This window comes from Elephas maximus, chromosome 5 (assembly GCF_024166365.1).
Source record: "Elephas maximus indicus isolate mEleMax1 chromosome 5, mEleMax1 primary haplotype, whole genome shotgun sequence".
Taxonomy (NCBI): domain Eukaryota; kingdom Metazoa; phylum Chordata; class Mammalia; order Proboscidea; family Elephantidae; genus Elephas; species Elephas maximus.
In genome coordinates, this window is record NC_064823.1 from 75,093,072 (window position 1) to 75,165,160 (window position 72,089).

Consider the following 72,089-nt stretch of genomic DNA (forward strand, 5'->3'; position numbering starts at 1 on the left):
CGGACAGCACGTAAGCTTTGGATTTACTTCAGTTACAGCACTTATTACAATGCAAATCCATCTAATCATTTATGTGTCTGATTCCCCTGCTAGACTGTGTTCTCCTCATCATATTCGTTGTTGTTGTTAGGTGCTGGCGAGTCAGTTCTGACTCATAGCGACCCTATGCACAACAGAACGAAACACTACCCAGTCCTGTACCATCCTCATAATCGTTGCTATGGTTAAGCCCATTGTTGCAGCCACTGTGTCAGTCTGTCTCATTGAGGGCCTCCTTCTTTTTCTCTGACCCTCTACTTTACCAAGCATGATGTCCTTCTCCAGGGACTGATCCCTCCTGACATGTCCAGAGTATGTGAGACGCAATCTTGTCATCTTTGCTTCTAAGGAGCGTTCTGGTTGTACTTCTTCCAAGACAGATTTGTTTGTTCTTTCAGCAGTCCATGGTGTGTATTCAATATTCTTTGCCAGCACCTCAATCAAAGGCGTCAGTTCTTCTTCGGTATTCCTTATTCATTGTCCAGTTTTCACATGCATATGAGGCTATTGAAAACTCCATGGCTTGGGTTAGGTGCACCTTAGTCCTCAAGGTGACATCTTTGCTTATTAACACTTTAAAGGAGATCTCTTGCAGCCAATTTGCCCAATGCAATACATCATTTGATTTCTTGACTACTGCTTCCATGAGCATTGATTGTGAATCCAAATAAAATGAAATCCATATTGTCTACATTAATTATGAAGTTGCTTATTGGTCCAGTTGTGAGGATTTCTTTTTTTTTTTTATGTTGAGGTGTAATCCGTACTGTACCCTTAGATCTGTTATGAGTAATGAATAAACATGTATCTATAGAATGCACTTAGCGTTCTCTAAATGTTAATCACCTACAACTTCTACCACAACCTTTCCTTAAGTTTTATTTCAATGGCCACAGATAACTCCTGACTATACAAAGCTTCTGATGTTCAAAGTGATGGCCAGGGCTAGATTCTTCAATCATGTCTGTTAACTTTTGGCTTGGCGTCGTGACCATGGCATTGGATCCCTAAAACCTTCAACAGGGGAACTAAATAAGTTTTCAAAAAAAATGTGCTTGTTAGCAATATATAGTCAGATACTCATTACAATTCATTTATTAAGGCTTTGCTAGGTGTTATAATATCACTTAAAAAAAAAAAAGAAAGCAGTTCCCATTGATTCAGACTCATGGTAACTCCAGGTGTGTCAGACTAGAACTGTGCTTCACAGGATTTTTTTTTTTAAAACAATTTATTTTATTCTTGCTGTTGTTGAGAATATGCACAGCAAAACATAGATCAATTCAAGTTTTACACGTACAATTCAGTGATATTGATCATATTCTTTGCGTTGTACATTCATTCTTGCCCTCCCTTTTCTGAGTTGATTTCCCTCATTAACATAAACTCACTACCCCTTAATGTTCTTAGCTAATCTTTCAAGCTGCTGTTGTCAATTTGATCCCATACATACCCACTAAACCTCACTGCCATCGAGTCGATTCCAACTCATACATATAGATCCCATACTCATACATATAGATCCCATACATATAGATATTAGAAGAGTGTAATGCTCAATGCAGATATTCATTCCTAGTTAAAGTATTGTTTGGTTTTAAGAAGACTTCAGGGGATATTTTTGGTTTAACATTTAAAGATTATCTTATGGCAATAGTTTCAGGGGGTTATCTAGCCCCTATGGCTCCAGAAATCCTAGATTCCATGGGAATTTGAAATTTTATTCTACATTTTCACCCTTGTGCTCAGGATTCTTATATAGAATCTTTGATCAAAATGTTCAGTGATGGTAGCCAGGTACCATCCTAGGGTTTTCAATGACGATTTTGTGGGAGTAGATCACCAGGCCGTGATTTCCCATGCTTTTTCGAGTGCCTGGCCCATAGAAGGTTCTAAGCAAGCATCTGGGGTATTAGGGTGACCAGCCGTCTCATTTTGCTAGGAACTGAGATGTTGTCTGAGACATAGGCCTTTTAGGTCTAAAACTAACTGGGATAGTTTCTGGCAAATGAGGGTGGAATGTGTATCTGTTGGATGAAAAATTATTCCCTGAAACAGATGTTCCATCAGCTAAGTTAATCTCAAGCCTATACCGTGCTACCATTAGTTATAGGCACTGTCTCTAATACAAACCAGTTGCCATGGAGTCAGTTGGACTTGTGATGACCCCATTTGTGTCAGAGTAGAACTGTGCTCCATAGGGTTTTCAGTGTCTGCTTTTTTAAGAAGTAGATTACCAGACCTTTCTTCTGAGGTGCCTCTGGGTGGAGTCTAACCTCCAGCCTTTCTGTCAGCAGCCAGTGTGTTAACCCTTTGCATCACTCAGAGACTCCGTGTCTCTAACATAGGCCCAGAGATTGAGGGAATAGTGAAAGTGGTCCTCCTGGGAATCTTTCAAGGATCATAACAATCATCATAATATTACAGAAATTGGGCTTTGAAGAAAAGATAAGCCAGTGATTACCAAACTCAGTGGAGTTTGAGTCAAGTCTATAACTTCTAGGTCTCCTCAAGTCTCCCAGGTGCTGAGCTATTCAGATAGAATCAGTCTAAAAGCCAACAGTTAAAAACCACCTTAATTTAATGGTCTGACTGAGACTAGAGGAATCCCGTCGGTCATGGTCCCCAAACCTTCTGTTGGCCCAGGACAGGAACCATTCCCAAAGACAACTCATCAGACATGGAAGGGACTGGACATTGGGTAGGAGAGAGATGCTGATGAAGAGTGAGCTACTTGTATGAGGTGGACAATTGAGACTGTTGGCATCTCCTGTCTGGAGGGGAGGTAGGACGGTAGAGAGGGTTAGAAACTGGCAAAATTGTCACGAAAGGAGAGACTGGAAGGGCTGACTCATTAGGGGGAGAGTAAGTGGGAGTATGGAGTAAGGTGTATATAAGCTTATATGTAACAGACTGACTTGATTTGTAAACGTTCACTTAAAGCTCAATAAAAATTATTTTAAAAAAAAACGCATTAATATGAGGTAGCATTTGACAGCTAGAAGACACCTCTTGTCATGGATTGAATTGTGTCCCCTAAAAATACGTATATCAGTTTGGCTAGGCCATGATTCCCAGTATTGTGTAATTGTCCACCATTTTGTCATCTGATGTGATTTTCCTATGTGTTGTAAATCCTACCTCTATGATGTTAATGAACCAGGACTCAATCTATAAGATTAGATTGTGTTTTAAGTCAATCTTCTTTGAGATATAGAACAGAGAAGTGAGCAGAGAGTCACGGGGACTTTATACCACCAAGAAAGCAGCACCGAGAGCAGAGCACGTCATTTGGACCCCAGGTTCCTGAGCAGAGAAGCTCCTAGTCCAGGGGAAATTGATGGCAGGGACCTTCCTCCAGAGCCTACAGAGAAAGAAAGATTTCCCCTGGAGCTAATGCCCTGAATCTGGACTTGTAGCCTGAGACTGTGAAACTATAAACTTCTGTTTGTTGAAACCATCCATTTGTGTTACTTTTGTTATAGCAGCACTGGATAACTAAAACACCTCTGAAATCATGTAGTCCAGTTTCTTCATTTTACAGCTGAGGAAACTAAGCATCTGAGATGTTAACTTCTCAAATGAAGAAGCAAGTTTTACAGCATCCTCTTTATTTGTTGCTGCACTGACTGGAGTCCCTTTGAAATATTGGCCAACTGTGCTTGCCCTACTGGTGAGAAAATGAGTCCCTTCCATTGTTCACTCTCCACTGGCTGTCCTGTTTTGCATTTCCTCCCTCCTATTGTGTGCTCTGGAACAGGTTCTACTAGCATTTTTACATATGACTTACTTTAATATACTGGTTATTTCTCCCTAAAAGAACTCCTGTTTAACAGGTTTAAACACTCCCTCTCCCTTAAAGTGTTGACTGATTACTTTGAGATTTGGTGTGAACATTTTTCACCATTATGTAAATTGCAGATTAAAAAAAAATGCAAAACAGAAGAACTTCTATGAAAGGTTTGAAACGTTATAGACACCATACTTGTCAGATGAGATGTTCTTCAAGTTTATGTCAATTGTGATATACCTTAAAGAGTTGGTTCTGGCTGTATATATGTGTTTTTCTCACCAGATGAAAAAACACAGATGAACGTTCACATTTATTCTTATTGTGTTGTGTGTTTTGAATAGAAAAATAACAATATGTTCTGTCATTAGCCTTAATCCAAGAGCAGAGATGGGACTAACCAAAATTGCATCTATTAAGAGATGTTTTCAAAACAGGATGTCCTAGTTCAACTATTTTGAACAAAAATACAGCTTGCTGTCAGTATTTTGGAAGTCAGAAAGTTCGGGTTCATGATTGCCTTTCATAACAGCTGGTGTTTGACTTTCTAAGCTTAGGAAGGCAGGGCATTTAAAAAAAGTTAGTTGTGAGTTCTTAAAAAAGAAAGAAAGAAAGAAACCAAAACTTAAGAGAAATGTTTTATTTATCAGGGGAACTTTATCCAGGCTGAGACATTTTATTTTATCCTTTGCTGTGGATTTCCTGCTGTGAGAGGTGTTAAATGTACACCTCTGTGAATAAGTGTCTATTCTATCTTAGACCTATTTCCTTATATACTCTTTCTTAGGAGAGAATCTCCTTAAAATGATTGAGCAGCAGTCTAAGCCAGAACATTCCTTCCCCTCCCCTCCCCTCCCCTCCCCTCCCCTCCCCTCCCCTCCCCTCCCCTCCCCTCCCCTCCCCTCCCCTCCCCTCCCCTCCCCTCCCCTTCTCTTCCAACCATTCCCACTCTTCCCAAACTCCACCTCTATGAGCAACAGCTGTGTTCTTCCACCCCAACTCCTTCTGCAAACATCTCCAAACATGCACCTAGAGTCTTGCCACAGACCTGAAGGAAATGGGCCAGTCCAGTGATGCGGGAGACATCTCAATATTCGATCTCCATTTCCCCTTAGTTCTTGGCCACTCAATTGCATTGATAATTGTAGATTCTAAAATTATTTTTGATCAAAATAATTTCTTGAATATACTTTAAGAAACCTGACTAATGGTCTAGTCCATGGTGATTTTAATGACCAAGTAACCAAAGAATTTACTAATTTAATACCTTGGATATTAAATAAGATAATAAATGGTATTAGCAACATTCTGAGAATTCTAATAAAAGGCATTAGTATTCCTGCAGACGCAATGGCTAAGCAATTGGCCGCTAGCTGAAAGGTCAGCAGTTCAAACCTACCTGTAGCTCCATGGGAAAAAAGAACTAGCAATCTGCTCCTATGAAGATTTACAACCTAGGATCCCTTATGGGGCAATTCTACTCTGTCATATAGGGTCACAACAACAACATGAGTCAGTATCAACTTGATGCCAGACAATAACACAAGCCATTAACAACATCTAGAGAATTCTCTATCATTTTATCAAGAGTTATTTAATGGAGACTATGTATTATTTATATTTGAAAACAAATTATCCTTCTATAATACCAAAGTAATCCATTTGCCATCAAGGTGACTCTAACTCATGGCAACCTCTTGTGTGTCAGAGTAGAACTGTGCTCCATAGGGTTTTCAGTGGCTGATTTTTCAGAATTAAATCACTAGGACTTTCTTCCAAGGTGCCCCTGGGTAGACTCAAACCTCAAAATCTTTTGGTTAGTAGCTGAGTGTGATAACTGTTTGCACCACCCAGGGACTCCAATGTCACTGTAGCTCCATGGATTTCACTCCTGTGAGAATAATTAGGAAGTAAAATCATGTATATTCAGTACCAGGCATTTCACCAGCACTCTTTGACTGGTGTAACTTTGCTGTTATTTTGCTTCTGGGACTCAATTTCCTCAATTCAGAAAATGCCTTGATGATGATGTGGGGGTAAGGAAAGATATAAAAAGATGATTATTGATATTTGTCCCAGCTATAAAATTTTTATTATATCATTCACTTTTTCCCTTCTCCATTTCCATTCAATGTTCTAAGACATAGGTTGGTAATTAGTCAAAATTGAGGATAACAAACTCTTCTGATTGTTAGCATGATTGACAATGGAGGATTCCCTAGCAAAATAACCAGACTTAACATTAAATGCTATAAGAATTCAAAATAGAAAAACCTTTGATTAATTCATTATAAGATTGACTCATTCAGAAGAAACCAGACAAAACTACTAGAGAAATTAGAAATAGATAATATATTTTATATTTCCTATTCACTCAAAGGAAACCCTGGTGGTGTAGAGGTAAAGAGCTATGGCTGCTAGCCAAAAGGACAGCAGTTAAAGTCTACCAGGTGCTCCTTGGATACTCTATGGGGCAATTCTACTCTGTCCTATAGGGTCACTATGAGTTGGAATCGACTCGACAGCAATGGGCTTGGGTTTTTTTTTTTTGGTATTCACTGTAAAGAAGTTATAAGATGAAGGATATTTATCCAAATAAAATCATGTTAAACATAATTGAATTTCTACTCAAAACAGTGATAACATCTGATCAAATGATGCATGTTTAAGGTCATTAAATAATCCCTTGTCAGTGCAGAAAAATCAGATTACTGGGTTACTATGCGTTATATGGCAGGAGAAAGATGTGGCAGTCTGCTCCCATAAAGATTACAGCCTTGGAAACCCTACAGGGCAGTTCTATTCTACTCTGCCATTGACTCGATGGCAATGGACACACACATATGTGCATTAAATTATCATTGATGAGACTGTCTTTGACCTTGTGATCAGGCCAAATATTATTATTTCTCAACATCAGTATCCCTAATGAAGATATTTCAAATCATTACTTTGTAAGAATAAAAAATTGGTAAATGAGTGAAATAATATTCTTATGAAAGGAAAAATAATAAATTTGCCTTTCAAGAGTTCCTGTCTAAATGAAAATATAGCAACTTTTTTCTGTATAATACTTTTTTTTTCCCTTAGGGAATTTTGAAAACCTACTATATCTGTTGTGGAATTTCCCATGCAGTTGTTCCATTCTTTTGTACAATTTTAGCTGTCTGGGAGATAAGTGACAATGATTAAGAATTACATGGAAAAGTGGAAGAGACTTCCTGAAGTTATCTTTTCTTGTTAGTTCTCTCCTATTTAGCAGTATCTTCTTAGCAAGTTTAAATGGGTGGCTATCTATAACGTGTTTAGGGATTCCGGAAAGGGAAAATATATGACTTCTGTAATGATCTTTGTCAGAGCTGAATGACTCTCACAGACTCAAAGTTCTCTCTAAAAGAGATAATGGGTAAGAAAGAACATTGTAAACTATAATGAACGTTGGGAATTATTATTGAGATGACCATTCTGAGGCTGACCCAGTCGTTTATTTCATTACAGAAATTCCTTCTAAGTGGCACACTTCATTTTATAGTCATGAAGAGATTGATCGCATCGGACAGGGACTCATGATCTTGAATACCCAGATCTTCTTGTCCTGCCTTGGTCGTGTTTCCCATCATGTTTCAGAGAAATGTGTTACAGAGGTCATGCCAAACACACGCATATTCTTTATTGCTATGAAATCCCAACGCAGCCCCCTAGTAAGGCAGGTCTGACCAGGGACAGAATTTCTTTTATGTAGGCTAGAAGCAGGAAGAGGACGTGGAACCAAAGCCTGCCAATTAGCCTCCTTCTCCCTTGTTCTAGGCCCTCAGGTGATGAGGAAAGGGAAGTCAAGGAAAAGTACACAGAAAAGCAAGGGAAAGATAAGGGATTTTCTCTAAGGTCTGGAGATGGGTGGCCTGGTCTGATTTGCCTGTCCAAGACATTGGCCCAGTAACTTGTCTTACTATTGTAGCCATGTGGGAGAGAGTATCTCAAGAAATAGAACCTGGGTATAGAAAGACCGAACCTGAGTCCTGTGGTTCCCAATATCTTCATCTTGACTTCTTGTTGTGTTGTTGGGTGTTGTTTGAGTCGATTCCAACTCAGCGATCCTATGTAACAGAGTAGAACTGTGCTTTAGGGCTTTCTAGGCTATAATCTTTACAGAAGCAGATCGCCAGGTCTATCTCCCTTGGAGCCACTGAGTGGGTTCAAATTGCCAACCTTTTGGTTAGCAGCCAAGCACTTAACCATTGTACCACCAAAACTCCTACATCTTGACTTAGTCATACAAAAAAACCCAAATGTGTTGCCATTGATTCAATTCTGACTCATGGTCACTCCATGTGTTACAGAGTAGAACTGCTTCATAGGATTCTCCTGGCTGTAATCTTTACGGAAGCAGATCAGATTGCCAGGCCTTTCTTGTGTGGTGCCACTGGGTGAGTTCAGACTGCCAACCTTTAGGTTAAGAGCAAAGCTTTTGCACCACCCGGGGGCCTCTGACTTACTCATACCGCTACAGCATTTCCTTCTCCTTGGTGAAAGTATGAAGGTGGTGGTGGGGGAGAGGGGTCAGAGAGGGGAATAGCTACATTCTTTTATCTTTAAAGCTGTTCTCTGAAAAATAGCAATTACTTTTTTTCTTTAACATAAAATAAGTAGCTTGGTATCTATACGGTGATCTCGGCGTTACAGTTTTGTTTTTTTCTTATCTGTTCAAATTACACTAGAGTAAAAAAAAAAAAATGAGTTTGTGTATTCCAGAGAAGCTGTGACTAATTCAGAGCTATTCTAGGACAAGTTAACCAGCTACAAAGTCATATTAACATACCCTGCTTAGAAACTGTCAAATGATTTTCTCAAAATTGCATCTGATCATTCTTCATGTTTTTATTTTATAAAAGGCTCCTAATCTTTTGTCAACACACAAGAGAGGCAATGTGCATCCTATTTATCAAAAGCATGTTTGTCTTCCTTGGGTTTGAAAGTGTGAAGGACTAGGCTGTGGTCTTAATTGACTGTTGATAAATAGTATGACCTACGCTTTTGTTTTCTTCCATTTATAAACTGGGGATAAGAATTCTTGGGCTTTTCATCTCCATATTCCAGAGGGACACTGAGAAAATAAATGAAAGAGAAAATGTGGAAGTATTTATGAGAGTTACTTGGCCATTTCACTAGGCCTTTTGAGGTACAAGGAAAGGAAATTCAATGGTGAAAAAGGCTCTCCATTCCACTCTTGACAGCTTTAAAGTTCTTCTTACACTGAAGCTGTGATCCAGTCCCTAAATCTTTCCCTCTTAGGTCCTATCTCCTGTGTTATGGCACCACATTCTTCTTTCACATGACAATTCTTTAAATATTTGAAGACAGCTATGCTTCGTGAGATTTTTATTTAAAGTTCAAGTGTTTTAAGAAAGCCATAAACTATAAATCATAACATTAAACTCATGTCTACGAGACGAATAATAAAGATTGCTTTGCAATGAAGCAACTGGTCTCTAGTTTAATTTAAATACATATATTTATTAGCTTTAACAGCAATACCTTAAACATGTAAAATTAATTAAATTAATGGTGGAGGCTCTTTACAAACATTATTTCATAAATCTTACAGTAAGGAATTAAATCCATTTTACAGAGTGAGAGGACAAGTGCATTGGAATCAGAGGCATATGGATTTAACCCATGGCTCCCCCACCTGTGTGGTCTTGGCAAGTTATTTACCTTCCTGAGCCTTATTCCTTTGTCTCTGAAATGGAGATAATAGTACCTATCTCTTAGGGACTGGTGAGGATTAAAGCTAATGTAAGGAAAGGACTTAACACAAATACACTGAAACACTGTACTGTGGATAAAAGGGATGAACAATGTCAACATATATCAACATGGAGAGATGATTAAAAGCATAAACTGGAAGGAAAGTGGTGAGAAACAGAACGAGATGGATTGCACAATAACGTTCAGATAAATACACTCGTGTAGTATACCCATAAAACAATACCATCATTGTTCATGGAAGGTAGCTCCACAGACTCACACAAACAGTATGAGAGAATAAGTGTCTTTGGGATGGTGAAAACTGGGATTTTAGATGGGAAATGAAAAGGTCTAAAAGACAGAAGGTTGAACACGGATTGGTCATAGTGATTGCTCTAATTTTATACACCTGAGACCCAAGAGAAACCAAAAAGAAAAAACAACAAAACTTAGCACAGAGTCTGACACATAGCAGAGACTCAATACAGGTGGCTATTTTTATTGCTGGGGTGAGGTGCTACTAAAAACAAACCAAGCCAAACCCAGTGCCGTTGAGTCGATTGTGATTCATAGTGACCCTATAGGACAGGGTAGAACTGCCCCACAGAGTTCCCAAGGAGCTCCTGGCAGATTCAAACTGCTGACCCTTTGGTTAGTAGCCATAGCACTTAACCACTATGCCACCAGGGTTTCCAAGGCACTACGAAGCAGGACTTTACTTGTATCAATTTGACTGGTATCAATGAGTTTACCAGTAGGTACATGTACAGGCGTTGTGTCAGTGTAGTCAAAAGACCAGGAAGAAACTATGAGAAACAGAGAAGGGAAAGAATACATGGTCATGATAGAAAATAATTGATATATAATAATAACGGCTATCATTTTTTGAGGGCTTACTATGTTGCAGGCATCATTCAGGAAACCTATATTTATTGAGTGTCTATTATGTGTCAGATACTGTCTAGATATTGGGAATACAGCAGGAAAGGAACACAAAAACAACAAACCCTACTCTTGTGGAGCTTATAGTCTACTGAGGGGCGACAGGCAATAGTAAGTTAAATGAACAGTATGTTCGATGCTGACAAGTCCTACGAAAAACAACAACAACAACAAAATAGGAAAAGGTGATGCAGACTGGTAGTGATGGCAGTAAATAGGGAGGTCGGGGAAGGCTCCTGGCAGGGTGATGTCCCAGATCCTTTACATATATCATTGCTTTTTTTCTTCTCAACATCCATAAAGAAGCTACTTTTATTAAACATGATTGCTGTTTTTCAGATGAGCAAACTGGAGCCCAGGGTCGTTTAGTGCTTAAGGTTTGATAACAAAAAAACACAAGTGGGTGACTTTAAAGAACAGAAATATATTTTCTCACAGTTCTGGAAAGAAGTTAAGTCCAAATCAGGGTCTTGGCCATGTCAGTTCTTTCTGTGGGCCTCTCTCCTAGTTTCTGGTGTTTGCTGCTGATCCTTGGCATTCTTTTCGTGTATAGAGGTCCTCACCTGGTGTCTGTGTCTACTTTGCTCTTTCCATAAGACACCACTTAGTAATTAGATTTAGGACCCAGCCTATTCTATGACTTTATTAACATAGCAAAAGAAATCCTGTATTCCCAAACAGGGTCATATTTACAGATCTAAGGGTTAGGGCCTCCACTTTTCATTTTGGAGGACACAATTCAATCCATAACAGTAGCTGTCTAAGTGGTAGAGAAAGGATTAAGGTTTGCGCTGCCTGTCTCTGGAGCTGTCTTATTACCTCTCATATAGAGAGCTGGAACTGGCCATGAGAATGTGGAGCAGGAGTGTAGTTTGGAAAAAGATAGAATCAATATTGTGATGGTATCTAGTTTATATTTTGAGAAACTAATATAAACATCTTTTGTTTAGAGAAAAAAAAAAACTTTCAGAAAGTTAAACTGGGTAAAATCTGGGCGAGTGGGTGTACCCAGAAGATACAAAAGCTATACCAGACTTTTCCATTAAAAAATCCTAATTCAGTTCAACCTTTCAATTTATTGCTACAGAACCAAGAACCTTGAGTGTAACTGACAAGCCAAAGTTATACAGCTTTTTTGTTACAGAACCAGGATGGAAAAATGAGCTTAAAAAAAAAAAAAACAGCCACCCCAACCACAACAGCTGGGTTGGGCAGTCCAAGCCTCTGTGCTTTACTCTGCATGGCTGGCTCCCTCCAAGCTCTTTTGGTTACACGGTTTCTCTTTTAACCCGCAGAGAAGCCACGGTTAAGCCCAAGTCCCAGATAGGAGTGAATTACTGAGTCAGGGGAGCATGATAAAGAGAAGTGAGAGGAAACACAAAAAAAGAAACTGAGGGGAGGCATCTGCTAAGAAAAGATGAGCTTCAATAGACTGTTTCCAACCCGAGAAGGAGTAAGGGTGGGATCATGGGGCAGAGACTAAAAGGGGTCCTCCCCCTCAATATTCTAATTATAGTCCTATAGGACAGGTATGAATAGCATTGTTTTTATATATGAGGAAATGGAGGCTCGGAAATACTACTTTGCTTACTCAAGGTCACACGGCTGGCAGGAGAGTCTCCCCTTATTTGTTGTTATTTTTTCCATCATTTCTTCCCTCAAGCCTCCTTTTGTTTGTACAAGGTGAAGTACTGAGGGTTTTTTTTTTTAAAAAAAAACCTGTTTCTAAAATAGTTATCAAGTATCCAATGATCCAGTGACTAAGTGGTCGCCATGACAACACAGCCTTTCCTGAGAACTAGCCACCTGCTTTGCCTCCAGAGTCGAATTTCACAGCACAGCTAGGCACCCTTCCTTTGTGGAACTTATCACAGTCGTAATTTCACATTTGCTTGTGTGATTATTTGCTTAACATCTGTCCCCCAACTAAACTGTAAGCTTCATAACGGCAAGGACCAACCTGCTTTTACTCACGGGTGTGTCCCCCAGAGCCTACTACAATGCCTGACACTCGGACACTCCATAAATATTTGCCGAGTAAATGTTTTGTGGTTCCTCTCAACTCTCCTCTGAAAGTTCCATGGACAGTAAACTTTAAGTCATAATTATGCTAATAGTGTATAACGAGTTGGGCCGGTATTTACAGGTAGTACACAGGTAAGTGAATACACACACACACGACTGCACAAGCACCCCTGGGCAGGCACTCTCAGGGGGAAACGCACGCCTTCAGAGCGAGCCAACCCAGGTCTGGTAAACACGGCTGCTGGGCTCGCGCGCCTACGCAGCGTGGGAGGCACGGGGGCGAGCGCGCGGCGGGAGTCCCCTGCTCACCCGACTCCGGGCCGGTGGGCGGAGAGCGGCGTCCTGATTGGCCCTCAGGGGCCGGCGCGGGGCGGGGCTGGCGGCGGGAGGCGGGCACTCGCACCGAGGGGGTGTGCGCGGGGGCTAGAGCCTTAGTTTCAGTATAAACAAGGGACCGGACTGGTTAGGTGGATTATTTTTTATTTTTTTCCTTCTTCCCGCCCGCTTTCGCTCGCAGTCCTTTGGCCGCATTCGTGGACGCGCGGCAAACAGCCGGGAGGCCGAGGACCCGGGTCGATCTGCTGGTAGGTTGCTCCCTGGCTGGGCTCTTCTCCCGGGAGCGGCCGGAGCTCGGCGGCCGGAACGCGGGACTGTGATGAGCGCGGGCGGCTGGAGAAGCGCGGTCCCGGGCGCCTCGCCTCCGCTGCGCTGCGCTGCGCGGGGAAGGAGCGGGGCTATCAGAGTGCGCCCCGGCTGCCGGGTGCGCCCCGAAGCGGCGGTAGAGCCCGGGGCGAGCGAGCGCTGGGGCAGAGCGCCCTTCAACAGCCCAGGATCGGGGGAGCCGGACTGCCGCCGGCGCCTGGGGCTGCCGCTGGGCTCTCCCGGCCCCAACAGGTGCGTCGCCGAGCCCGGACCGGACAGGAACAGGCTTGGCCTCTCGCTCCCAGATCTTGCTGCCAGACCGCTGTTTGGCGATTTTGGTGCCGTTTTTTGAGGATTCGTCTGAGTTCCAGCCGCGCTCCTTTTTTCATCGCCCGTTCCCTGCTGCGCACTGCTAGGTTGTTGCCTTCTACTTCTTGGCTAGGTTGTGTGTGTGGGGGTTTTGGGGAGCTCTTTATTTTTTGTGTCGGCGCCAATAATGTAAGATCTGACTCTTAGGAAGGGCCAGGGGTACAGAAGTCATGGACTCGCCACTGACGAGGTAATGTTTATTCATCCCTCTCGTTCACCTGGCGAACTCAGAAAACACCGAGTTGCCATGCTTTTGCCTGAGCTCCGGTGAGCCGCCTCAAGTCACCTGGCCGGGCGGTTATAATGTGAACTGGGAGTACCTGAAAACCCCGCGAGCAGCCAGTGTGAGGCAGGCTGCTCTTTCTAGGTGAGCGGTGGGAGCGAATCCAGTGCTGTTTCAAAGAAAAGGGGCGAAACGGGCACTAGTGTGTGCACGCCGGGGTGTGTGTGTGTGCGTGTGTATTTACCACTTGAGTATTGCCTCCCACCTTGTCCCATCCGTACTGGATCAGTTCGGGCGACAGCAACGCAGCTAACTGCTCTGACAGTGCGGAGAGTGACCCAAGTGTGGTAAATACCACGATGAGATGGTCTGGGGAGCAACTTAACTCTTCCAAATGTAGATGTGACTGTCTTCGCAGATGAATTCGGTGGATGCAGTGTGTTAGAGGAATATGCGCACAAGGTTTGTTGTATGTGTGTGTCTGGGTCGTACGCGTCTCCAAGGAGCTCTCCGTCAGCAGCACCGTGTGGCGATCGTCAGGAACTGCTAGTGTGCGTAGAGCTATATTTAGCTCTGGATGATCCACAAGTCTCTAGTGACCCAGGGAGGGGCTCTGAACTGGGTGCATAAAGAGGAAGAGTCCAGGGGTAGGGATTTTGCACTCTTGGATGTCTGGTACAGTCAGACTCAGATGATGGGAGTAATTAGTCTTCCCTCCTGAGAACAGTAGCAAGAGCGTGGCATGTGATGGCTGTGTCTTAATTTAACCACATAAGCCTGTGCTAAAAACTAGGAGGTTAACAAGTAACCAGTGTATATCCTTGGTTTCAAGGGGAAAATTACCGGCTAAATGAGGTTTACAACAAATGAATAATTGTTTTCTAAAAAAAATAAAAATAACATAAACCTTTGGCTGTCGAGATTTTCATAACAGAAAAAAAATGACAGCTTATTAGACCTTATAATTAATGGGTAATTTAATTTTTGGGGGGGGGGTAGTTGAGCCAATGAGGGTCCAGGGCATTTTTGACCGAAATCAGGGTTCTCAGGTAGTGCTGTATTATGCCTTTCTGGTAAATATGCTAGCAAAGATGAGAACAGCCACTGATTAGCAAGGTTCTCCTTGGCATTCTTCACTACTAGCGGGTCCATCCTTTGTTTTTTTAAACGTGGCAACATTTCTGAGTCCTAAGCATACTGGCCCGGTACTTTCTAGTTGTTTAACAGAGTGTTAAATTCTTAGAATTAATTTCTTGCACAGTACATTTTCAGTCCTGCTCCATTTTATGTGCTTCCCTAGATATTTTATCTGATGCTGCCACACCTGATACCTGGGGATCATGCTGTCTTCTGGGGGGAGAAATCACCAGAAAATATTTACATTTATTGTTCTTTTTCCTCAGTTTATCATCTAATCTATTTTTAGGTACATACTACTAAGTATTTCTCAACATAATATTTGCTATTTGTTATAATACATATTTATTGTATTACCACCAACATCTCATTTTTACAATTTAAAAATTAACTGCTGGCAAATAGAGTACAATACACCAAAATAAAACCAGTTAAATTAGACCCATCTGGGGAGGGGAAAAATTTGAAGGCAAGAAGCTGGGGAAGTACCCATGCCAGGTAAGGTGCTGCCCACAGGGTCATTTTCTCAACCTGAAAAGGCTTTCTGGAAGAATTGGGCTTTGGAGGAACGTTGAATGGCTCCATAAAGGTCCCTTTTTGAAAAGGAGAAGGAGGGAAAGAAGATACTCTCCTTTGCTTAGGTGAAGAATTTGGAATCACTGAAGCAGGAATTGAGAATATTGACTCTGGTGCCACAAATAATAAATGGAAAAGCCACTCTAATATTTTGTGAGGTCTTAAAAGCTGAAAATGCTGCTTAAGATTTATGGACTTTTTGTTGTTAGTGTTGATCCCCCACCCCCTTCACTTTTCCAGAACTACAGTTGTCCCCCCCCTTTTTTTTTTGCTTTTTAAATTAAACCTAAAAATTTTAGACCTGTGTAGCCTTTTATTATCCTAAAATGATGGATGCTGTAGCCTAGTGCTGGGGGCAGATTTCTGCCTTGAGAATATGGAGGCTTGGGCTCTGGCAGGATGGAAACCTTAATCAGTCAACTTAACCTTTCTGTGTACTTGCAATATATATAATATGGCCTGGAGTTGAGCTCAGTGATTTATGAGTCCCTTTTTTTTTAGCTCAGTGCTGTGCTCTTCCTTCATGTATCTGTCCTGCTCTGTCCTGGGTGGGAGAATGAAGGGTGAAGTAGTGTGTAGGTGGGTATTTAGCTACTTTGTAAAAACCAAACCAAAGCCAACCCAGTACTGTAGGACAGAGTAGAACTTCCCCATAGGGTTTCCAAGGAGCAGCTGGTGGATTTGAACTGCAGACCTTTTGGTTAGCAGCCATAACTCTTAACCACTGTTCCACCAGGGCTCCTTAGCTACTTTCTAGGTACATGGAAATGAAGACAGGAGAGTGAAGTTTCTTTCTATTGATGAAACTTACGAAGAGTTTTCTTTAATTGCTTTTTGCTTTTGTTTTTCTCCTGAAAGTGTACTAAAAAATTATCAAGATGGTTAAGCCACAAATTATTTTTGACCTGAATCAGTGTTACCATCTATATTAATAATCACCACCACTTGTGTGTCAGTTTAAGTGACTCTCCAGGCCTGTTTAGAGTTAAACGGAATGGATTTCACGTACTAAAATGTCGCTTTATGTTTTAATAAATTGCTAACAAGATTTTCCAGGATTAAAGATGACAAACTCTAGCTTTTGTTTTTTCAGGGAAACCAAGAATGGTAGCTATTTGATTTGGATTCCACTTCTTTCATCGATTAAGTATTAGTACAGAATTTTTTAGAGTAGCATAGTAGAACAACCGAAGCAAAATGCAAGTTCACTTTTTGTATGGAAGCCTGTAGCCCAAATCAGAAAATCATATGACTGCCTTATTCTAGTTTTAGAGAAAAATAGTATCTTCCATCCTCAAAATTACTCTGATTTTTCTTCATGACTGTGGAATCTAGTAACCATTTGGGGCTCAGTTCCAAAGAATGCACTTATCTCAGACTTGCTCACACTTTGTTTACATGCCAAAGAAGTGAGTTGATTCAGAGTTGTCTATACATTATTGTTTGCACACTCAACACAATACGTTTTCTTTTGAGGAGAGTTAGCAGAGGTGTAGCATTTCTGCAGTTTCCGGGGGTGCTTTTAGAAATCTCTGCTTTTAGGACTTCTCCTGGATAAGGAAAGAAATAAGAAGATAATCCTCTAGACATTTTCAGGCTCAAAATAAGCCAGGTTTTAGATAGTGTTAAAAACTCGACTCTAACCTTTCATGACTCAAATCCATAGTTAGATACCCCTATGAGAATGTAGACAATCCTTGTATTCTCAGATCTACAGTGTCAAAAGGAGGCTAAAAGTAGTCGTGGTACCAGCTGGAGTAAAGTGGAATATGCAGATTTTCTGATTCAGATCTCTGGAACGTTAAGTGAAAAAAGGAAGAATCATGTCTTTGAATGTGCATCTCAGCAAAGCACAAAGTTCTTTTGGAATCTAGGGGAATTGGGAGCCAGTAATTCCAGGATATTAAACCTCTCCCTGCAAAACAAATATGCTTTCAAAGTTCGTCTTTGATAGGTAGGCCTTCATCTACTTTAGTTTTTCTCTCTCTTTTTGAGTGAGCTACCTGCACAGCATTTCAGTGAGAATGAAAATGTAATGATTAACATAAAGGCGTTGCATTTATTGAATATTTCACTGAAGCACTGTGATGAAATAGGGATTGAGGAAAAAAAAAAGTTGTTTTTTTTTTTCTCTGACTCCTACCTTTTTTCTTTCATTCTCTTGAGTTTAAAGGAAGTGCTGACTTGACGTTCTGGTAGAGATTTACAAAGCACCTCTACCAGGTGTTGAAGAATGGCTTTTGATTTCATTCCCACACCCATCTTCTCCTCAACCGCTTTTCCAATTTGAATTGTCACCTGAAACCACCTTATCCTGGTGCACCTGCTTCATCATAAATAACATTGTGCCAAAGCAGCCGCTAATTCAAACACAGTCTGCTGTTCAGAAAAAGGCAGCTTTTCATTTGGTGCTTTGGTTGGTTTGAAACCATTAGGCATGCCTTTCAAATCCAGTCATCCCTTCAATCACTCAGACCTTGCTTCCTTGCCTCTGGATCGATGTCAGGCTGAACTTTTTCTGAGTCCTTGGAAGAACATGATATATCTTTGTGACTGAATTAGCTGCCTCTCTACGGTATCTTGTCTGTCAACCAACTCTTCAGCTTATCGAATTAATTTTAAGAAAGAACATTCATCTTGTATACCTGGGTTGAGCGTATCTTTTCTTCCTGTGGGGCAGGTTTCCAGCAAAATCTGTAATCTGTATGCTTATTAAAAAAAAAAAAGATCTGATTCCCATTGTTTCTGCATTATCTTTCAACTCCAAATTGCTGCCTTCGTTTAGGGGAGAAAAATGTCTCTTTTAATACTCTACCCAAACTAGAATTATTATTATTATTTTTGGATTTTAAACTCTGTTAGACTGGTAGTACCTGAAAACATAGGTATTCCATGAAAGAGCCAACCCTGACTGTGTTAGACCAGGGTTCTTTTCAGAGCCACTTGGTTCTTCTTTAGGGTAGAGTAGATAAATAAGATCAAGGTTCTGTACAGTCGAGCACATTGGCTTTTTAATCTGGGGTCTGTGAACCCCCTGAAAGTGTATGCAAACTTGTTGGTATGTTTTTCTGGGCACAGGGTGATGGAGAAAGGTTTGTCATCTGGAAAAAGTTAAAAACCACTTGCCTAAGAGAACTTACTCTGAGTTGTGAAGAACTAGCTTACAAATGAAACATGGGAAGCTAAATTACACCTGAGGAGCTTCACCTGGTCTCTGCCTTCTTATACTTACTGGTCGTGATGTAAATAGATGAGCAGCTTTTCAGGTGTCTCATACAAGTCTCTCCTGCCAAAAGAAGTAACTACTTTGAAGGTTAACTTAGCAGTAACTTAGTGCCAGTGCTGAACTTGCTGCTCTATCACAGCGTCTAATTTGGGGGAAGAATCAGTTTGTCCTGAACAGCATTTTTTGTTTGCAGGTTCCCATAGATAGGTGTATTGGGCTGGCAAAATCAAGGCAGACAGTGGAGAAGTTGGTTTTGAGGAATAGGCAGAGAGTAGTAAATTACCAGCTTGTGGGACTTTTCCCTCCCCCCCGAAAAAAAAACCCCACAAAAAACACCCAAAACTCACACTCGTTGCCATCAAGTCAGTTCCCACTTATGGTGACCCAGGTGTTACACAATACAACTGCACTATAGGGTTTTCTTGGGTGTAATCTTGAGAGAAGCAGGTCACGAGGCCTTTCTTCCACAGGACCTCTGGATGAGTTTGAACACAAACTGTTTGTGCCACCTAGGGACCTTTGCAGGACTCCAGAGAAAGAAAATGTTAGTTGTGGGAGCTAAAGGTGAAAGCAAGATGGCATGATGCAGGCGAGAAGGCATCAGAGCTGCATTGGGATAAAAAATACATGGAAGCTGTGGGTCAGAGCAGCATCCCGCTTAGCTCATCTTCCCCTAGGGAAATCACCCATAAATGATTCCTAGTATTAATAGTGTCTAGGGATAAAGGCTTCTCTGGGTCCTGATTTCTAGTACTTGGATATTGGGTTTGTGTTCTTGAATAAGAAGCAAACCAATATTTAGTCTTCTGGACTCTCACTTCTTGATATCAGAACTGAAGCAGGTAGAACTAAAGAGCATCAAATCTGAGGAACACTGAGCCAACAGGAGCTCTCAGTGATCTGGGTAGTGAGAGGCAAGATCCTTGAGAGGGAATGAGCTTTATGTTTATCTCCTAAGAGATTTAAGAATGTGCTTCACAAACAGTGCTTTCTGTAACATTCACAATACTGGCCTTTCCCCTTGTTTTATCAAGTCCATGTATTACACAAGGCTTCAGATCCTCCCAGAAAATGGCTAGACTCAGTCACTTGTTAGAGATTGTCCAGCAATGGATGATGAATATTATGACCTGTGACTTTCTTTTGGTCATTTATCTCATTAAAATTTTTCACTGAAAATCTATCAACTGCATATAAACAAGTATTACTGTATCTCATCGACTCTAAGATGCCAACAAATTTAAGATGCTCTCTTATTTCATATATAGCCAAAAAAAAAAGGCTTTCAATTAAACAATGACGTATTTTTTTATCACACTGATTATTTAGATGCATCCTAAGTTTCAAGATACTAAAATATTTTAAAAGTGCATATTAAAATCTCTGAAATCCCTTCTAGATGGAACTGTGCTATGATTGCAAAGGTCAGTAGCTTAAGTACTGCTGTTGACAGTGTTGCTTTTTAATAAGAGTAATTTATGATGTGAATACGTCTTCGAAGCCAGGATTTATGTAAAACATATAAATTGTTCTACTGTCCTGCAATTTGGGACAGACTGACAGGCTTTTCATTTTATTGTCAAACATTTCAAGTTCAAAAAAAGACCTTTTGCAATAGAACATGACGTGCTGTAATCCATTTCAACCTGCTATCTGTAGACCTGGGTTTGAGACCCTGCGCTTTCTGTCTCTTACTAGATGTGTAACCCCAAGTGACTTATTTTAGTTTTTCTGAACCTCAGCTTCTTATGCAGTCTGAAAAGGATGAGGGTGCCTGCCAAACTGAGTTGTTGAGGAATCCCAAAAGGCGTTTGTGTAGGCAGTAAAAAATTACACAGATGGGAGCCACTGCAATTCTCAGAGGCTTCCACACCCGGCATCTAGGGATTTCTCTTGAGGCAAGAATTCATAGAAGTAAAGGACTGTGGAATGTGGTGACCTTTTCCAGCACAGGTGATCCAGTAGAAACAGAATGTTCAACTAAGGATGGGAGAAGGGCTTAAGGAATTGGAAAAACTGCTGTCCTGAGTATATGGCAAGGTAGAAAAGTGTGACCATTGTGTATAAATAAGGAATGGAGTTACTTGGAGTGATTGGAATCTTAGCAGTTGGTTGTTGTTACAGTGCAGGCTCAGCAGTTGCTATCAAGGTGGCACAAAGGAAAAACAAAATCAGCTGATTAGCCAACAGCACTTTGGGCTAATTAGAAAGCAGGAAACAGTCTGTGGCACACTCTGTTCTTACAGTTGATTTTTTATATATAATGAGCTATTATTGTTGTTGTTAGGTACCATTGAGTCAGTTCCGATTCATAGCGACCCTATGTGCAACAGAACGAGACCCTGCCATCCTCACAATAAGTGTTATGCTTGAGCCTCAATCCACCTCGTTGAGGGTCTTCCTCTTTTGCTGACCCTTTACCAAGCATGATGTCCTTCTCCAGGGATTGGTCCCTCTTGAGAACATGTCCAAAGTACATGAGACAAAGTCTCACCATTTTCACTTCTAAGGAGCATCCTGGCTGTACTTCTTTTAAGATAGATTTGTTTGTTCTTCGGGTAGTCCATGGTACATTCAGTGTTCTTTGCCAACAGCATAATTCAAAGGCATTGATTCTTCTTTGGTCTTCCTTGTTCGTGTCCAGCTTTTGCATGCATGTGAAGCAATTAAAAATACCATGGTCAGGTGCACCTTAGTCCTCAAAGTGGCGTTTTTGCTTTTCAACACTTTAGAGAGGTCTTTTGCTGCAGATTTGCCCAAATGCAATACATCGTTTGATTTCTTGACTCCTGCTCCCATGTCACTGATTGTGGATCCAAGTAAAATGAAATCCTTGACAGCATCAATACTTTCTCTCTTAAAAAGGTCTTTTGCAGCAGATTTGGCTAATTAAATTACCAAATTTAATTTGAATTCCAGGCTATTTTTAGTATTTTATTCTGGTGCCTGGTTGGAGGGCTTATCTAAATGTTGATGTTTTGTACCTCCTGAAAGAAATTCTGTGAGTGATACATTTCCAAAGAATAGTATAAAAGCTTTTTGCCATTGTCCCAATCATAATGCTCCAAGAAGAACTTTACTATAAAGTTATGAGTAGTTTTGTTAGAATTTAGGAAGGGGTAAGAAAAATTGGAAATAATTTTTCAGATGAAAAACTTACCGGTGGGGGCAGGGACGATAAGTGACTCTCTGGTATTTTCACCGCTATTGAGTGCCGGTACTGGAATTTGATTAAATCTGAATCCTTGTCCACTTTACAGGAGTAAAGAATTAAGAAGTCCAAATACTTGGTGGCTTTTGGTGCTGAATCCTTGAAAGGGAACTCTGAATTACTCATGTCCACTTTGAGGGTTAGTACTTACTTTTAATGGGGGCATTGGTGATTTAGTGGTAGAATTCTCATCTTCCGTGAGGAAGACCCGGGTTCTATTTCTGGCCAATGTACCTCATGCACTGGCAGCCAGCACCTGTCTGTCAGTGGAGGCTTGAGTGTTGCTGTGGTACTAAACAGATCTCAACAGAGCTTCCAGACTAAGACAGACTAGGAAGAAAGGCCTGGTGATCTTCCAAAAAACAACCAATGAAAACCCTATGTTTTACAATGGTCTAATATTCACCTGATCATGAGGATGGCACAGAACCTGGCAGCATTTTGTTCTCCTGTGTGTGGGGTCTCCATGAGTTGGGTACAGTGTGACTCAATGGCAGCTAACAACAACAGCTCACTGTTAATAAGCCTAAGGCAGCAGGTGTGCAGGGTTTAGGGGAATTCACTCACTTAAATAAAACTCACTTGGTACTGTAGTCACAGCTTGTGTGACCTTAGGCTAGTCACTTCATCCCTCTGAGTCTCAGTTTGCACAGTTGTGGAAAGAGGCGATTAGGCCTGATTGTGGATGGCACGTGGACTGGGACTTCTCCCAAGCCTGCTTTGCAGTTTTTGTTGATCACATAGAACACACATTCTCCCACTGAGCGATGGTCTTTGGATCCTTCTCACTCATCCTCAGGCCTCTAAGCAACCACATCTCATTGATTGCAGCTAGAAAGTAAAATGAAATATATTGGCCACCCTGGACAGATGATTTCTAAGGTGCTTTTGCACTCTTAGTAGTTTCTGGAATTCCCAAATCTAGGCCAACCATCTCCCAAAAGCACTTTATTTAGATAGTTTCAATAGCAACCAGTGAGTGAAGAAATCAAGGAAAATATATGGTTCCTGGCAGAAAAAAATGAACTCTGGCAGCATGATGGGGTGAGTCTTACTCATCCTGTATGTGAAGAGCATTGTGTGCTTTATAACCATCTTTAAAAAGAAAAAAAAAAAAAGCACCTTGCTTTGAGTCAATTCTGACTTATGGTGACCCCCTGTGTTGGAAGGAACTGAGCTCCATAGGGTTTTCTTCACTGTAATCTTTATGCAAGCAGATCGCCAGGCCTTTCTTCCATGGTGCCACTGGGTGAGTTCAAACCACCAACCTTTTGGTTAGTAGCTGAGTGCAAACTTTGCCGCTCAGGGACCTATAACCATCTTAAGCTTTTTAAAAACAGAGACAACCATGTCCAGACAGGAGGGTCTCCTTCGAGGATCTCAAAGTGACTCTTCTCATCTTGGACCCTACTTTCCCAATTTGAGAACATTTTGATTTTCTCAGGGCAAGGGCAGACAGGCTTTTTTAACATCTCAACAGGGACAACCCATTTGCAAAGTGTTGTATTGCCCGGGAATTGTACTCATAGAAAGCTGGCAGTTTGAGGAGGGAAGAAATGTACTTTGTCCTTGGTATCGTAAAATGTCTAACATTAAGTTATTTATTTAACCACTGTTCTACGTGTGAGGTCTTACCAACAAGGGGGGTGTTTTGGACATTTTTGCGTTAGTGTTTACATTCCATAGCTCCTGATTCCTTGGCTGTTAACAACTGTGTCCTGCCTCAGAGAGAGGCACAGAAAGATGGCCCTGGCAGCGACAAGTCTCCCAGATAGAGTGACTCTCAGCAATCACTTTCTTCCCATTTGTGGCTATTATTTCATGGATCCTTTTAACACTTCTTCAGCTCTGGCTAAAGTACAAAGTACAAAGAGCTGAACCTTCTTTTTTTTTTTTTCTTCTTTCTTCATTTTTTTTTTTTTTTCTTTTTGCTGCTGCTTTGCCTAAATGATGATATCTCCTGCCACAATGGCCTCATAATCTATGTTTTTCAATACTCCGCCCCGGCTGCCTCCCACCGAGGCACGTGCACACACTGTGGTCTCTGTCCCCCTCTCTTGCTGTAGCTGAAACAGATGCCCTTGGAGTGAGGGATGTGACTCCTCAGACCCAGCTCCACACCCCTCCCCCATTCTGATGCAAATATCTTTGGCATCTTGAAAAGAAGGATTAGCCCAGGTTGTGTCCTCCTGCAGCCTCCACACGCCCTGTCCCTGTCAGTCCAAGGCCTGGAGTTTGCCTCCTACATTGTTGGCCTTCTGAATCCCGAGTCTCAGGGCTTTTGAATGCATCCTTTGTCCAGACATGCTGCCAGAAACCGGGAGTCTGTTCTCAGAGCCCGGTGCTCTGTCCCCAGGAATCCAAGTAATAACTTAATTGCCTCTGGCCTCCACTGAGCGCCCTCTGACAGGGCTTTGTGAGTTGCGCGGCACACAGATGGAGAACAGCAGCTTATCTCGGGACTGTCACAGCACTGCTTGTTCCCCAAATCAGGTGCCTTCCCCGCCAGCATATTTACTGAGAACTGAGGCTTCTTAGAGGCACCACCTCCCTCAAAAAAAGTTGACACAAAAGGGGGGAAATCAACAGCATCTGATCTTGCAGTGAAAGCTGGGGAGTCAGGATTATGCATTAAATTTCTTGATACCTACATTTGTATATAAATAAATACACATACAAACTTTCTCTCTCTCACACACATACTCTGTGTACTTCAGTTCTTTCAGCTTCAGCTTTCGCTATCTCTTAGCATGCCCAGTGCTGGTTGGATATTTCTTAACTAGTTGCCATTGAGTAGATTCTAATTCATGGCAACCCCATATGTGTCAGAATAGAACTGTGCTTCATAAGGTTTTCAATGGCTGAATTTTTGGAAGTAGATCACCAGGCTGCTCTTCTGAAGTACCTCTGGGTGGTACCACCAACCTTTGGGTTAGTAGCCAAGAGCATTAAACATTTGTACCACCCAGGGACTATGGGTATTTCTTAAAAAAAAAAAATAAGTATCATATAATTCTTCCCAACCAAATTTGAAGTCTTAATACATTTCCTACCTGAATAACTTATTTGACTCAGTGGGATGAAGCACTGCAAAGCTCAGTTTCAACCCCCTCCCTGCCGCCCACCTTTCCAATCAGATGTGAAGGATTAATATCTAAACATGGCAGCCAGAGACTTGAAGCCCAGATTACATCCTTTGGTCTACACATTTTATATTTGATATAACTACATTAGTCTTCAGAAGCATGCATGCATGTGTTGCCTAAAGAGCAATTTGGTTCTTATTCGGCTCTGATACTGTATGAGAATCTAAATTATTTTTTAAATTGCTTGTTCCTAAAGTACTAGGATTTAGTCCCTATTAAAGCTTATTTTTCTTTTTGTATTGCATCTTGCTGACTTTGCATTTTTTCCTTTTTTATTCCTTTTAGGAAAGCATGCCTCAGACTCCTCCCTTTTCAGCAATGTTTGACAGCAGTGGCTACAACCGAAACCTCTATCAGTCTCCAGAGGAGAGCTGTGGAGGGTTGTATTACCATGACAACAACCTCCTGTCCGGATCTCTGGAAGCACTCATCCAGCACTTAGTACCGAATGTGGATTACTATCCGGATGTAGGTATTCATGTTTCTTTAAAGCATATCCTTGGTACTGAGCAGAAGTTACAGTACGGGAGGCAGGGACCACTGATACTACAGAATTGCATCTGGGTTGCTAAGAATTGTTCTAATAATAAATTGCACATTGTTTATGCTGAAGATATTGTCTCTATATCCTTTTTGAGTGCCTTGAGATCAAATTGAGCCTGGGTATGGATCAGATTTTGGTGTTGTCTGCATATCTGTTGCTTTTCAAGTTAGGTACTGCATTGAAAGCAGTCAGGTAGCACCTAAATGAAGAATCCGTACATTTGTGTTGGTCTTTAATAAAAAAATGCCAGAGAACACTGAAAGCTTCTAGAATCTTTTTTTAACCCCCCAAGACCGTTATTATGATGAAAATACTGAAGTTAGCCAGGGAACATACAAAGAAGAGAGAACAAGACTTATACTCGAGACGTAGTTCTTTGTAGATCGGACATCGGGTGACATGTTCACTTGTGTCTCACCTTGATAACCTACACTTGAATGGGTAGGACATCGGGGGACATCTTTATACATTTTCTCAAACTTTACAGTAATTCTAAGAGATTAAAGAGGAGAAAAGCCCTGAAGTTCAAAGTGTTGGGTAATTTGCACATGGGCTTGCTCCCAGCATCAGCACTTAGACATGTGTTTCTGTTTTGGGGGCCAGTGACTTTTTTTCCCCTCCGTTGTGCCACAGCTGCCCTTTTGGAGTTGAGCTCAGTAGTATGATGAGATTTAGTGACCAGCTGGTTGTTGATAAATATTTCATGAAAATATCCAGACACTACATCTGTATGTTTTCATAAATATAATAATGATCTTGGTCTGCAAAGGATAGTTTGTGCTTGCCACAGTAATTCAACATAATGTTTCTGACTGAGTTATCTCTCTGTGTCTGATTTGTTACATAGCATTTTCAAATATGCTGCGACACAGAGCAAACTTGTAATCAAAAGTAAAAGGAATCCCTTGTTCAGTCCTGTAAGTGTTTACGAGCTACTTAAGGCACTAAGGAAAAATAAATAAAACCCCATGGAATTTTGCTTTTCATTGGGAGTCTGAAACTATTATAACAAATAAGCACTACTTCATTACTGGCTTCTTGAGAGACAATGTGGTTAAAGAAAAGTATATAGTGTTACATTGTGCTTTTATCAAATTGCTGAGCCTCTGAGCAAGCAAATAGGTTACTTGAAAACCAGCCTTCGAATGTTCTAACACAAACACTGCAGTGTGCCACACTGGACACACTAGAGAATTCTTTTTTTGGGGGGGGTGGGGGGTTCCATTGAGTTACCGTAATATTATAACATGGAAGAAGATTCTTGGGTGATATATTTAAGCTAGATTTCTAGTCAAGGAGAATTCCATTCCCCTTGACTAGAATGAGTTATGTGTCCTGGTATCCTGGCTCCCTGAGAACGGACATGAAAATGTCCTCTGAATGATATTAGGAGCTAAACTTATCCTGTACTCCTGTTATTTTTAGTATGGTTTAAGGGCGAAGATATATCAGAAGGTTAAGGAGAAATCGATCTCACGCTGTGTCTTTTACTACTAGTAGGTATCACTTTTGAAACTGCAGCATATTAACTTTGATCAAGAGAATGTAATAAAATAAGACGTATAATTTATAGGAGAGAGGTATTAGTTTTAGAGAGAACGTAACCATGATGACTCTTTCTTTTGCCACAGAGAACGTACATATTTACCTTCCTGCTCAGTTCTCGGTTATTTATGCATCCGTATGAGCTAATGGCCAAAGTTTGCCACCTATGTGTTGAACACCAGAGACTAAGCGATCCTAGCTGTGATAAGGTAATGATACCTTTTGAACATTACATTTTTTTTTTTTCTATTAGGTTTTGTAACTTTATGGCTTAATTTTTGTGAAGTAGATTCCTTTAAGCATTCCTAGTATGTCTTTACCCCAGCCCCAGCAGCCTGGGTATTGCAAGTGGTTTGTGGATGCTAACCTAAAGGTTGGCAGTTCAAACCCACCCAGTGGCTCTTTGGAAGAAAAGCCTGGCGAACTGCTTCCATAAATGTTATAGCCAAGAAAACCTCATGGAGCAGTTCCACTCTGTACCACATGGGGTTGTCATGATTCGGGGCCAATTCGATGGCAGCTGTCTTTGCATAGGAAGTTGGGAATGTTACAAAGAACATGGCATGTAAATCTAATGCCATGGAGGACCCCTTGATCCTACCTTATGTTGGTGGCACTTGGCATTGCCATAGAAGGTAGGAGGAGGCTGAAGGTTTTCAACCCCAAAGACTTTGCACTAGAAGTTTACCAGTGACATTGTTGGAATTATTTCCTTGGTGTAGCCCATGTGACAGATAGTACTGAATTGCATTTGCTTTTTCTCCCTAGAACCAGATAAGAAAAATTGCACCGAAAGTCCTTCAACTTCTGACGGAATGGACAGAAACATTTCCTTATGATTTTCGGGATGAAAGAATGATGAGAAACTTGAAAGATCTGGCTCATCGAATAGCCAGTGGCGAGGAGGTTGGTAACGTGAATTTAGCACAGCACTTGAATTCCCATGCATAGCCTTGGAGGGGAATGATGCTGAATTATGCATCAGCATCTCCTTTGCCTGCTTTCTGTTTTGCCTTTGGGCAAGTCCTCTACATAACGCATTGATGTGTTTGGTATGTCAAACAGGGAAAATTGTATCATCCTGCTTCACAGGGCTATGATGTCGAGTTCTATGTGATTCATTTGGGGTATGTTCACGTTACTTCATGCACAGGATTCATGTTATAAGTCATGTTTTAATTTTACTTTACTTAAACCTTTCTTAATAATGTTTGGACACAACTAGTTAGGCAACAGATATAAATAAATAATATATTAATAGATACTAAGTTGCACATTAATAAAACATAAATAGGAATAGATTATCTAGACCAAGGCAAGGAGAAAACAAATATACTTATCTTGAGAGCCAGTAGAGGTGCTTTGAGTTTGAACTCTAGATGAAAGGGAGACTAGAGTTGGCTATATAAGTTTCACTGTCAGAAAAGAGAAAGCATACTCATTCTTCAGGACATTGAACTAATATAACTAAATGAAATTTTTAATAATGTTCTTATAAGGGGCATTGCACACAGGCTGTAGAATAAGATCATGGAAAATGCCCTTTATAGTGTTTACAAGAAATGTCCCTTGATAAAAGCTGAGGCCATAAGATAAATGCCTAGTTTAGCAAAGATGATTCTTTTGGGCAGGAGAAGACAAAGAGAAAATGATGCAAGCCTTCTGGTGCCCGGAAGTTGATTCATGGCTAGCACCTTGAATACCTGGAGATGGAAAACAAGGCTCTTAGATAATCTGCCATAAATATCACTCCCTTCAACTGAGCCTTTGATAAGAGCTAACTAGCTGTGACAGATTCAAGGTTGTCCTCTTTGAAGCAGGCCTGGAGGGCTGGTATTCTATGTTGAGGCTTGTTGGGCAAGGATGTCTTTGTAGTTTCCGTGTTGCAGCCGAGTTCCTAAGAACAGGTTACTTGGCCACAGATACAGCGTTTTCACAGAAAATAGTAGATGAAGCATTTGGCAGTTTTAATGATGCCTTGTTTCATTGGTCTTAAAAAATGCATTTCCCAGTATGAATAATCTTCCTTGAGAAATCATTCTTTCAGTGGTATGTTCTCTTCTTGTGAATATATTTTAATGCTATTTCCCCCTGACTTAAAAAGGAGAAAAGGCAGACTTAGATTATATTAAAAAAAAAAAAAACCCAAACCCATTGCTGTCAAGTCAATTGCGACTCATAATGACCCTATAGGACAGAGAACTGCCCCATAGAGTATCCAAGGAGCGCCTGGTGGATTTGAACTGCCGACCTTTTTGTTAGCAGCTGAACTCTTAACCACTATAAAATTAGTGCTTGAAAAATTTACAGTTGGCCTCTCTGCATCATGTTCTAGCTCATGAAATGGAATTAACCCTTTTACTGCTCTCTTTTGACATTATATTAAACCCTGGTGCCCAAGACAGCCATCATTTCTGCAAGGCTGAGTGGTTTCCTGAGTCATTTTGCAAGTTAGGGGTGTTAAAATCAGCTTGCCTATTACCGATTCCAGCCAGGCATAAATGGGTAGATTTCTCACAAAGGCAAAAGTTAAGCATCACAGGGTAGTTTTGTAGTAAATCGTATATTAGAGGAGTTAGCTGTTGGGTAGCTTGGCTGAGTCAGTGCGGGCTCAGTGGCCTTGGTTTATGACAAGCTGCTTGAAAGATTAGTGGCATCTTGAGGTCATTTTCTTGTGTGAAAGCTGAGACCTTGAGTCAGACAGGCAGCACTTCATTTTGGTTAAGTTGTATTTAGGTGCTTTGTATGTCATATGTCACTCAGCTAGTGAGCTTTTCTATTAACTTTTAAGAGCTAGAAATTGCAACTTGGTTCTTTCCAAATGGGGCACCTTAAGATTTTTTTTTTCTTAAGATAAAAAGTAAGCATTTTAAAATGCCAAAATGATAGCTCTAGATCCTTCTTGTCATGGGAATAGAAAAGGGAGATAATTTCTATCTGTATTGGTCAGAAGGATGTGATCTCTTTTTGTAGGATCAAGCCATTCAGTGTTGGCGTGGAACTGAGCAAAAGCCCAAACAGCCTTCTTACCCTGTCTCCTTTTCAGCACTGTTGTGTCAATAACATATCCTTGATATACCTGCCATAGATATGGAGAATTTCAAGTCGTTTTGAGAATGAAAAGAGGAAGTAAAATATAAACCAAGTCAAACTGAGGACTTGATAAAACTAGGGGTTGAGTACAGATATTACCTGCCTGTTCAGAGCAGCTTTCACAGTGAGATATTATTTTCTTCAGTGGTTTCTATCCACTATTCAGAAACCACGTCCACACTTAGCAGCTGGTTGAGCTGAGGGTGCTTTGGCAAGCCCCCTAAATCCCTTACTCCTTGATTTCCTCATCACTATATAAATCATAGAGGTAACTGCTGTGTGTTAATGTCCTCTTCAGCTTTAAAAATGTGTGATAAATGCTTGTCGTCAGTTCTTTGCTTGGCAGGCTTCTTATCTGTGATGGATGTGCTCAAGTGTCTGTCTTCCGAGAGGCCTTTTCTTACCACCCCAGCCCCCACCCCAATATTGGCTTTCATCACTAGTACCCTATTTTTCTCACAGCACTCTGCAGTTAGCCATTATCTGCTTGTTTGTTGTCTGTTTCCCCCACTGGAGTCCACGCTGCACTTTCTTTGCTCATCATAGAATGCCTGACTTGTAGCTCAGTGCTTGATATATAATAGGCACTCAGCAACGTTTGAATGGATGAGTGAATGAATAAATGAATGAACAAACCAATGAATCAATTGTTGCACTAGGAAAAAAGTGATTTCCCTCCACTGAAAGGAGTGTGGGTTTGAGGTGGGACTTGTTGCTGCTTGCCTGGGAATTTTGGGATTTTTTTTTTTTTGTTGGCGGTTGGTGAATCCAGGTGTGCCCTATATATAATTTAGTCAGGTTCTTCTGAATTGGCTACCACAGTTCCACATAATTTGGCTTAATATGTCTCCCCCCTGGGGATTTGCCCAAAATGAAGTGGTTTATTAGGACTTGCTGGCGAGAAACATAAAATGAAACTAATGATTGAATTACATGACAAATGACTATAGCGGGTAGAATGCAATTTTCTCTTCCTTACGGGCCTGGTCTTTATAATAGGAACTTCTATCTTTATTTCCCAGGTAATTACTGTCACTGGCATTTGAAGTTATAAAAAAGAATAAGTACATATTTAGCAATTCATGACTCAGTGAGGAAGCATGCTTAACAACACGAACCTTGGTTTCTTTAATAGAATCAAATGTCAGCAAGAGACTTAAAGAGGTCACACACTCTCCAACACACACATACACAGAGAGAGAGAGAGAGAGAGAGAGAGAGTATTTTGTTATTCGAATAACTTTCCCCCTATTCCTTATTGGGTACATATTTCCCTGATATTTTCCTGCTTCTTTTTGCTCACTAGCAACCTCTTTGGAGCTGAGTCCTTAAGTGTATATTCCTCTGCGTCTTCCCCCCTAAAAAGCATTTGTAAAATGCAGGAGTCCCTGGGAGGTGCAAACTGCGAAGCACTTGACCTCTAGCCAAAAGACTGGCAGTTCGAACCCACCCAGAGGCCCCTTGGGAGAAAGACCTGTTGGTCAGCTTCTGAAAGGTCACAGCCTTGAAAACTAGGGAGCAGTGCTATTCTGCACACCTGGGGTCTCCATGAGTTGGAACCAACTTGATGGCAGCTAACAACGACATCAACAACGCCGAAGTGCAGAATAAAAATCTTTCACCAGATATGCTCGGTGTTCTATAGAGCATTAATTCTACACTTTGCGCAATGTTCAAATCTCCCGGGGTGTATTTACATACTGCTACTTAGGCTGGCTGCAGAGCCCTGGTGGCACAGTGGTTAAGAGCTTGGCTGCTAACCAAAAAGGTTGGCAGTTTGAATCCACCAGCCTCTCCTTGGAAACCCTATGGGACAGTTCTACTCTTATATGTCGCTATGAGTTAAAATTGATAGCAACGAATTTGGTTTTTTTTTGGACCTAGACTGTACTCCAGACCACTTAAATCAGAATGGGAGGGACAGGTTGCTGCCTGTTCTTATTTAGCTGTTTTTGTGTTCATTGTTTCTCAGCTAGTACCCTTAGGTGGTGACCTGCAGAGAAGTGGGAATTTCTGACAAAAGCATGTTCCTTGGTGATCCTGTGAAGGGGGAAGGTTCATGATGTAGGAATGATAACATGCTCAGAAGCACTGCTGAAACATAGGGTAATGGATGAGGTTTTGAAATGAGTTGTTTGTGGCTTTTTTGAGTGGAAAGAACTTTCTTATCCGTGTTAATGAAGAAATCCCATTTGATAGGAAAGTCTTTTAAAAATGGTTTAAATAGCCAAAATGGTGCAAGTATGTCTAATCAGTATGCAAGAATTCATGGAATACTTGGAGTCCATTGATTTTCATCTGCATATGTATAAAAGCTTATAAGCAAGGTGTTTGCCCAAATACATGGTTTTAAAAAGTGTTTGGGTAGTGTAGTTTATGTATCAAGTATCATAGGGATAGATGATCTGAGACTAAATAATATGATTGTATCACTGTCGACAAGAGAGTGGCCCAAGAAACTGGAACATATTCTGAGTGCCTGTGTTCCTGTAGGACTTACCACCCGCAGACCATTACCCAGTATGCAAACCTACTCCTCCTCTACAGCATGGGAATTTTAACACCAGTAACCCTGTTTCTTTCCATTCATTCTCATTGTTAAAAAAAAATTTACAGATAATTCACACAAAGTAAAGGGTACTCAAAACTTCCATCAATCTTGCTTCATTCTCAGGAGGAACAGTAGTGGTTAGTTTTGTATGTATCCTTCCAGAGCTGCTTCTCAGTATACATATGTTTATGCACATATATTTACACCCATGGAAGTAGTATGTATAGGTTGTATGTGTATGTGCTTACCAATTGTTCTTCATTTTTTTTTCCCCCGAAGTCATTCAGATGTCCCAGAAACTTCCATGCCAGTGCAGATAGCTATGTCCTCTTTGAACCGTTGCAGAGTAGTCTGGTCTATGGTTGGGTCATTGGTATATGGTTTGGCCGTGTTTCTTTTATTCCTTTGTAAAAACTGTTTTGTTGGAAACAAGTAAAATTTTTCTCAGAAAATTCAGAAATTTTCTCAGAAAGACCTATTGGAGAAGATAATTCCCTTATCCATGTCACATAATGTTTAGTAAAATTGTAAGATAATGACAGAAGTGGATTGCTTTTGTAAATAGGCTTTAATGGCCGTGAACATCCACTTTATGAATAATGTACATTCTACTCTGGATGGTACATGCCGTAACTAAAGTACCTCCAAGAAAGTGTTTATTATGAGTAACACTGGGAAATATTTGCATAATTTTTAGAACTAGTATCTAACTCTCATGTATACATTTATTGGGGATAAGGGACTGAAGAAAATATTTTAAGTTTTTAATGTAACTCAAAAGCTATAAAGGTAGAAGGAGCAAGGGAGTAAGGGCGAGTGATTTTAAATAGCCCTCAACTTCGCTTTGATCAGCTTGAAATTTCAAAGAGACATTTATTTTCCTTGTGTGTCAAGCACATTACCAAATATATAACAACTTCTAAACTGAAATGCTGTATGGAAGATACGGTTTCGAAGGTTCAGCTTTTTTAAACACTTAATCATTTCATTAGTGATTTTACAGTGGCCTATGAATTTTTTTTTTTATGAATTTAGAGGGAAAAAATGTCCAATTTTGGACGAGTTTAAAGTACTCACTGGAGTATACAGACAAGAAGAAGAAAAGAAGGCTGAATGTGTTTTTTTCTGAACCGACTGTGGGAGAATTAACCACTTCCAGAAGCTGTTGTAAATTTTCTCAGCTTAAATTTACAAATGTTTATTCATTTGGCTTTTCATAATATGCTCTGGTAAACTAATTGCCCATTTAAAAAAATAGAATTTTTTTTTTTTTATTGTATAATTCTCATACTTGGTAAGATGCCATTTAATCTTCAGATGACTAATCTCAGAAAAAGATGCTGTAGTACCTGCTAAAGAGCTGATTAGGGACTGAAAACTATAAACATAAGCCTTTCTGTATTCACTGACCACCACCTGCCTTGTCAGTTTGTTGTTCTTTGGTGGCTTGCATGTTGCTACAATGCTGGAAGTGGTGCCACCGGTATTTTAAATACCAGCAGGGCCACCCATGATAGACAGATTTCAGCAGTTTTCAGACTAAGACAGACTAGGAAGAAAGGCCTGGTGATCCACTTTCAAAAAGTAACCAATGAAAACAGTTTGAATCACAACAGAACACTGTCCAATATAGTCCTGGAAGGTAAGCCCCTTAGGTTGGAAGGTACTCAAAATACACAGTGACTAAAACAACGTATTCGCACAGACCAATGATCATGAAGATGGTACAGGACGAGGCAACATTTCCCTGTTTTATGCGGGGTCGCATGTGTTGGAGCTGACTTGGCAACAACTAACAACAATAAATTCACTGAGTCTATCTTCCTCTGGAGCTGTTAACCTAAGGACTGCATTGTCATTGAATCAGCCTGTTTGCTGTTCTTCTGATACGGGCATCACCATTTACCTAGAAGATTTGTTGTTTTTCAGCTTCTGGCTAGTACGGGAAGAATAAAATAACTCAGTAACCTATATCATGGTAACTATATCCTAGGAATTGATTGATTTTGAAGTTTCTTTGACCTAGAAGTGTTTTAAAAGGCAAGAGGTTGACATTTATCTATAGTACATGAAATGCTTTTTAAACCAGTTTGTCTTAAGTGTTGTGGCTATAGAATAATAAAGTAGCAAACAAGGTGGCACCTGCCAATACCATTACTGGAACAATTGCCACGTGGAAGAGTTTGATTGGGAATATTAGTATGGACTCATAAACTCAGGAGAAATGGACATGAGGCAAGTGGAGGTCAGATACCAAAATGAGTATCTGCTGTTTCCTCATGGCAGCGCATGATAGATGTGGAAGTCAGGAAGGTGGTTGGGTGGTGGGTGGGAAGTAAAGGTGTATTTTGGGTAGTTGTCCACATCCTTAGATTAATGAGATTGGCAGTTATAGGAATGGGGAAATCAAGAAGGTGGCCCTAAAGATAAAACGTTAGGAAAAGGATGCTCTTTCTTGGTATCAGTGCATTTGAACCCACCAAAAGCAAACTGGTACAATTCTGTATTGGTCCAGGGAAAATTAGTTACAGAGGCAGTCCCTGGATTATGAATGAGTCCATTCCTAAATCTGTCGTTAAGTCGAATCTGTATGTAAGTTGGAGCAGTTAGGTATGGTTTGTGTCTAACGTCAGTTAGTCAAATGTTTGTCTTATTTAGTATATAGTGTACCTTTCTATTCCTAAAAAAATTAAAGAAAAACTTCTAGGTACACTAAAATATCTTTAACATAGTAATACAGTACTAATGTCATATTTTGATGCATGCCACAAAGTAGTGCCCATTTGTTATCATGAACCATTGTAAATACCTCAGATTTTTAATATAATAAGCTTTAGGGGGATTGGCTTGTAACTACAAGTTGTAGGTGAGGTGGATGTTCATAACTTGGGGACTGCCTATATATGGTTCTCATTATACTGGATCCCCTCAATAAAACCAAACCAGTTGCCATTGAGTGGATTCTGACTCATAGCGACCTATAGATTCCTTTAATAGCTAATCTAAAATATCACTGTAATGTTTTCATGGCCAAACCTAAATTGTACCTTCTCTTTTAGGCTGTTAGTACTAGGCTGAATCCTTCTATGAGAGCCCTGAACTAAGGCGGTTCTCTTACATCAGAGTAAAACAGTTTGGGGCATAGTCTTTGACTGTGCATAGTGGTGAAAATTGACATACAGAGCTAGACTGTAATCCTTTGCTTATGTCCTGGCAGACGTATCGGAAGAATGTCCAACAGATGATGCAGGGTCTGATCCTCAAGCTTGCTGCTCTCAGCCAGTACGAGGAGGTCCTGGCAAAAATCAGCGCCACGTCCACAGATCGCCTCACAGTTCTCAAGACCAAGCCACAGTCCATACAACGGGACATCATTACTGTCTGCAGTGACCCTTACACGTTGGCCCAGCAGCTGACTCACATAGAGCTGGTAAGGCTGTTATCATTCTTGCCCTTTATGAGCACATATTTGGTTTGCTTGGCAACCAGACAATGCAGTTGTCAGCAGTAATGTCACAGGGAGGAGTTGAAATGATCCAAATGGGAAATAATCTACAAAATAGTCGGAACATGTCTTTAGATATTTGAATATAATGCTCTGATTTTCTGAGAATTCACTTTTAAAGAAATACTAAATGAGACTACAAAAGACCTGAAAAGCAAAGAGTTTATTGACCTTCCTCATCTTCCCCCTCAAATTATATTTCCTAAACCAGTTGCTGTCAAGTGAATTTCCACTCATGTGTGTCAGAGTAGAACTGTGCTCCACAGGGTTTTCAGTGACTGGCTTTTTGGAAGTAGATCTCCAGTCCTTTCTTCTGAGGTACCTCTGGGCAGACTCGAACCTCAAACCTTTTAAGCATGTTAGGTATTTGCACCACTCAGGGACTCCTGTTATTCCCTAAACAACAACAACACCAAACCTATTGCCATCAAGTCGATTCTGACTCATAGTGACCCTATAGGACAGAGTAGAACTGCCCATAGGGTTTCCAAGGAGTGGCTTGTAGGTTCAAACAGCAGACATTTTGATTAGCAGCCAAGCTCTTAATCATTGTGCCACCAGGGCTCCATATTATTTCCTAACCCACTCGGTATTTCAGTATCTTTGAGAGCATTGACCGGAGTAGAAAATTGCCTCTGTTCAGATCTTTCTTGAAGGTAATGAAAGTATTTGGGGATAATGACTTATTTTATAAGCTACATAAAAAATAGGGGTGCCAGAAGTCAATAGAGGCAATTGTCTATTTCTTCTAATTCTCCTTAATATTGTTGACCTACTGGGTTTGTATTTCAGGAGAGGCTCAATTATATTGGGCCAGAAGAATTTGTTCAAGCATTTGTGCAGAAGGACCCTTTGGACAATGACAAGGTAAAGTCTATCAGTGTCCCAGGAGGTCAGCCCTGGGACCAGAAAGGGAATTCCTTTATCTGTGATAGTGGGCACAAGAGACAAAAATCAAAACTATTCTATTTTAGGTGTTAAAATAAAAAAAAAAAAAAAATTTTTTAACCATGTCTGATTCATAGCAATTTTTCTTGAGCAAGGTTCTTAAGTAGCTTTATAATATTCTTACCCCATCGCCAACTTTTAGCCTCTTTTTCCTCCTTATTGGGAAATTTAATAAGCCCTTTACAGCAAGTAGATGCAGGCATTTGTGGTGATGAAGGTAGGAGATAAAAGCATAATGGTTTTAGCAGATTAAATCAGAAAGAAAATACAAGAAAAGGCTCTGCTCATGATTCAACAATAGAAGGGGCAGTAAGAGGAAGCACATCCAGCCTGCTGAGCAAGGGTCTTTACTGCTTTGCCTCTTATTTTCAGGTGAATCCCTTATGACAGGTTTATTGCCTGGGTGAAGCCCACACGTAAAGAAAATAATACGGGCTGCAGACTGTAATATCAGTGTACACACATAAGGAATCTTTTTTTTTCCCCCGACTTCTAGAAGCATTTTGAATTGTTCGCCAAAAACTGCATCACCTACTGATGAAAGGCCTCCTCTGGGAGCAGGGGCAACAGCTGTCTTCCGGCCTTAGAACAGTTTCCCATAATACAGGAAGTGAAGAACACATTTTGCAATAGAAGACTAGTGGAGGTTTATTTTGGGAAGGAAGGAAAGCTTAACCTGTCCAAGCCTGACCTTGAACTCCAAGATGAGGTTAAATCCTTTTGCTTTTGAACAGTGTGTCACCCACCCTACTAAAGTCTATTATGCTGTAGACATTCATTTGCCTACCTTGGAAGATATTTGGCTTCCTGCTACCTGATGCTAAAAAATTTTGTCCAAAGACCTAATTTCGGAGAAAATTTCCTAGTCCCCTGCAGACTTAGTCCTCCTTGCTGTGTCAACAGCAGTTGGTATTCTTACTCCGTTAATCAGTCAGGATTGTTTTTAAGAGCCAACAAAAATCCTTCAGCCCAGACTCCTTTGGATTGTGTTTCTGAGGACAGAGCAATCCCACTTAGAGTAAGTTAGCTTCCTGAGAGGGAAGGGCGCCTTTACAATTGTGTCAGAGTGTACTTGTAGACCTTAGGGCTTTCACTGGGCTATTGTAAGAGATTCTGCTTCCTCTGTAAGAATAGTCGAGAATTTCAGCAGCTCGTTCTCTTTTCTATTCTCTTATTTTCATCGTCATCCTTTTTTTTTTTTTTTTGGCCTTAGGAAGGCTTTCTAATCTATAAACTGAGAATAAAGGCCTATATCTGACAAAATGAGAGCCCGATATATTCTTTTTTCTCCAGCTTATCTGCTCACTTTGTTTTATCTGTAGACTTGCTACAGTGACCGGAAGAAAACACGAAACTTAGAAGCTTATGTAGAATGGTTTAACCGCCTCAGCTATTTAGTTGCTACAGAAATCTGCATGGTGAGAAAATTAATCTTCTCTGTCTATTATCTCACAGTACTGTTTTTCCATACTTTATAAACTTTGGGCCTGCATGCTGGATAACTGCCCTGTATTCTCTTTTTCTACACAGCCTGTAAAGAAGAAGCACCGAGCAAGAATGATTGAGTATTTCATTGACGTAGCTCGGGAGTGTTTTAATATTGGCAATTTTAACTCGTTGATGGCGATAATCTGTGAGTATTTTCCAGAGGATACGTGCCCTTTATAGATTCTATGAAATGTAAACATTGTAAATTTGCAAAGTAGTATAGTTTTGTTAATGAAAAACGTGCTTTTTAATCCTGAATTATTTCAGGACATTCCAAATGGTTTAAATAGCTCAAATGGTACAAGTATGCCTAATTTTTTTTTTTATTACACAAGAATTTATGGAATACTTTTAGTTCATTTATTTTCATCTGAATATTTATAAAAGCTTGTAAGTGAGGCATGTGTCTAAATAAACAGTTATAAAAAGTGTTTGGGTAGTCTGTGTATCAAGCATCATAGAGATAGATGACCTGAGACTAAATAATATGATTACATCACTATGGAGGAAAGTGGCTTGAGAAATTAGAACATTTTCTGACTGCCTCTGCTTCTACAGTACTTATCACCAGCAGACCTTATCACCCATTATACAAACCTGCTCCTCCTCTACAGCTTGAGAATTTTAATGCCAGTGACACTGTTTCTTTCCATTCATTTTATAAGTATTGTACATAGGGTGACAATATGTCTTGGTTTTCCCATTTTATACCTGTTGTTTTGCCATAATTGTTAATAATGACTCTTTCATTTGAAAAGGATCCTGGTTTATATGATCAGTTAGATGGTCATATAAACTAAAAAGTATAGTATAGGTATACTTTGCAGGTACTCAATAAACATTTGAATAAAAAAAAAAGTCAGAGTTAATTTGAAGCCCAAGAAGTCACCAAATTTAATTCAGTAATCTTGCCCTTGATAAACCCCCTCTCTCATCAGTCCTTTTCTCCATATCGTTTCTCATTTGTTTCCTCATAAAAATGCTGGCTAAGTTTTAGCTCTATTTATCTGGCTCACTCCTTGAAAATAGTGAACAGGAAGGTCCTCTAAATCTGGGGCCTAAAAGGTCTACAATCTAGGTAATATAATATTACTTAATTTGCTTCTTACACTGTTACGAAACTGTCAAACAAAACACAGCCTTGGAGAAAATATTGTAATGTAGATAGCTGACAAAGAACTTGTTCTAGAAACATATAAAGAATCCTACTAATCAATACCACCATTTGTCTGTCAGTTTGGTGTACTGTGGTGGCTTGTGTATTACTGCAGTCCTGAAGCTGTGCTACTGATATTTCACATACTGGCAGGGTTGCCTGTGGTGGACAGGTTTCTGTGGAGTTTCTAGACTAAGACTAGGAAGAAAGGCCTGCCAATCTACTTCCAAAAATTAGCCAGTGAAAACTGTGGCTTACAACAGAATATTGTCCAATATAGTGATAGAAGATGAGCCCCCTAGGTTGGAAGGCACAGTGACTGCAACAAAGGGATCAGGCAGAGCAGTGATCATAAAAATGGTACAAGACTGGGCAATATTTAGTTCTCTTGTACATGGAGTTGCCATGAATTGGTGCTGACTTGACCGCAGTGAACAACAACAAATCAATGATGAAAAGGCAAATAATGAAAAAATAGACAAAAGACTTGAACAGATATTTTATAAAAAAAAAAAAAGAAGAACTACAAATGAATAATAAGTATACTAAAAGGTGCTCCACATCATTATTGAGTAGGGAAATGTGAATTAAAACCACAGTGAGATACCGTCTAACACATTGCAATGACTGAAATGAAAAGACCATACAGTGGTGAGAATGGAACATGTGGAACACTCAGATGTAGCTGATGAGAGTATATAATGGTACTACTACTTTGGAAAATTGTTTAGAAGTTTCTATTAAATATGTACCTGCCTTATGATCCAGATACCCCACACCTAGGTATTTGATAGAAACGCAAACATATGTCAAATCTTTTTATAAGCAGCTTTGTTCATAACAGCCAAAAACTGGAAGCAAGCCAGATGCCATGTAAGGGTGAATGGCTAAACAAATTATGGTATATATTCATACTATTCAGGAATGAAAACGAAATATATATATATATATACATATATATATGTGTATATATATATATATATATATATAAGACATGAGTGAACAAAATCATTATACTGAGCAAAGATGCCAGACACAAAAAATATATATACAGTATGACTCCATTTATATTAAGTTCTAGAATAGACAAAACCAGTCTGTGGTGGTAAGCTACCACTGTTGTAACTTTTATGGGTGGTGGGGACTGACTAGAAGAGGGTGCAAGGGAGCTTTCTAGGGTGAGTAAATGTCTATATCTTGATTAGAATGGTGATCTGCAGGTTTACACATTTGTCAAAATTCCTCTAATTGTATATTTAACATTCATGTATTGCACTGCATGTACATTTTATCTAATTAAATAAAAAAAGAATATTCTTATACTAGTTTTTAAACTATGAATGTTGGTGCATAGACTTAATATACAAAATTATTTAGGCTGGTGCAAACTCTCTGTATAAACAATCTCTGTAACATTTTTTCAAGTAGGCGTAATACAAAAAGCATCATTCGGGAAGGCACCATAGCATGTTCAAATGTATGTGGGTTTTGGTGTCAGATCAGTATAAGCTACCATCTTTGCTACTTGTTAACTGGATGACTTTGGGAAAATTTCTTATCCCCTGGAGCTTCCGCTTATTTTTATAGGAATAGAGGATATATGAGATCATATATGGAAATGTTAGGTTCTAGGTCAAACTACAACTTGTGAGCCAAATCCCACCCACCACCTGTTTTTAATGCCCAGTGACCTAAGAGTGGTTTTTGTATTTTTAAACAATTAAAAAAAAAAATTCAAATATAAAATTCAAATTTCAATGTCCATAAATAAAATTTTATCGGAACACAGCCACGTTATTGTTTTCATAGTGGCCATGGCTGCTCTCGTGCTACAATGGAAATACAAGATTGTTTGTGTAGTTGTGACACAGACCATGTGGCTCACTGGTCCTTTAAAGACAGTTCTCCAACCCCTGCTAAAAGTAAATGGGAGCAGTTATGTTATTTGTAGGCTTAGGGGGAATTTGCAAGAAAAAAAATTTCAAAATTAGAGTTTATAACTTTCTATTAACTAGTAGAATCTTATTTATACTTAACAATAGATACTTTTTAAAAACAGTGTAAGTTGGAATGGCTATTCTATTTCTTTATTTCAACCTTCTTTTTTCCTCTCTTTCCATTTTATCTTTGAAGCTGGCATGAATATGAGCCCAGTCTCTCGACTAAAGAAAACTTGGGCCAAAGTGAAGACTGCAAAGTTTGACATTCTTGAGGTATGCAAAGCTGACATCTTGCTGTTGAGTAACATTTTACACTGGAATGTGGAGTTTCCATGTGTGATCTTGCCCATTGATCAGACAGGACTACAGATGGAAAAGCCCATCTATTCTTGCAGACCCAGAAAAAGAAAAGGTAGATTAGAATTGGAGAGAGAAATAAATCAGGTTGTGGACTAGTCATTTTATAGACAGGTTTCCACTTTGTGGTTGATCAACTAGAGAAATCATGACCTGTCGGTCACATCACATTGCATGCCAGGATAGAATTTGGGTCCTGAACAACAGAGAATTTTCCTTCATCGGGGACCTGCTAGCTTCATCTATCTTCAGTGTGTCTGGGGAGGAGTTCCTCATCCCCTAGAGAAATGCACACCTACCATCCTCTCAATGCACTTAGCCAACCTTTAAAAAAGGCCTTCCACTATATCTCTGAGGTAGTAAGATTTGGGCAAAAGACATTTGTGTTTGAATCTTACCCATTTTAATACCGTATCTTTTCACAAATGATGTGCCCACGTAAGTAACAAGCTCGCGCATATAATGCTCAGCATAGTATGGTAACAAAAATAGTGGTGGGGGGGAGGTTTTGTGCTGTTAGAAAAAGACTGTGTATTGTGCGTGCTATTTGTGTAAAACACGGGATTGCCTTGGTGTGCTGGTATTTTCAATTTTCTATCTTTGGAGGTAAGAAAAGGCTCTTTCCCAAGTTTTCCCCCAAATTAGGAATTATTATTAGATGTATTATGTGACTCTTTATTCATACAGTCTAATTTCATTTCTGTTTTGCAAGATAAATCAAACTAAATCCACTGTTGTTGAGTTGATTCTAACTCATAGCAACCCTATAGGACAGAGTAGAACCATCCCATAGAGTTTCCAAGGAGCGCCTGGTGGATTCGAACTGCCATTCTTTTGGTTAGCAGCCGTACCACTTAACCACTATGCCACCAGGGCTTCCTCTTGCAAGATAAAAAAACCAGTACTTTAATTATTTGTGAATGATTTGCTACCAAGGACAAGGAACAAGTCCTACAAAATGTTGTATCACTGTACACGGTTAACTATCAACTGGCCCATTGACCTTCACATAAAACGAGTAGATTTTCTAATGCTGCTGTTTGACTACTAGTTATTAGTTTTAGGTCTAATCTCAGCAGTTAACCTGGAAGGAATTTAGTCTAGGTTTAACATTATTGAAATTGATATCAGCTTGTATAAATAAACCAAAGCTCAGGAAAGAAAATCTTTGTGTTCTAATATGTTGCATGTGTATATGTGTTTATGAAAGAGATAAATGATATTCCTAATGCATTCTCTAACTTATTTTGAAATTTTTATGTACAGTTAAAAATGTCATCATGTAAACTTCTTGCACGTGAGAATCAAATAGTTTATCCTCTTTTCTCTTCTGTCTCCAGCATCAGATGGACCCTTCAAGCAATTTCTGTAATTACCGAACAGCTCTTCGTGGGGCAGCACAAAGGTCTTTAACAGCTCATAGTAGTAGAGAGAAGGTAGGTACTTAAGCAGTGATCTTTGTGGTAGAGTTGGCATGTTTTGCTCTGCAGGAGACAGCAGTGTAGACTACTACACTGAGCTGCTTTTTCCTGTTCACATTTAAGGAAGTTGGTATAATGTAGAAATTTTATCACTTGCCACATAAGGGAAGAGTATGCTAAAGGAAATTTGGGCATTTTCTCTCCTTTGGAAAGGAAAAAGTGACTTGGTATAAAACTTTGCAAATGTATGCTACCATGTTATTACTGTATTAGTTAAATGATTATTTTGTAGTACGTCTGAGTTGTGTTTCAAGCAATAATTAAGTCATATGTTAGGATGACTAATAGCATTAGAGAGTAATTGACTGCAAAGAAAATAGACATTTAAGCTCTGCACAAGGTAGCTGACTTGATATAACCTTTTCTCTTAAAAGAATTAAGTTACTCCCCCACGGTGAAGTCATTTATTTTCAGAAAGTAGGTTAGTTGCTATAGCATTAAGCCTGCTGTTACTAATTGGATCTGTGGGTGGCATTACAAGTACAGGGATGATGTCTGAGAAATTAATGACCCTTACTCTATTTTTTTCTTACTCTATTTACCCCACCTTTAAACGATTTAATATTATCCTGAATCTATCATCCTCTTGATTCTGAGGGTCTTTTCTTAGCACTTTTCAATGTCACACCTTCTTGGAGGAGGAATAAGTTGTTTCACCATTTGAAGATGATCTTATTTGAGAAATTAACACTTGGCTGTGGTAAAGGGGCTAATGAAGGTTGCTTGATGAACACTATTGTGTTTCAGATTTTGTTTCGATTTTAATTTAAACTGTGTCTTCAACAAACAAACAAAAGTGAGGGTAAAAATCATTACAGGACATCTCAATTATACTCTCCATCCCCCTCAAAAAGCTTCAATCTTAGTTATCTGTAATAAAGATCTTAAATACAAACACAAAACGAAGCCCCACCTTTAAAACATGCTGAGCCTAGTTCCCAAGAAAATACAAAGACAGTTTCTAATAGTTTGAAAGGTATTGTAAATACACTTTTTTTTTTTTTTTTGGATAATAAAGTTACCGCAGAGTCTGAGAGGGAGGGAATGAAACAAAAATAACCGTCTTGCTATAGCCCAACAGAGTTTACCAGCTTTTAAATTTTACCTGGCAAATCTTAGTACTCCTGTGACTAGATTGAGAAGAGATGTAGTCTGAGGGTCTTTTTAAGCTTCAGGAAACAAGCATATACATGAGGAGATCCCAGCACCCTCTAGTGTGAAGATATTTTGAAGGCCCTGCATGTCATCTGGTTCATCTCTCTGTGTTGGGTACAAAGACCTCTCTGCATGGCCTTCAGTGAGCATTTGTTGGGCTTTGTTTCAGCAAGGAGGCCGTAGATTCATCTCTGTCATTAGGGAGCTGCGGTTACCTTGGCCCAAGTAATCTGAAGCCCAGTCCTTTCAAAAAGGCTTCCTGACTATTGCACTTGTGTGAATGTAGCATCCTTTTCCAGAAAAAGTCCGAAGTATTTACCCGTTACATCATTTAATAAACTCTTACTCCTTTAGTTATTTTTTAAAATGCTTCTATGTGAGAAATATGGATTGAATTCTCAAATGAAATCATCACCATGTTAAAAGACTCTGCTGTTTTACATTTCACAATTGGTCCCAAAGGGCAAGAATGAAAACATTTCTGGATAAAATCTATCTTTTATTTAAAAAAAATTGGGGTTCATTTTTCTTTTTTGAGGCAAGGGAGGAGTCTTTATTCTGAAGTAATTTTCTGTTTTAAAATCTCCCTTCCAACATAGCTAGAGCAATAGAATCTTTAATATTCTTTCAAATCCCAAGTTTATTTGTCAAAGCAGCACATCCCTAGGTTCCTTAAAAATTACCAAAACAAAAAAAAGCCAAACCCAGTGCTGTCGAGTCGATTTCGACTCATAACGACCCTATAGGACGGAGTAGAACTGCCCCATAGAGTTTCCAAGGAGCACCTGGCGGATTTGAACTGCCGACCCTTTGGTTAGCAGCTGTAGCACTTAACCACTACGCCACCAGGGTTTCCCTAGGTTCCATAAAATAAATAAATAAATAAATAAAGCAAATCACATCTGTCTTTCACACAGGAACCCTTAAAGTATCTTTAAATGGCTTTTTTTTTTTTTGTCATCAATGGGTGCTTGTGTCTCCCAAGTTTTCAACCATTCCTCATTATGACTACATGGTTTTAAATCCTTCTGCCATTCTGAGTCTATTCTTGTGCCCTCAGTCCTGCTCATTAGCATTTATCTCCATATGTGGAATTAATAATACCTTTGAGGTATAGTTTCCAAGTCTCTGAAATGAGAATAATTTGAAAAGGAATTGGAAAACATTAATACTTGAACAGCTTTCCACTAAAGTCATCATCTAAGGCCTTCTAGAAGCCAAACTTTTACCTTGCCCTACTAATAGACCCATTGCCATTGAGTCTATTCCAACTCATAACAACCCTATAGGACAGAGTAAAACTGACTGCCCTGTAGGGTTTCCAAGCTGTAATCTTTACAGAAGCAGACTGCCTTATCTGCTGGTGGGTTTGAACTGCTGACCTTTCAGTTAGCAGTCTAGCGCTTAACCACTGCGCCACCAGGGCTTCCTCTGCCTAATAACCTGTACATTTCACCTTAAAAAAAAAAAAAATTTGGAAATTCAGAGTCCTTAACGTCTTCTGATTTTTGCTATGGTAAATTGGTATAGTGGCTATAGATCTGAAGTGGATTACCCACAAGTAAATGAGAAATTGAAGCCTGTAAGACTTCTTTCTTGGATCTGGGCATAAGGAACAGCAGTTGAGTATCCTAAGTGAGATGAATTATACATCTGTTCCCTTGAAGGAGTGATTCAGACATTATTACAGCATCTTGCAGCGACCCATGGGTGCAGAAATCACATAATGTATAGCCCCTGCCACCCAGACCTTATAATCCAGTTAGAGGTACATGACATAACCTTTTGAAAAATTTAAACATCGAGATGAGAGAATAAATGAACAGCACCACAAGAATCTCAGAGAGCAGCATACAGAATAGAACACAGATATAAAGCTCTTGTTTCAAAGCTGTTATAATCTGCAAATGTTACATCTTGATTATAATTTTGTCCCCATTCCAGGAGCTGCTTTATGGTGTTTCCTTACCTTTTCAGTGTATCAATAATATGTATCCCCTGTACGGAGCCCATTCGTTTTTGGGGGTGCTTATTTGAGATCAAATCTGTTTTACTTAATTTAATTCTCATCACACCTCATTGAGGTAGTTACTGCTGTCCCTATTTTAAAGTGAGGAGATTAGGTTTTCTGAGCCTGTTAAGCTTATGGCAGTGGTCTGCAAACTTTTTCTATAAAGGGCCAGATAGTAAATGTTTTAGGCTTTGTGGGCAATACAGTCTTCTGTTGCAACTTCTCAACTCTAATGTAGTAGCTCAAAAGCAGACATTGGCAATATGTAGACAAATAAGTGTGGCCCTGTTTCAATAAAACTCTATGACTGTAATTTGAATGTCATAGAATTTTCATGCATCATGAAATATTCTTTTTGATTTTTTCTAGCCACTTCAAAATGTAAAACGGTTCTTATCTAACAAGCCTTACAAAAATAGGCAGTGGGCCCAAGTTGGCCCAGGGCCTTAGTTGCCAACTCCTGGCTATACCCCAGGAAATCATGGAGCCGTGTGTGTGTGTGTGTGTGTGTGTGTGTGTGTGTGCAAAACATATACCAATTCAACAATTTCTGCATGTACAGTTCAGTGACATTGATTACATTCTTCGAGTTGTGCAACCATTCTCACCCTCCTTTTCTGAATTATTCATTCCCCATTAACATAAACTCGCTGCCCCCCTAAGTTTCCTGCCTAACCTTTAGAGTTGCTGTTGTCAGTTTGATCCCACATAGGTTTTTACAAATGCAATAATGACAGGGCCATATTTTAGACTTATGTCTGATAGATCCTGTGGCCCAGCACTGTCCACTCACATATGTCTTTCACAGAGGCAAGCTTAAGGTGTGCTTTCGTCATTTTTACTAAAGCTGTTTAATTCCACAATAGAAGAGAAATATGAAGTAAGATTTGAAGGAGATGATAAAAAGAAAATGAGATCTTTAGTATTTCAGCTTTAGTGGCAAACGAGTAGAAGTATATTCAAGTAGTTTGTCAAAATTGAAGGTTCTCTTCGGTTATTTTCAGAGATCAGTGAAACAAAAAATGATCAGAACTTTTGTTGCAAATGACTTTAGAGGAAAATCTGAATTTCTCTCTAGAGGTGAATTGATATTTAATATTTTCATGTGTGAGCCAAAAAACATTTTTCCGACCTTCCATTCATTTAGTATAGACACACTACGTGAGTCATGAGCTTAGAAAAAGTTAAAACCTGATCATGGAGAAACAAGACCCCCAGTTTGCGTTTGATGCATTTCTTGCATTGTGGCAAATTTGGGATCTTATAAAAATGTGTTGGCAGTTGAGAGAAAGTGGAAGTTATTGTATCTGAGCTTTGTTCTTTGTTCATTATGGGCTTAGAAAGATTTAGGGTAATTTCTTAGTGCTTATTATTTTAGGTTATTTAATTAAATAATCACCTCATCCAAACAAAGATTTGAGGCAGGAAACTATTACTAAAAAAGGTTCATTGTTTTTTAAGCGACCATTAATTTTAATTTACACATTTATATTCCTCCTTCACTTGGGGGCACATCTCACAACACATCGTGTAAGTTCCTACTGAGGTGATTCCCACGAGAATGCGTGCTAACTTGTCAAGTCTCCTCAGTATGAAGTTTACCACAACGATTGCCTACAACCCCGAGCTCTCCCATTACATTGAGCAATGTGCTCAAGGATAAAATAAAAGTATCATCTAAAAAGCAAAAAAGTTCATCTGGAATGTAAAAATCTAAGTAATATGGCGATATTGATTCTAGCAGAGAGATGGGTCATCTTAAAATCTTAGTACCTATAATGACAGGTATTCTCTAAATATTTTACTGCAAACAAGGGGTTGCTAAATGGAAAAAGAGAACTCTTTTAGATTTTTTTCCTTTCATTATAGCTAGAATGTACAGATCTTATTGTCTACTATTGCATTGTGAAAAATAGGAAAACTGTAGCAACAACACTGTCCCATCCACCCCCACCACCCACTTGTCTTTGGCATGCTTTAGTTACTAATAGCATTGTATTACCTAAGCGAGGAAACTGCTGACATGTGAGGTAAATAAAACACCAAATCTTAATTCATTGAGGACTTTCATGAAATCCAGAATTAATGTTGTTTGTTAATCTCTTATTGTTTGATGAGAAGCTAAATATTTATTTGAATAAACAAACCAGAATCTTTTGTTTTCTCCAGATTGTGATACCCTTCTTCAGTCTCTTAATTAAAGATATTTACTTCCTCAATGAAGGCTGTGCCAACCGCCTCCCGAACGGCCATGTCAATTTCGAGGTAAGTGTGATAAGGTAGGGTACAGAACAGAATACAGGGAGGAGCAGCTTCTCCAGCATCACACCCACTGCCAAGCACCCAAAGCTCACTCTGATTTTGAAGCTACAGAACCAAGTTTTCTCTTTCCCTACTAGTTTATAGGCGTTCCTGGGTGGTGCGCATGGTTAAGTGCTTGAGTACAAGCCAAAGGGTTGACAGTTCAAACTCACTAAGAGGCGCCTCCGAAGACAGGGCTGGTTGAACAGTTCTACTCTGCAACATACGGGGTCTCCATGAGTCAGAATTGACTCAGCGGCAACTAACAACAACAACTAAACCAACAACACATTTTTAAGAAATTTATGATACCAAGTGGAATAGATTACCTACGTTATTATTGTTGTTGTTTGGAAGAAATGATTAAATTTTTACTAAACCAAAAAAAAAAAAAAAAAACGTGTTGTGGCCAAGTCGATTCCGACTCATAGTGACCCTGTAGGACAGAGTAGAGCTGCACCATAGGGTTTCCAAGGAGTGGCTGGTGGATTCGAACCGTCAGCCTTTTGGTTAGCAGCCATAGCTCGCCATAGCTCTTAACCACTCTGTCACCAGGGCTCCACATCTTTACCTATACCTAGCAAATGCAATCTTTGTAAAATTAAGAAAATTATTTAACTCAGAAGGTTAGAAACCAGAGGGAAACATGTTAAATGGAGCTGTCTCAATTTTTGATGACTGCCTTTAAATTCTTCCTTTTTTTTTTTTTGTTAATTGTTTTCCAGAAATTTTGGGAACTGGCCAAGCAAGTAAGTGAGTTCATGACATGGAAACAAGTAGAGTGTCCATTTGAGAGGGATCGGAAGATCTTGCAGTACCTGCTAACAGTCCCAGTCTTCAGTGAAGATGGTGAGTAAGCCCTTTGTTTGCAGCTGTCTTATCTACCCTTCAGTTAGGAAATTAGTGTGTAAGTGCTTGGTGTATAGTATGAGGTCTGTCCCTTGACGACCTCCATTTTAAGAGTTTGTCATCACACAGAAAACCTTATGATTTGTCCTGAAAATATTGAATCAGGCACCCACTTAAAATTCACTCATAAACAGTATGTTTTTGTGTTTAAAGATTATAATACCAAATCTTCAGAGCTTTGGGTACAAATGGAAAGTTACTGAAGGAATTTTTTTTTCCCCCTTGTTTGGGCTGGCTTCAGCTTCAGTGGAGATAAAGGTGTTTTATGGTATGTTGGTGTTGAAGGCAATTTTTGGGGAAAAATAAGTTTATTGCTACCCCATACTGTTTGGAAAAGTGGTGGAAAGTTAAAATATTAGGGGATTTCAGGCGGAAAAGTGATAGAATATCTACAGAAAAAAATTCACTTAAAGAGAGTTAGAGTTTGTAGAAGACTCATGGATTCACACCAGTGATTTGTTATATTCTAATAGTATAGGAATCAGTAGCACCTATAGATTAACAGTTTCCCATAATAGATTGGTAGTGATCATAATGAATGAAGCACATGAAAGATTAAGCCCACCAGATTTTAAATGTGATTATTAATGTGTTTTAATTTTTGGAAAATTAACAATTTATGCATGTATTAATTTTATGTCAGTGCAAATGTTTGCCACAACTCCTATTTCCTGAACAAAACAAACAGTTAAGAGCTCATTGTACTTCCCAATTTGAGACTATATTTACCAGTGACTTTTGATTCTTGCTATTAGTGATATCCATTCTGGAGGGGATTTGATCATTTTTTACCTCTACAAATGGGATTAATAACAAGCTTTTTAACCTTTGAGTGAAGGTTCCTTCTGATATAAAATGAAAAAAAAAAAAATTAGAAGGGTGGAAAATTGGCCTGGAAAACCTGGCTTTTTATGAGTTTTTAAAAACAAGGATACCAGGAAAGGATCTTCTCTCAGCCACCCCTTTATAAAAAACATAATTCTGAGTGTACGATAGCATCATACAGCTAACATTTATAAGCCTTTTTGCATTATAAATTATCTCTTTGCTAATTAAAGCTCCTTTTTGGCCTGAAGGCCATTGGGTTTTGTTATGGTGGCCAGTCAGAGGCAAAGCACTGTCTTGTGTTCTTAATGACACTATGAATCTTTTCAGTCATCACTTAATGTAAAAGAGTGTGTCTTGCAATAGGGTTTGGCTTAAGTTGAACAGAGAGATAAATGGTGGTAGATAGTTTATTGGGAAAAGGCTTCAGCGTTAATGCACTGTTATTGTCTGTTGATTATAGCTCTCTACTTGGCTTCTTATGAGAGTGAAGGACCTGAAAATCATATAGAGAAAGACAGATGGAAGTCTCTAAGGTGAGTCTCATTGTTGTTTAAATCTAAGGGAGATGTTGGTCTCACTTGAAGAAAGCCACATGCTTTCTACGGGAGATCCCTGCCTACCTAGTCCTCTTTGCCTTATGTCCTGTTAATCGAATTCTCCTTGTGGCATAGAATTCTGTTTTGCCGCCATTCAGTTTTAATGACTTCCAATTTTCTTTTTTTTACTGGTAGGTATACAGTGAGTGTAGTTTTCTCCTCTTTTCTCTCCCATTATTTTGTGGGATGAGGAACCGAAATAACCTTTTATAGTGAAAGAGCACCTCTGGCTATCCTCATCTAAAAGATCAGAAGTTCAGATCACATTTCTGAATAGTTCTTCTAACTCTAAAATTTTGTTTGACCTGAGATAAAAGAGACTTAAGTACCGTCTAGTTTAATAAAGTTGGGTATGTCATTTACCTACTGGATCTTAGTCTCCTCTTTGGTTTGAGAGAGAGTTGGGACTTCAAACCTAATCCTGAGTATTTAACGTTTTTATTTGGTTAGAATTTTCAAACAAAACTAGCATAGGTAAATTCATCCTTTAATCATTTGAAACACTTTAATGGGCATAAAAAACAGGCCAGGATATAATACAGTATAATCAAAATTGTTTTCTTTGTACTTCCACGAAGAAACTGAGGATATGTACCTTTTCAGACCAGGGTTGACAAGCAAACTTTCCCTTCTTCATTTTGTGACCTCAGAGGCATTTGAGAGCCTTCATTATACTGCATATTAGACTAAGTTTCATGAAACAGGATTTCCAAGATAAGCTTAGTTTTGTCTCATTTTGTCTGTTTCAAAAGAAAACTAGAGCTGCTTCTTTTTACCTGTCCTTGAGGAGAGATGAGTTACAGAAACCTTGGAATTACTATCTTAGAACAATTCCTGGTGACAGGCAAAGGATTGCAGGTGTTTCTTGTATTCCCTACACAAACGTGAAAAAGACATGGCCGATGGCCCAGAATCATGGGGGTGTAGCACCTGCAGGGCTGATGCCCGGTTACATTTTTATGAAAATTTGTGCCTGCCAATGCACATTCAAATTAAAATTCTGTATTATTTTACATTTGTATTAAAAGATATTTACTGTACTCTTTAATATTATTCATGTGTAAGACATGAACCTAGAATATCTTTTTGGATAAAAGATTTGGGAATTAATCCTTTTGGTTATCTTTTTAAGATGAGTTTTGCCTTCCATATTTCTCTTTTTAATCTCCTCTGTCTCTTAAAAGCATTAAGTTTGATATCTCTAGGTACAGCTTAGCTATTATTACTTTTCTTAAAGTTTTTTTTTTTAATTGGTAAATAAATTGGCTATGGACAAATGATACCTGATATCTATATTATCTATGGAATCTAGACAGATTAAAATTGCCCAAACCTACCCATAATTTCTGTTTGTTATTCTTTTATGCCGTATTGCTATTGATTATTGGTTAGGTTGGAAGGGGCTGTAAGTCAATGATTTGTTAGTAAGAGGTAAAGACTAAATTGTTTAGTCTCTTCCCATGTCTCTGTGTACCAGACACACAGTATACAACAACAGTTAACATTAGATTGGTTCAAATGTGACAACATAATATATTGGAGATTTTAGAAATATGAGGTGAAAAAGAGAGTGTACTGCTTTAAATTCAGGCACAAATCTACCCTCAATTGTACAGGAGTGCAAAATTACCCGATAATAATCCCTCTGCTAAGGATTCATTGAAGGACAAGCAGTGGCACGAATAAAATGAATGATATATAAGGAAATATATATATAAGCTCAGTAAAAACAAAAAAACCAAACCCATTGCCGTCGAGTCGATTCTGACTCATAGCGACCCTATAGGACAGAGTAGAACTGCCCCACAGAGTTTCCAAGGAGCGCCTGGCAGATTTGAACTGCCGACCCTTTGGTTAGCAGCTGCAGTTCTTAACCACTATGCCATCAAGGTTTCCATAAGCTCAGTAGAGATGTACTGTTTGGTGTAAAAGACTAATTTCCATGTTACAGTTTTTCTTCAAGGGGCCATGGGCTCCACAGTCTCCCCTTCATGCTTGTGTTTAATCCATATACTGCCTTTCCTGTACCTTGCCCCTTCTCAAGACTCAGCTCCAGTGCCTCCCCTCCCTGATCTATTTCTCCCCAGAAAAACTTCACTTTTTTTTTCTTCTTTATTTTTAGTGAAAATATACAGAGTAAAACATGTACCTATTTAACAATTTCTACACATACAGTTCAAGCGACATTGGTTACATTCCTCTCTTTGTGTAAACAATTTCGGTATTTCTACTCAAATTGTTTCACTACCATTAACTTAGATTCATTGCCCCCCCTAAACGTCTCGTCTGTGCTTTAGAGTTACTGTTGTTGATTTGGTCTCATATATACAATCTTTTAAAAGAGTGCAATACTCAGGGCATACATTCTTTACTAATTGAGCTAAACTGTTGCTTAGTTTAAAGATGACTTCGGGGGATAATTTTGGTTGAAGGTTTAAAGATTGTCTCAGGGCGGTAGATTGGGAATTCCTCTAGTCTCACTGGGTCCAATAAGTCTGAAAACTTTAAGAATTTGAAATACTGTTCCACATTTTTCCCTTTTCTATCAGGATTTATCTTTTGTGTCCCTGATCAAAACGTTGGGTAATGGTAACTGGGCACTATCCAGTTCTACTGATCCTGTGACAGAGGAGGCAGTAGTTCATGGATGCAGTTAGTCCTATAGTCCAGTTGAGAGTACACTTCTTTTACCAAGCAAGCCTTGTTTGGTAATGCATGCAGGTCTTTGCCTACTAATATGTAAGCCCTTTGAGGGCAACCAATCCAGGGTCTCTACTTCATATCTGCCACACCTCTTGACATGGTGTCTTACGCACCATTGCTCTTTAATCCATGCTTCTACCATGCGGTTGAATGATGCTAGGTTACTACAGGTATTGGCCAAGGCATGGCGACCATGAGAGGATAAAGAAAAGAAATAGGCTATTACAACTTACAAAGCCACATGTGTCAAGTAGTTGCTAAACTAACTATTCTAAAATGATAGTACCTACTTGAGAATTTGTACCTTGTACCTTGGAAGGCAGTAAAGATATTTTTATGTAGATGCTTTTCCTGCTGGCCCTAGAGCTATTCATTGCAGGCAGTTGGATTCAACAATGGCAATGACAGATACACCTCTGAGGGCAGACACCTTTTTCATCCCTACTCAATAAGCATACCCACTGGTCATGGAATATGTTAATGAGGATGTCCTTGTCTGTCTATGAAATCAGGTCATCTGTGAGAAGACAGCATGTACCTAAAAGCTGTTTTTTTTAATCATTAGTAACCTTTGTGTGTTTGTTTTAATATGAAGCCATACAAGACATAGATTTCCCTATAAACAACCCTTTTACCATTAATGTTTGCTTTAAGTGATTAGCAATCCCTGCCCCCCCAAAAAAGGGGCTTCACAGCTGAATTCTTTTTCCTGTTTTTAAATATGTAAAATCAAGCTTAAAACACAAGAAGCATGAAGCCAATATAAGCAAGGCATTTTAATCCTAGTTCACATATTCTCCTGCATTCTTTCTTATATTGTCTTCTTTATTACTCAGGTCAAGCCTCTTAGGCAGAGTTTAACATATGGGATGCTGACTGCTCCTGCCACCACCACCACCAGCTCCGCTGTTGCTGCACTGCCGTCATGCAGATCATTGAGGGGCTGGTCTTTATTTTCTGGCATCCAGCACCATGAGAAATCCTGAGTACCCCGGTGCCGCTGGAGTGCTCCAGTCAGCAAAGAAAGCAGGTTCACTCCAGAGCAGATGGGGAACTTATCTCCCACAGCTGACAGATTGACTCGGATTTCATGAGACTGAAATGTTCACTGAAGACGCTTGAGAAAGAATCCTCTAAAGATCCCAGCTCTGCACATGATTCATCTCCTGGAATTTCCATGTGAATCACAGCTCTGCACCTGGATGGAGCTTTCTTTTGTGTATGTGTTTATTTGGTTGAACATTTGCTGCTAATGGGACTTGCCCAGCTGAGTGCTGGCTCTTAGGAAGCCCATGTTTCTTTGTTAACTTAATGAAAAAGGGAGAGGAGGGAGGGGAAAAAAACCCCTCCATTGAGGTCCCAAAACTCAGCTCTGTCAGTATTGCCAGAGAGGGAAGAGTGGTTGGATGCTGACTGCGGAGTTGCTTCCTGTTAGTGTGTGTTGTGTTGTGAATTCCTCTCCTCCCTCTTCCTACAAGATTTTGAGTTGGCTGCTGGTTAGCAAACTCGTTTTTACCCATATAAGTTATTTAATATAATAATGAAGCTCAACACTGTGGTAGGAAAATAGCCACTAGGAGGAAAGCAAAAAAAGCAAAAAAAAAAAAAAAAAGCAGAGTTTGTCACTAGACTGCTTAACGTTCTAGAAGGACTTTTTGTTTTCTTTGCCCTTCTGAGCTGTTTACAACAGACCAGTGTATTCTACAGATATATTTTTTGTTACTTAGTTTTCCATAACACCTTTTTTTTTCTCTTGTAAATTTAAATTATCTGACATTAAGTGTCCTGAAAAACCCTACAGCATAATTACAATTCGAATTTTTCTTTAACAGATTTTATGTTTGTTTGTTGCATTACCTTTTGGAGCCTGTTGATGACTAAACATGAGAAAAGAATAAATGGAAACTTTAACCCTCTCCACTACAGCAGTGAACAAAACAAATGAAAAAGACCTTGCTGTTCATGCAGTGGCTGTGAAATAGTTCACCTTGTTAAACACCTAAGTAAGTCTGTAGTTGCCCTGCAAACTTAGCCAGTGTATTTATTTACTCTAGGAAAAACTGTAGAGTAGTAACCTGTGCTAATGGAAACAAACACCACCACCATGTGGAAAACAGAGATGTATTTAAAAATTTAATGACTTGGTTAAAAAAAAAAAAAACCGCATGTATGTATGCTGCCCGTCATCTCAGCAGACCGACCATTTGTCTGCAGACTGTCCCTTTACAATCATCAATATATTTTACGCTCTGCGACCAGCAGTTGTGGCGTCTTCTTTTTCTTTGATGGGTGGGGTTGCTGGTGCGGTGAGGTGGGGCGGGGGGACTCTAGTCACAGTAGGTTCAGCTCTTTGAAAGTGGCTAGAATGTGTCTGTCCTTGAGGAGGTGGACATTAGGAGTATGCATTTGTGCACTTGTTTTTTTAAAGTGAATGACAGGAAGCTTTTAATAACTATGACTTGCCAAGGAATTTCTCAATGTTTAGCATAGATTATTATCTCATCATTACCCCCACATTTTAGGTGTGCAGACAGGCGTGTAGAGGTTAAGTAATTTGTCCAAGGTCCCAGAGCTACCGAGAGGCACAAAGAATATGTACTGGACCTTATAATTCCAGAGCCCAGCCTGGAAATCACATCATCACTGCTTCTCAAACTTCAATATGCTTGCAGATACCTGGGGGACTTGGTTACATGTAGGCTTTGATTCAGTGGGTCTGGGGTGGGGCCCAGGAAACCCTGGTGGCATGGTGGTTAAGTACTACAGCTGCTAACCAAAAGGTTAGCAGTTCAAATCCACAAGGCATTCCTTGGAAACTCTATGGGGCAGTTCTACACTGTTGTATAGGGTTGCTGTGAGTTGGAATCAACTTGATGGCAGTGGGTTCAGTTGGTTTGGTTGGGGCCCAGGTGGTGTTGATGCTTCTGGTCCTGGGACCCCCACTTAGAGTAACAAGATACAATGGTGCCTCCTGCCCCCTTGCACTGCCTTTCCCTGACCTCTCTTCCCCTTCATTCTCTTCTGTAATGGCGGCAATATTTATCCTTCAACCACCTGCATCAGGGTCTGGAAAACTGGCCCGTTGGCCAAATCCAGCCTGACGCATTTTGTGTGGCCCATGAGCTAACAATGGTGGGGGGAAAAGAAAAAAATATATATATATATATACACACACACACACACACAAAGACTATTTCATGGTGTGTGAACATACTATGAAATTCAAATTTCAGCATCCGTAAATAAAGTTTTATTGGAACATAGCCACTCTCATTCATTTTTGTCTTATGTCAGGTTTCTGCTACGACAGCACAATAGAGTAGTTGCGACAGAGACCGTATGGCCTGCAAAGCTTCAAATATTTACTCTGCCCCTTTACAGAAAGCTTGCTGACCCCTAATCTAAGTGGTTATTTTGAGCATTACAGTGATCATTTGCAAAAATGGCATTAAGTACCTAAATGTGGCTTCTGAAAAAATTTTCTAAAGTGGTATTTGGACTGAAACTTGTGATTTTATGGATATTTGAACAAACAATTTTCATACAGTTACTACTCTAATACGTAGACTCTAGTTTTAATGTTCAGGTTAGCCAGAGGTCCAACCCATGTATTATCTGTGGAATCATTTAATAGTCTCCCTTTGATGCTGTGTGTATTTGAATTACCCAGCGGGCTTAGAGGTGCATATATAATTTATATGGCTGGCGTGGAAGCCTTGGTAAATACCAGTGTACACAGCACTGGGTAATGTCAGTAGTCTGCGATTCAGGATGTGTTTCGTCCAGACGTGCCATGTACTCCAAAGCCGCCAGCTTGGAGCTGGAGCATGGGGGTGCTTCAGAACAAACTGGGTCTATATAAGTAAAAGGAGAGTGCACATTTCACTATTTCAGGTATATTGTAACCATTGTCGTCCAGTCAATTCTGACTCATAGCAACCATATAGGACAGAGTAGAGCTGCCCCATAGGGTTTCTAAGGAGCAGCTGGTGGATTCTAACTGCCGACCTTGGGGTTAGCAGCCGTAGCTTTTAACTAACTACTGCACCACCAGGGCTGTACCTGAAGAATGTCTCCCCCTTTTTTGGAGACCAGGGTCTTGCATTCCCTGGGGGTGGCAAGCCTTTCATCTTTCAAAGAAAACATATTGGAAAAGGGTAGTCCTGTCTTTGTCTTCGAAGGCTTTCAGTTTCATTGTTCTTTCGTTTTAGGTCAAATACAATTAGGAAATTTGTTCAGAAGCCACATTTAGGTATCTAAGGCCATAATAGAGACCTTACGGCATTTTTGCGAACTATCATTGTAAAGCTCAACTCATAGCTCCAACTCATAGTGCCTCCAAAATGTTGCCTAGTCCTGTACCATCTTCATGATGGTTGGAATGCTAGAGTCCATCGGTGCAGCCACTGTGTATTTTGAATGCCTTCCAACCTAGTGGTCTCATCTTCCAGCACTATATTGGATAATGTTCTGCTGTGATCCATAGGGTTTCCATTGGCTAATTTTCAGAAGTAGATTGCCAGGGCACTCTTCCTAGACCATCTTAGTCTGAAAGCTCAGCTGAAACCTGTCTACTGCGGATGACTCTGCTGATATTTAAAATAATAGTGGCATAGCTTCCAGCATTGTAAAAACACATTTACATTGCCACTTTCCTTAGCTCTGGCTCCTCTGCCCATTTTCTTCCAGCACACTTTTTCTGTACTTTCTTTATCTAGCTGGTGCCCACACCCTCCTGGGTTTGGAATTGCAAGAAAACACAGTCTACCACTGGAAGATGAATTGCTAAACTGTATAAAAATGCTAGGTTGTGAATTATTAACATCACCTACTTTCCACAAAAATCCTCACAACTGGACCAATAAGCAACATCATGATAAACAAAATATTGAAGTTGTAAAGGGTTTCATTTTAAGTGGATTCACAATCGACACCAATGGAAGCAGCAGTCAAGAAATCAAATGATGCATTGGGCAAATCTACAAAAGACCTCTTCAAAGTGTTAAAATGCAAAGATACCACCTTGAGTACTAAAGTGCACCTAACCCAAGACATGGTATTTTCAAGTGGTGAAGAGCCATGGCTGTTAACCAAAAGGTCAGCAGCTTGAATCCACCAGCTGCTCCTTGGAAACCATATGGAGCAGTTCTACTTTTTCCTACAGGGTCTCTGTGAGTTGGAATTGACTCAACGGAAACAGGTTTGGTTTTGGGTTTTACATGCATGGGGAAGCTGGACAATGGATAAAAAAGACCAAAGAAGAATTGATAAACTTGAATTATGCTGTTGGTGAAGAACATTGAATTGGATTGCCAGAAGAATGAATAAATCTATCTTAAAAGTAATACAGCCAGAATGCTCCTTAGAAGCAAGCATGGTGAGACTATGTCTCACATACTTTGGACATGTTCTCAGGAGGGACCAGTCCCTGAATAAGGACATCATCCTTGGTAAAGTAGAGGGTCAGCGAAAAAGAGGAAGACCCCCAATGAGATGGGTTGACACAGTGGCTGCAAAAATGGGCCCAAACATAGCAACAATTGTGAGGATGGTGCAGGAGCAGGAAGTGTTTCATTCTGTTGTACATAGGTTCACTATGAATCAAAACCCACTCATGACACCTAATAATAACAACAACAACTTTCTATTTTGGTATTTTTTGCTTACTCTGTGATAGACCTCAACAGAAGACAGTGCCTGCCTCATTCCCAAACTTGTCTTACTATTCTGATGGAGAATGCAGGATAGGAATAGAAAAAAGAATGAGGCTAATTTTTTGTTGGAACTAAGGGCTCAAAGGAGTTCCTGATTTAGGTTCCTGGAAAAAATGTGGTTTGTGTCCTGGAGACTACTGACTAAGCATAGAACTTTTAGATATTCTGATGGTGATTCTATTACATTTACCCTTAAGAAATTTTAGGAGGGAGACCTGGGCTTTCAGAGTTTTAATAGAAAATTGGGCACTTCTGGGATAGTTCAAATGTTTTTCAGATAATTGCCTCATTTCTTTGCTTCATGTAACCAAGATCACTTTACAGCACTCAGTGCTAAGAAAGAGGTAATGGAGGTTTGAGGTTTATGTATTCAAACCCTACAGTGTAGGGGCCTGATACTCAAAAACAGTAAACAAGACTGACTCCATGCAGAACACAGCACTGTTTTAATTCTGTACTTAAGAATAGACTCCTCTTAAATGATGCTTATAAAAAAAATTTTTTTTTGTTGTAGGTGAAAGTTTACATAGCAAATTTGTTTCCATTTAACAGTTTTTATACAACTTGTTCCATGACATTGGTTACATTTTCTACAATGTGTCAACATTCTCATTATTTCCATTCTTTTTTGTTCTTTTTCCATTAATCTACCTTTCCTGCCTCTCCTAAGCTCCTCATCTTTGTTTTAGGATAAATATTGACTGTTTGGTCTGATATACTTGATTATTTAAGGGAGCACAGTACTTATAGGAGATACTGTTTATGAGCCAATCTATTGTTTGAATGAAAGGTGACTACCGGGAGTGACTTCAGTTTCAAGTTCCCAGAGTACTTTAGGATGATAGTCTCTAGGGTTCCTCAAGTCTCTATTGATCCAGTAAGTCAGATTTTTTTTTAGGAATTTAAGTTTTGTTCTACATTTTTCTCCCTTTCTGTCAGGGACCTTCTATTGTGTCCCTGCTCTGTATGGTCAGTAATGGTAGTAGGGCACCATCTAGTTCTTCTGGTCTCAGGCTAGACAAGGCTGCTGTTTATGCGGACTATTAGACCCGTGGACTAGTTTCTTCTTTGAATGTTTGGTTTCCTTCATTCTCTTTTTTTCCAGACAAGCAGAGACCAATAGTTGCATCTTAGATGGCCATTCTCAAGCTGTTAAAACCCCAGATGCTACTGACCACACTAGAATGTAGAACATTATAAACTCTGTTATGCCAATTGACCGAGTTGTCCCTCGAGACTATGGTCCCAAGCCTTCAAACCCAGTGATCCAATCTCTTAAGACATTTGGTTATATCTAGAAAGTATCCATAACTGTGCCCCCATGGTGCTCTTTTTTTTTTTTTCCTTAATACAGTGGATTTCCTAGATAGCCAAGTCACTTTTTAGTGCTATTAAAAATAATCAAAACTCAGTGACATATGAACATACGGTTTATTCTGAGCAGTTACTCTATATGCATATACCCATTGCTGTGGAGTCGATTCCGACTCATAGAGACCCTATAGGACAGAGTAGAACTGTGGTACAGGATTTCCAAAGAGTGCCTGGTGGATTCGAACTGCCAGCTTTTTGATTAGCAGCTGTAGAACTAAACCACTATGCCACCAGGGTTTCCTATACGCGTATAGGGAGACTATTTTGATTCCAGAAAACGCAAATGGTTTGAAGAAGCTAGGTGCAGTGAGGCTTATAAAGAGAAGAAAAAAAAAACTAGTGAAGAGGAGGGAGAAATATAGAAGATTAACCACTGGCTAATCTTAACATGATTGATTGAACCCTGCCCTTCCCCTTTTACTGAGATCAACTGATATCAGGTCACAAGATGGTCTCTGACCCTCCACCCAGCCATATCTTCTAAAATTCAAACTCAGCAAACCAGGCGTGGAACAGGAAAGAAAGGCTTTGCCATTTCGGGTGAGAGAAAAACCTCTGGCAGGATTAATTTTTGTCAGATATTACTTTAGAGTGAATATTTGGTTTCATGAGTAAAAAAAAAAAACTCAAAATCAAAGCAAGATAACTGCTATCAATCTCTTTTGACATTGCTAGCAGCCTTAAGTAGGCTTAAATTCTACAAATCTGAAACTCTGGTTCTATAATATTGTATCTACTAAGAGATTAAATATCCAAATGTGTGTAATTACATTCTGGACAGTATTAGTCTTAGAATATAGTTAAATATTAAAATAAGTTTAAATGTGCATATAATTCAACATTTTATGATTCAGTGGTTAAGCACTGTTCTAGGGTAAAAACACCACCAAGTCCCAGTCCAAGGAACCTTACAGAGCCATCAGTGTATGTTAACATTAGAAATAGGCAAAACCGTTGTAAGCTTCACCTTTTCACAGATTGGCTAGAAACTGCTAAATCTCCATGATTCTACATTTTTAATTGTCTCCCTTAACAATCATTGGTACAGGCTTCAGTAAGGACAGTCAGGAGGCTCTTCATTGGCCCAACAAATCTTACTATTCACTACATGCTAGAAGAAAAAGATAAGAGTGGAAAGTATGTGGGTCTTTTATGATGTTTATGGTTTTTTTATGTGAAAGTTTCCTTAAAAGATGTTTTCCAAGATTGTCCTAGCTATTGTCTTTATATCTCAGGGCCCCATCGATGTGTCTTTGGGAGTCCAGCTCGAGGTGGGTCACATTCTCTATGCTCAAGGACAGGGAATAACAGCTCCAATATTACCTCCTAAATCAGCACTCAGCTATTAACCAAATTATCGGTGGTTCAAACGCACCAGCCGCTCCATGGAAGAAAGTTGTGGCAGTCTGCTTCCATAAGGATTTACAGCCTTGGAAACCCTACGGGCAGTTCTACTCTATCCTAGAGGGTCGCTATGAGTAGGAATTGATTCAATGGCAGTGAGTTTGGTTTGGGTTTTTGGTATGTAGCAGCTTGTATATTATCATTGAGGAAATAAAAGCCTCTTTAAGAGAACAGGTATATCTCAAAGAAAATTATGTGCTCGTTATGAGTGTCAAACTAGTGGGTTTTTTACCATGAAACAAAGTTGCTTTTAATGTCCCTCTTTCCACCTACGCTGCTTGGAGAAAATGAGAGTTAGCATGCAATCATTTTCCTCTGGATAAATCATGTAGCAAAGTAAATTTAGCATGATGTGTTGTCAACTTGGTTGAGATACGGCAGTTGGAAGAACGTGGGCACTGCTAAATTTTCTGCAATGAGATTATGCATCTTCATTAGTGAAGGTGAGCTGTGGTGGACAGGTAATGTTTGCTTAGTAAATATATGTTGAGTACATGAGCAAGTCCATTATCAATCTAGTTATCATTGGAGATTCATAAGTTTTTGCTTTATGTCATTGAATTGGTTTTTTTATATGGCCAATGCATTTGTATTTAGAAAATGAGTATAAATTTAAGTGCATCTTATCCATTCTCCTGGGTGCCATTATTTCTATAGAGATACCAAACTAAACCAAACTCACTCAATGGAGTCAATTACAACTCATAGTGACCCTAAAGGACAGAGTAGAACTGCCCCATAGGGTATCCAAGGCTATAAATCTCTATGGAAGCAAACTGCCACATCTTTCTCTCAAGGAGGGGATGGTGGGTTCGAACCCCCAACTTTTCGGTTAGCAGCTGAGTGCTTTAACCACTGCACCACCAGGGCTCCTTCCCATAGACATAAGTAAAGGAAATCCAAGCCACTGAGGAGGTTTTAAAAAGCATTATTATTTATTGGTTAGCAATCTCCCGTGTTTATTAATTAATACCCATAATCATGTGAAGAAGCCTATCTTTAACAATAATATGAAATTTACTATTAAAAAAAAAAGCTTGGGATTAATGTTGTTTAGGGTTATGGAAGAAGTGTAAAATACACCAGGTGAGAGCATTAGACTAAGCCTTACCCTCACAAGATTTCGGGGACTCTAGGAAAATCATCCCGACTTTCTTCTGAACCTCAGTGTCCTCAGCTGTAAGTAATGGGCCTGGGCTTGGGGAAGTGAAATGGCCTTTCCAGGCCTATCGGTCTGCGCTTTTGGAAAGCACTTTCTCACCTGGCTGGATTAGCAAGTGAATACAGCATCCTGCACTACAGCGCCTCCAACCTTCCCTCCCTTCTCTGGCTCCTGTGTGTTTTAATGGTGTTTGAAGAGGGAAGGAATTAGAGACTAATTGCTACTTGATAGCAGACAAAAGAGTGATAAAGCCTCCACTCACCGCCCCCCCAAGCTGTGAGCCACAGTTCTTTAAAGTCATGAGTGAGTGTTTCTCAACCCAGAAATCAGAAAATGCCTTTTGTGTAAGATCAGTTGTGTGATTTCAAAAGCACCAGATTAAGAAATCATCGTTTCTGAAGACTACAGAAATAGCTTTGTTGTGCAGAATGCATATTTGTCATAGCAGGTGTTGTAATTGTGCTTGTTTATATAGATAAAATCATATATAAAGTGACTTCACACCTAGTCATTTACAAATGAGTCACTATTTGCCTTAGAAGAACAAAGAATCAGAAGACCGGTGTGAGAATCCACCTCTGCATTTTGCCAACTTTCATTTCTTGGTTTGGAGGGGTGACCTACTCTGAAGGCTTTCCAGGCTATCTATGATCAACTGCTGGATTGGATGTGCACCTTCAGGAAAGTTCTAGACTGAAGGAAACTAAAAAGGGCATATGCCAGTCCTGTGACGATTGATACCTTCTTTTTTGGGGCTATAAATGCCCCATAAATCCTAACCCAAAAAAGATCAAAAGAAGAAAAAGACACATAAGAACTCAAGACAGAGAAAAATGTAGAAAATCGAAAAATGAAACCCATAGCCTTCGAGTTGATTCCGACTCACAGTGATCCTATAAAACAGGTATGTAAATAAGAGAGGGCTCTTTCATTTAAGGAGAAGTGTTTAAGGAGAGGTGTGACATTAGCAATATCTGAGCTTTTGAAATACTAAAACTCATTTAAAATCTAGTAAGACAGCAATGATCTTAGGAAATACTTTCTCTTGGGAAATTGCAAACCATTTGTGATTAAAAGAGATACTAGATAAATGAGTAGAAATTGATAACTAGGAGAATTATTTTCAGTTACGGTAACTTATTGAACTGACCCCATAAAACAAATTTTATAAATTAAAAAATGATAGAATTCTTTGTGTAGAGCACAGGAGACCTGGTTGGAAGTGCTTCCTCTCTCAACAAGTTTTGACTTAGAAGAGAAAAACGAATAACCAAGGGTGCCCCCCAAAAGGCTCCATAATTGTAAAGCCTGTTCATTCCCTCAGGACATTCTCTTGGCCACAGTCAAGTCTAACCCCGCTGTGACAGCCCAGTACACAGTGGAATAAATGTGATTTCTTAGCTCTGCTGTTAAATTGTATAAGAAGGTGAGGGTGCAGGTCTACTACCAAAACAGTCATTCTATTAGAACCCTTTATGATCAGAGTTCTGGAGGAGCCCTGGCGGTGTAGTGGTTTAACGTTCAGCTGCTAACTGAAAGGTCAGCAGTTCAAACCCACCAGCAACTCCTTGGGAGAAAGATGTGGCAGTTGGCGTCCCTAAAGGTGATAGCCTTACAAACCCTCTGGGGCAGTTCTACTCTGTCTTATAGGGTTGCTATGAGTTGGAATTGACGACAATGGGTTTGGATTGTTTTGGTATGTTCAGAGTTCAGGTTACGGTGCAAACAATTGTTTGTTTTCCCTTCTTATGCTCTGTGGATCTTGGATGAGCTTAAAGGGAGTCCTTACTCTCCCCTTACCTAGGCTCAGACCTGGTGTGAACTACATTGGTGGTTCAGTGGTAGAATTCTTGCCTTCCATATGGGAGACCCAGGTTCAATTTCAGTCAATGCGCCTATTATGCACAGCCATCATCCATCTGTCAGTGGAGGCTTGTGTGTTGCTGTGATATTGAACAGGTTTCAGCAGAGCTTCTAAACTAAGAGACTAGGAAGAAAGGCCTGGTAATCTGTGTTTGAAAATCGGTCAGTGAAACACCTATGGATTACGGTCATCCAAGCCGCAACTAATCAGCATGGCAATGCACAGGACTGAGCAGCATTTTATTCATTGTGTACGTGGTTGCCACAAATCAGGAGTTGACTGGACAGCAACTAACAACCACCACCACCACAGATGGAGGAAACAAATCCAGATAGTTCTACTGCTAATGTTGCCAAGAACTTTGAGTTCTGCTCAGTGTGACTCCTTCAGGGCCAAATAGAGACTGAGTTGGGGCGAACAAAAGGCAACTTTATTGGTTGGCCAAGCAGGGAGACAGACGGAGCTAAGTGTCTTCCAAGACTGCTGGCAGGAAGCTTGCTGAGGCTGGTTTATATAGGTAGGATCAGTTTCAGAATACAAAACGGCACACGCGCAGGTGCAGAGTGTTTTCAAATGGGTAAGCATTTTCCAAGGCCCAGGTTCGGTTCCCCAAGCAGGAGGAAGTTAGCTATTTTTGTTCATTAGCATGCATGTTAGATCTCCACCCAAAACCAAAAAAAACCAAACCCAGTGCCGTCGAGTCGATTCCAACTCATAGCGACCCTGTAAGACAGAGTAGAACTGCCCCATAGAGTTTCCAAGAAGTGCCTGGCGGATTCGAACTGCCGTCCCTTTGGTTAGCAGCCGTAACACTTAACCACTACACCACCAGGGTTTCCATAGATCTCCACCCAGGGGCAGAGAATTTACCATGCATGAGGCAGTTTATGAGCTAAAGGTCATCTGGGGTGCCAACATGCAGGGCAGGACTTGTTTCAGCTGATTTCGGCTAGCTGGTAGCTGTTTCTTTTCAAAGAAGTTCTGAGGAGAAAAACAACTTCAGGAAATGGGCTGGTGAGGAGCTGTCTAAAGGCTAAGAAAAAATGGTTCTATGGCTCCAGCTCTGTCTTACTGGATTGACTACTTCTTACAGCACAATTCCCAGGTGCTGTTATTCCAAGAGAGTCTCTCTTCTCTTTTCCTCAACACAAGTCAGATCTATTATCCTTGCTTAGAATAGGCCTGGGTTCCAGGAAGTCAGTGGGCGGGAAGATGATGGGAGGAAATAGACCTGCTGACAACAAGGTTGGCAGTTCCCAGTTCCTACTTTACTTCCTTAACATGCTTAGTGTCCTCTCTATCCTCTCTCTCAATCAAGATAGCAAATGTCTTAGGCTGGGTTCTCTAGAGAAGCAAAACCAGCGAAACATGTACATACATACATACATACATATATGTATGTATATGGAAACCCTGGTGGTGTAGTGGTTAAGAGTTCAGCTGCTAACCAAATGGTCAGCAGTTCAAATCCACCAGGCCCTTCTTGGAAATCCAACGGGGCAGTTCTACTTTGTCCTATAGGGTCCGTATGAGTCAGAATCGACTTGACAGCAGCGGGTTTGTTTGTTTTTGGTTATATACATATATATGTGTAGAGGGAGAGATTTATCTCAAGGAAATGGCTCATGCGATTGTAGAGGCTGGCAAGTCCCAAGTCCATGGATCGGGTGTCAGGCTGAAGGCTTCTCATGACTCATGTAACTGCAGGGGCTGACAAACCCAAGACTGGCAAGTCAGACAGCAGGCTGATGGTTCACAGGCTGCTGAGGCTGACCAATCTATGATCGGCAGGCAATACTGCAGCCCTCTGGCTCATGTCTGAAGAACCAGAGGACAGATGATGACGAGCTAGATGTAGGATCCAGAGTGAGCAAAAGGACCTGCTGATCTTAGCTAGGGATTTTAAAGACTTAAAGGCTTAAATTCATTAATCTAATTCATACTATTATGTGACTGAGAATCCTTTCAAGTTAGCTTTCTAGCGGTGGAGTTTTATAGTAGAGTAAAATTTAAAAAAATTCTGGCAGTGTTGGGAGAAATGTGGAGGGAAGGATTTGTTAACAATAAAATATAAGAGTTTTAATGGTATTACCAAACTTATTTTCACCCTCAGTTGCCTCATGTGTAAAATGAGGGGATTAAAGTTAAGAAGTGATTTATTCATTTACCTGTTAAGCTTGTTGGTGCCTTTCCTGGGACTAGAACCACATCTAGAACTGGTCCTTGTGCTCAGAAGATTCCCTCCAAACAGGCTGGCTTGTCTGATGCTGAACAGGTTTCAGCAGAGCTTCCAGACTACGATGGATTAGGGGGCTGAGTCCATGGAAGCTAACGACAGCAGCAGTGCAACACAAGTCAGTCTCTCTTTGGTGCTCTATTCCTGGCTAGTCAGATTGGGAGGTTAGAGAACTTTTGCATCCTGAATGCAAACCTGGTATTTTATGAATGTCTGCCTGGAGAACTCTTACTGCATTTGAGTAAGGGACCAGGCAGCCATGTATTGGTGTAACATTTTATCCTGCACACCGCACCCAGCAGAGGAGGACGACTATGGACTTAAACCCAATCAGTTCTTCAGTCATCAAGCTATGAACTGAGTTTGCACCCAGACACCTCCACCTAGAAGAAGGGATGCCTCACTGTAGTACATCCTCCCCAAGAAGGCACCTTTCCCTTATTGCACAAGGCTCTTTGTATGCTGTTGTTATTGGTTACCGTCGAGTTGATTCCCACTTATGCAAGCCCATGTATGCAGAGTAGAGCTGCTCCATACAGTTTTCAAGGCAGTGAACTTTCTGAAGCAGATCTCCAGGCCCTTCTTCCAAGGAGCCTCTGGGTGGGTTCTAATTCCCAAATTTTCCTCTAGTAGTGGAGGGAAGCTATGAGTTGGAATCGACTTGACAGCTCTGCGTTTGGTTTGGTGTTTTGGTTTTAGTGGAGGGAAGAGCTCTTAGCCGTTTGTGCCACCCAGAAAAAAAATACAAAAACAGTACCAAATCCATTGCTGTGGAATCGATTCTAACTCGTAGGACGAAGTAGAACTGCCCCATAGGGTTTCCAAGGAGTGGCTGGTAAATTTGAACTGCTGACCTTTTGATTAGCAGTCGAGCTCTTAATCACTGCACCAACCAGTTACTCCCCTTATATGTTAACAGACTTCAAACTGAGGCTTGAGAGGCAGTCAGGGACCAGATGGAGAGAAGGCTTAGGCTCTATGCTAAGGAATTGCACTTTATCATGAAGGCCTGTGTGGGGAGATTTTTAGCAGTGAGGGGACAGTGTCAGAGGGTCTGTCAAATTTGAGGTGCATTTTAGCAAGACAGCACTGGCTGCTCAGAAGAAGATGGATGATGGTGTCATGAGATAACATAGAGGAATTGAATGGGAGATTCCTGCTTAGTCCAGACAATAACTTAGGCCTGAGACAAGGCAGAGAAGATGGAAAGGAAGAAAAAGGTTTGTTAAATGTTAAGGAGGCAGAGATAAAAGCCCTGGGTGAAGGTAAGAGAAGGTGTGGGTGCCCTTAAGGATGGAGAGGAAATGAGACTGGGGAGCAACAACTGTACGTAGGCTGTCTCTTTTATGATTATTTATTAGCTGAAGTCAGCTTGTAATTGAATCTCTTTAATAAAGAGGAGGTTTAAGGGATTAAGTAGTACTTCCTGCACATACTTCTACAACTAGTCATTCCTTGCTATTGCCAAACATCCTTTTTTTTTTTTTTTATTGTACTTTCGATGAAAGTTTACAGAACAAACTAGCTTCTCATTAATCAGTACACATATTGTTTTACGACATTGGCTAACAACCCCATGACATGTCAACGCTCTCCTTTATTGATCTTGGGTTCTCTATTACCAGCTTTTCTGCCCCCTCCTGCCTTCTTGTCCTTGCCCTTGGGCTGGTGTGCCCCTTTAGTCTCATTTTGTTTTATGAGCCTGTCTAACCTTTGGCTGAAGGGTGACCTCAGGAGTGACTTCATTACTGAGCCAAAAGGGTGTCCTGGGACCACGCGCTCAAGGTTTCTCCAGTCTCTGTCTGACCAGTAAGTGTCAGACACAGTAGGCACATAGTAGGATTGAACTTTCGATTCCCTTTGACGGTAGGTAGAGCTCTGTGATTGCTTTGTCCTATGAAATGTGAATGGAAGTGTGGTCTTTCTTTTTGAGTTAGAATTTTGTTCTACATTTTTCTGCAGCTCTATCTGGGACCCTCTATTGTGATCCCTGTCAGAGCAGGCAACAGTGGTAGCCCGGCACCATCTAGTTGTACTGGCCTGTTTGCTGGAGGCTGTGGTAGTTGTGGCCCATTAGTCCTTTGGACTAATTTTTCCCTTGTGTCTTTAGTTTTCTTCATTCTTTCTTACTGTCAAAATGGTGGGGCCAGTGGAGTATCTTAGATGGCCACTCACAGGCTTTTAAGACCCCGGATGCTATTCACCAAAGTAGAATGTAGAACATTTTCTTTATAAACTATGTTATGCCAATTGAGCTAGATGTTCCCCAAGACCATGGTCCCCACAGCCCTCAGCCCAGCAATTTCATTGCTCAGGGAGTTTGGATGTGTCTATGGAACTTTCATGACCTTGCCTTGTACAAGCTGTGCTGGCTTCCCCAGTGTTGTGTACTGTCTTACCCTTCACCAAAATTACCACTTATCTGTTATCTATTTGGAAACCCCAGTGGCGTAGTGGTTAAGAGCTATGGCTGCTAACCAAATGGTTGGCAGTTCGAATCCACGAGGTGCTCACTGGAAACTCTATGGGGCAGTTCTACTCTGTCCTATAGCATTGCTAAGGGTTGGAATCAACTCGACAGCAAGGAGTTTGGTTTGGTTTTCGGTTATTATCTATATCATGACCGAACATCCTTTTAAGGTTCTATATTTCATTTATTTATTACTATCACTTGTATCATATCTTAAAGCAAAATGAATAGGGAATTTGAACTGTTTACACAAATCAATAAATGTAATTAAATACATATCATGGAAACTGACCTGGTCCAGTCCTGAGCCCCCACCCACCTTGAAATGTAATGTATAAGCTGAACGATAGAGTTTGAAAGGACTCTAGAGAACATAATAAACCAAACCCTTTGCCGTCCAGTCACTCTGACTCATAGCGACCCTATAGGACAGAGTAGAACTGCCCCCTAGGATTTCCAAGGAGCGCCTGGTGGATTCGAACTGCCGACCTTTTGATTAGCCGCTGTAGTTCTTAACCACTACGCCACCAGGGTTTCCATTAGAGAACATGATATGTTCCCTTGCTTTACAGATGCATACACTAGGGTCAAGAGAATTTGTGTGACCTTGGGCAAGTGATTTAACAAATTTGGGACAGGGCTAGAAGTTAAGATTTAATCCCTTGACCTGTAACTGACTCTTTCTCCTCATAACAGTTGCTGTGGAGTCAATTCCAACTCCTGGCAAACCCACGTGGGTCACAGTAAAACTGTGTTCCACAGGGTCTTCAATGGCTGATTTGTCAGAAGGAGATTCCCAAGTCTTTCTTCTGAGGAAACTCTAAGTGGACTCTGACTGCCAGCTTTTCAGTTAGCAGCCAAGCAAGTAAACAATTTACACCACCAAGGGACTCTTTATCCCCTCATTTAAAAAAAAAAAAAAATTGCTGTGGAATTGATTCCAATTTGTAACACCCAACACATTGTCGTCAAGTTGATCATGAATCATAGTGACCCTATGGGATAAAGTAGAACTGCCCCATAGGGTTTCTAAGGCTATAAATCTTTATGGAAGAAGATTGCTGCATCTTTCACTCCTCAGAGCAGCTGGTGAGTTCAAACTGCTGATCTTTTGGTTAGCAGCTGAATACTTAACCACTGGGACACCAGGGCTCATTCCTACTCTCAAATCAAAAATCAAAAACCTAACCTGTTGACACTGAGTTTATTCCGACTCATAGAAACCCTATAGGACAGATTAGAACTGCCCCGTAGGGTTTCCAAGGAGCTGCTGGTGGATTCAAACTGCCGACCTTTTGGTTAGCAGGCAAGCTCTGAACCACTACGCCACCAGGGCTCCATAAATGTGGGATTTTCCTTTGAGATGAATTGGTCTGATGATTCCTCCAGTGTTTGAATGGGGATGTTAAAAATCAAATTACCTGAGACTTCCCATCCTGCAGTAGGTCAAGGAAAAAGATGCAACAAAAATAAATAGCAGTCTAACATGAGACTATGTAGGCAGCTCCTATCTGGAGGGGAGATGAGAAGGCAGCGGGAGACAGAAGCTGACTGAATGGACACAGGGAATACAGGGTGGAGAGAAGGAGTACGCTGTCTCATTAGCAACTAGGCGTATATAGCAAGGTGTATAGAAATTTTTATATGAGAGACTGACTTGATTTGTTAACTTTCATTTAA

General features: G+C 40.0%; 1 protein-coding gene across 2 annotated transcripts; it reads left to right on the forward strand.

Moving 5' to 3' along the window:
- The first annotated feature begins 12,986 nt into the window (after positions 1–12,986).
- RASGEF1B (RasGEF domain family member 1B) lies at positions 12,987–56,440 on the forward strand. 2 transcript variants are annotated; one of them, XM_049885912.1, is made up of 15 exons: positions 12,987–13,128; positions 21,978–22,067; positions 25,360–25,542; positions 27,250–27,372; positions 27,932–28,069; positions 36,025–36,237; positions 37,105–37,179; positions 38,583–38,678; positions 38,791–38,893; positions 42,038–42,117; positions 43,542–43,637; positions 49,018–49,113; positions 49,875–49,998; positions 51,347–51,419; positions 55,022–56,440. In XM_049885912.1, exons 2-15 carry the CDS (start codon positions 22,053–22,055, stop codon positions 55,044–55,046), a joined length of 1,440 nt encoding a protein of 479 aa, XP_049741869.1. In that variant the 5' UTR covers positions 12,987–13,128; positions 21,978–22,052; the 3' UTR covers positions 55,047–56,440. The 2 variants fall into 2 exon arrangements, with proteins under 2 accessions (XP_049741869.1, XP_049741870.1); XM_049885913.1 differs by lacking the exon at positions 21,978–22,067.
- The last annotated feature ends 15,649 nt before the right edge of the window (positions 56,441–72,089 follow it).

What these genes read in the sequence shown, in the direction of transcription:
- RASGEF1B (XM_049885912.1), top strand. An exon ending in GAATAGCCAGTGGCGAGGAG is followed by an intron (nt 28,070 to 36,024) that starts GTTGGTAACGTG and finishes ATGTCCTGGCAG; the next exon opens with ACGTATCGGAAGAATGTCCA. An exon ending in CCCAGTCTTCAGTGAAGATG is followed by an intron (nt 49,999 to 51,346) that starts GTGAGTAAGCCC and finishes TGTTGATTATAG; the next exon opens with CTCTCTACTTGGCTTCTTAT.